The sequence below is a fragment of the Polypterus senegalus genome, chromosome 11 (genome assembly GCF_016835505.1).
Source record: "Polypterus senegalus isolate Bchr_013 chromosome 11, ASM1683550v1, whole genome shotgun sequence".
In the NCBI taxonomy this organism is placed as follows: Eukaryota; Metazoa; Chordata; class Cladistia; order Polypteriformes; family Polypteridae; genus Polypterus; species Polypterus senegalus.
The window spans coordinates 69,491,540-69,563,628 of NC_053164.1; the positions used below are offsets into that span (position 1 = coordinate 69,491,540).

The 72,089-nt window shown below is 37.8% G+C and overlaps 1 protein-coding gene across 7 annotated transcripts; it reads left to right on the top strand.

The window, feature by feature from the left end:
- Positions 1-4,927: 4,927 nt before the first annotated feature.
- On the top strand, positions 4,928-48,394 carry LOC120539150 (bromodomain-containing protein 2-like). Of its 7 annotated transcripts, none has more exons than XM_039768954.1 (12): positions 4,928-5,314; positions 9,581-9,884; positions 23,951-24,088; positions 32,579-32,750; positions 34,620-34,831; positions 34,928-35,320; positions 40,670-40,798; positions 41,261-41,464; positions 42,165-42,403; positions 42,576-42,898; positions 43,873-44,001; positions 46,917-48,394. In XM_039768954.1, the coding sequence occupies exons 2-12, from the start codon at positions 9,627-9,629 to the stop codon at positions 47,045-47,047; spliced, it is 2,328 nt and encodes a 775-aa protein (XP_039624888.1). In that variant the 5' UTR covers positions 4,928-5,314; positions 9,581-9,626; the 3' UTR covers positions 47,048-48,394. The 7 variants fall into 7 exon arrangements, with proteins under 7 accessions (XP_039624888.1, XP_039624886.1, XP_039624885.1 ...); XM_039768952.1 differs by lacking the exon at positions 4,928-5,314 and adding an exon at positions 7,047-7,285 and having other exon boundaries at positions 46,920-48,394; XM_039768951.1 differs by lacking the exon at positions 4,928-5,314 and adding an exon at positions 7,050-7,285.
- The last annotated feature ends 23,695 nt before the right edge of the window (positions 48,395-72,089 follow it).

Genomic DNA, 72,089 nt, shown 5'->3' on the forward strand with positions numbered 1-72,089 from the left:
GAAAGACAGAAAGGAAGAGAAAAGGGACATGGCAATATTTGTGGCTGATCTGTACACTGAGCAGTGCTGTAAAAGGCAAGAAAGGATAATAAAAGTGTGTGCACTTGCACCTGTGTGGTCTAGGCCTGTCTGTGTTGGGGCTCATTCGCCACAATGATTAATTGAGGGGCTCCTGCACGGGAACCTGGGCACACTCGGAAGTGGTGTCAGAAGAGGAGGAGTGGAGGTTGATGGACTGGTGGCACAGAAGGAACTGTTGTATTGTGGTGCTGGTAATATCTGCAGTTTACAACTGGAAACAAATGTGTGCTGGGTGAAAAACATGTCTCCTGACTGTCTGTGTCCAGGATGACTTTCACAGTGGATAAAGTCATTATTTTAAAATGTGATTGAATTTAAGTTCTAATTTAAAAAAAAAATCACCAGAAATCTTAATACTTCTTTGTTAACAGACCAAGGTTTGTGGTCAAAATATTTGAACTTGAAAGGAGTATTCTAAGGTGGTCATTTTGTAAGTGCCAAAGTTTAGTTCCTATGTATTAAAATATGAGAAATGCAATTTTGAAGTATTTGTAGTTTATGTTTACTTCTTCTTTCAGAACTATGTTGACATGGATGCCAAAAGCTGATAAATCGGGTATTATGATATCACTGAATTTTTAACATTGCAGAACATTATGCCTTTGGAGACTGATTAACCCCTAGTGAATGGTTAACCAGAACATTCCACTTCATACAGTATGTTACAGTAAACAAATTAGCTACAGGATTATTTTGTGGAAATAGTATCTTTTAAAGATGACTCAAAGTCTGGCTGGTCATTGACACTGATGACAAAAGGACATGTTGCCATCATGGAGCCAATCATAATGAGCAACTGAAGAGTGACAACGTATGAATTAGAAGAAATTTTAAGGATAAGTTAAAGGTCATTTGAATCCCTCCTTCATAAATGATCAGACATTAGCAGGATTTGTGCATATAGAGTTCCCAGAATAATGATTCCTGAAATGAAACAACATTGCATCCAATGTTCCCAGAAGGAACTTGACGTAATACAGTGGGATGCAAAAGTTTGGGCAACCTTGTTAATAGTCATTATTTTCCTGTATAAATCGTTGGTTGTTACGATAAAAAATGTCAGTTAAATATATCATATAGGAAACACACACAGTGATATTTGAGAAGTGAAATGAAGTTTATTGGATTCACAGAAAGTGTGCAATAATTGTTCAAACAAAATCAGGCAGGTGCCTAAATTTGGGCACCACAAAAAACAAATGAAATCAATATTTAGTAGATCCGCCTTTTGCAGAAATTACAGCCTCTAAACGCTTCCTGTAGGTTCCAATGAGAGTCTGGATTGTGGTTGAAGGTATTTTGGACCATTCCTCTTTACAAAACATCTCTAGTTCGTTCAGGTTTGATGGCTTCCGAGCATGGACAGCTCACTTTAACTCACACCACAGATTTTCAATTATATTCAGGTCTGGGGACTGAGATGGCCATTCCAGAACGTTGTACTTGTTCCTCTGCATGAATGCCTTAGTGGATTTTGAGCAGTGTTTTGGGTCGTTGTCTTGTTGAAAGATCCAGCCCGACGCAGCTTCAGCTTTGTCACTGATTCCTGGACATTGGTCTCCAGAATCTGCTGATACTGAGTGGAATCCATGCGTCCCTCAACATTGACAAGATTCCCAGTCCTTGCACTGGCCACACAGCCCCACAGCATGATGGAAACACCACCATATTTTACTGTAGGTAGCAGGTGTTTTTCTTGGAATGCTGTGTTCTTTTTCCTCCATGCATAACGCCCCTTGTTATGCCCAAATAACTCAATTTTAGTTTCATCAGTCCACAGCACCTTATTCCAAAATGAAGCTGGCTTGTCCAAATGTGCTTGAGCATACCTCAAGCGGCTCTGTTTGTGCTGTGGGCGGAGAAAAGGCTTCCTCTGCATCACTCTCGCATACAGCATCTCCTTGTGTAAAGTTAGCCGAATGGTTGAACGATGCACAGTGACTCCATCTGCTGCAAGATGATGTTGTAGGTCTTTGGTGCTGGTCTGTGGGTTGACTCTGACTGTTCTCACCATTCGTCGCTTCTGTCTATCCGAAATCTTTCTTGGTCTGCCACTTTGAGCCTTAACTTGAACTGAGCCTGTGGTCTTCCATTTCCTCAATATGTTCCTAACTGTGGAAACAGACAGCTTAAATCTCTGGGACAGCTTTCTGTATCCTTCCCTAAACCATGATGGTGAACAATCTTTGTCTTCAGGTCATTTGAGAGTTGTTTTGTGACCCCCATGTTGCTACTCTTCAGAGAAAATTAAAGGAGGAGGGAAACTTACAATTGACCCCCTTAAATACTCTTTCTCATTATAGGATTCACCTGTGTAGGTAGGTCAGGAGTCACTGAGCTTACCAAGCCAATTTGAGTTCCAATAATTAGTTCTAAAAGTTTTGGAATCAATAAAATGACAACTGTGCCCAAATTTATGTGCCTGCCTGATTTTATTTGAACAATTATTGCACACTTTCTGTAAATCCAATAAACTTCATTTCACTTCTCAAATATCACTGTGTGTGTCTCCTATATGATATATTTAACTGACATTTTTTATCGTAACAACCAACGATTTATACAGGAAAATAATGACTATTAACAAGGTTGCCCAAACTTTTGCATCCCACTGTAAATTCAAACTGATAAATGTATCAAATAATTATCACCTGGAGATTAAATGTGCATATATCAATAAGACCCATAGTCCAAAAAATGCTTGAAACAATTGTAAGCATAGTGATTCTCCATTAGCTAACCTTGTCAAAGTTCTGACACTGCAATTTAAATAATAGCATGAATTAGAAAAATGTTTATATATATATATATATATATAGTGGACGCGGCCCAGGCACAGACAGGCAGACATGTTGTTAAACACCACCACACGTTTATTTACAATTATATTTACAGAATAAAGTCAGTGCACACACGAAACCCACACAGTCCTGGCCACACAATGCCTTCCTCTTCGGGCCGCCTCCACTCTCCTCTCCTGCTTTGTCCTGCTTCCACCCGACTCCAGCCTCGAATGAAGGAAGACGGCCCCTTTTATCTCATCCCGGATGAGCTCCAGGTGTTTCCCGGCATTCCTCCCTGGACACGCCCCAGTGTGGTGGAAGTGCCGGCTGTTCTCCTCTAAGCTCTCCAGGTGTCCCTTCTCCTCTTCCCCCCAGCACTTCCTGGTGTGGCGGAAGTGCTGAGGTCCAGGGCCCCCAAGGCATTGGGGCGCCCCCGGCGGTGACCATGGGTCTCTACAGGGTTGGGCTTCCTATATATATATAGGTGAAGACACTATCTAGTCTCCACACAGCAGTTCTTGGGTTGAGCTATGAATCCAGCACACTGTAACTGTAAGGAAGTACAGCTAACCAGCTATTCACTGAGCTACTCTAAAATGCATACTGTAATTAAATATACTTCTGCAAAAGTCAAATGGAGCAAATAAATAAATAAAAAATAGGTAATATTTCTTAGCGTCTTCAGCCACTATTGGTGTTTATTACCTGGAACATACCATACCTGGGAAAATTAAAGACAAATCGATAGAGATATCAAACTGTGTAAACACATCTAGGCCCAAGACCTTATACTGCTTGATAAAAATCAATTGTAGGAAAGAAGGTTATTACTGAAAAAATGTATTTATGTTGTAAGGTAAGTAATTATACATAACACAAGTATGAACTAGTTAAAGTATTCTCCCATTACAATATTTTAAAATGTCAATGGCAAGAGGTTTTAATCTCTTCTACAGATTAATAATTTCCTAAAGCATGCCAAATTGTTGTTTAGACATATCTCAAAATGAATTCCAGAAATCTCAAAATGCAGTTCAGCATTTCAGATATCAAACACTCAATTCAAGGTATCTCAAAAAAGTTCCATTATATTTTCAAAGATCTGCAATACCATTTGAAATATCTGAAATGCATTTTAAGAAATTTACAGATCTCTAAAAAAATCCCTATTGTTAAATTTCACATGCTTTCAAAGGACTTGCTGTATGAATTACTCTGAGATATCTTGAAATGCATTTCAATCCATTCAAAATGGACGGGAAGGCATTTTTAGATCTAAGGAAACGCATTGTAGGTCTATTAAATTGTGTGACATATTGGTTAAGGCTTTGAACCCTGAGATTGTGGTTCAAATCCTGCTACTGACACCGCAAAACACAAAAAAAAATTGTAACTGTGTGTACCCCAAATGTTTAAGTCTCATTGGATAAAGAAATCGCACAAATAAGTAAATGTAATATTTTAGATATGTGAAAATGATATTCAGATGTCTTGAAATAATAGGCTGCATTATGAGGTACAGTATCTCTAAATGTTACTTTGACGAGCCATAGTTTCCCTGTACCTTATATTACTGAATGACTGAAATGTTACGTGAACACATTTCCTACATAAAACTTAAAACAATGTCGCTTGGATCTAAATGTCTATGTAGTATTTTTTTTAAAGTTTTGCAGATGTGAAATTATCATTTTCTGGCTTAATGTTATTATCAGAACTTCCCTTTTAATAAAAATAAAAGGCGATATTGGAATGATTTGTCAGGGTCATGTCTAAAAGTCATGTCTTTACGGCGTTTTCTTGAATTAGTTAAAAGTATGCAAGTGCTATATATTCATGTGCAATCTGGCCTAAATTATATAATTTATATTAGTATAAAAATAACTTAAATGCAGTTTTGTTTTCTAATTACTGCACAAGAATAAGGACTCTTATTGCTCTTGTGTACACCGATTAAGCAACTAAGAAGGAGGGTTAATCTGATGCATTTGCGCGCTTGCGCACTTCTACAACCTAGACCACTCTCTCTCCCGCAACATGCACATGCGCAGTGGATGTAGTAGCACTGGGAGCCATGCTGACATTAACCCGAATCGGAGCCTAAAGGGGGGAGTACCACGGAAACAGTCAGGTCCTTTGGAAACTCGTGGAATTGTAACCAAACTAACATTATTCGATGGATACTTACCAGAAAAACCCACGTTCATGCAGAATTTTCAGCAAGACGTCTTTTTTACCGTCGAAAAATCGTCTTTTATTTCAAGACGTATCACGTGATGCTGGTTGACCAATCCACGCGATGCTGACGTTTCTGGAAAATGTTCTTTGTTGTATTTTGGAGGAATAATCTTACTTTTTTGATCTCGAAAAGTGAGGTTTTGTATTTGCCCATCGTTGTGGAAACAAAAACGACAAAATGCTAGTGATAAATGTGCAATTTATTGTTACAGGTGAGATATTTTTATATTTATTCTTTGTGCTCCGTCGTGTCTTCGTGTCACATGGTTTATTCTATCCAATGGGGGTCGACATGAACGTGATAGCCACGACGAAGAAAATGGCTTTGAAATGTTACTCAAATCTACTACAACATATGGCCAAAAGCTAATAAAGTGTATCGTTATATTGGATAATCAAGCTGACAGTCTGAAATAGAAAATTACTTACTTGGACAAAGAAAAAGATTGTATTTGATTGAGAAGAAAAATGACCAAGTTATAAAAATCACCTTTTATTTCAATTAACGGCTGTATATTCTTGGACAGTGTGTTCAAATGTGTCACTGTAATTGCAGGTAAACGGATATGCCCTCATAATTTTGCAAGGTTATATAAAAAGGGTACTTTTGTCTGCTCCTAGGTTTTACACAAGGGTTTCTGGAAACTTCCACCTTCAGGGTCCATTTTAAAACAGAAATAATGCTGTTATCTTATTAGGTAATCAGAATTCAGTAATTCCCTTTTGTTGCAGTTTTAAATGGTGAAATTACACCATAGAAATAGGAAAAAATACAAATGAATTATTGAGTAACAATAATCTTTTATTTATCATATCGGTGAATAATATACCCATCTCTAAAAACTGTCGTGGGATAACATGCTTAAAAGATTTAAAATAACAAAAAGGAGAAGATTTGAAGTAATGGGAAAATGCTGTGTCATTGTAATGGCCGCCTGAAATGCTTTCTTATCCCCATTCTTGCAAAGTAAAATCAACAAAATACAACTTTGTAGAACTGTGATATTCAAATCGTTTCGCCACAAAGCATTTTTCTCATTTTTTGAAATTTTGCTATTCATGTAATGTAGATCTTATCTGTAACAGTCCTTGGGCGCAAATACATTTTTGAAGGCCCCACTGGACTTGCATCATTAAACGCGATACAAAAATATTTGTCGTCTCAATTGGGGCGAATACTACCTTCGTTTAAATTAAGCCAAACATATTTCTCGCCCTTGCTGTTTCTTCAACCTGCCTGGTGTTTGCTGTCGAACACTTAACTGAATAGATTTTGATGCAGATCAACCAGTTTGTGTTGTGAGGGATTTTTAATAAGCGACAAAGGTAGTTTGATGGCAAGTTAAGACAGTCGTTTTCGGTTGGCAGAGACGCAGTTTTAACGTTACACATGTTAAAGTAACTGTGGTTAATGTCACGCGTCTGTACTGTATGAGGTTTTAACCTTTCGTAAATGTTATTGCTTTTTTCCCTTTCTGGGTTTGTTTTTGGTATAATTAGGTGTATTTTTAGGACATTCCACTTGAAACTCCAAAATGGCGACTTCTTTCTTCGAAGAAAAGGACAGACTGCGGATAAAAACGACCACGCCGCTAGGAAACTGGAGTTCTAAAGCAACCGTTCTATTCGCGTGACTGTCGGCAGTGACCAATCACGTGTCTACGAATTGCACAAGCCATCCGCGCACGGGACTTCGCAGCCAATCGCAGTGGACGTTTTCGCATAATTAACGTAATGGCTCTGACTAAGCTACAAGAGAGGCGTGTCTGTGCGGGGTGGGATAGCCCTCGTTAATTGACTGCTAGAGGAACCAAACGTCTTGCGAGCGAGTGTGTTCAGTGCTGCTACGAAAGTAAGAAGGGCGGTCTACGGCGACTAATAGCTTGTGGAGATTGTTAAATGGGCCGGCTACTTAGTGAAGAGGCGGTGCTTTTTGGATGGCGTTTTTAACCAGCTTATGAGCTTGCGACGAAGTGCTACAGGCGGGCCAACCTCGCCCAATCAAAGCTGAAAGTGGGTTTATAAACAGAGGGGTGGAGGGAGTGAGGCGCCATTTCGCTGAAGCGGAGACAAGGAGGAGGCGAGGAGCGAAGGGACGAAACAGAAAGGGGATTCCGGTAGTGGACCGTGAGAGAATCCGGATCCATCCGAATGGAATCGGCTGCAAATTCCCTTATTGATAGGTATATATCGGGACTGTAGACTTTGTACGTTAGGTTTTCGAGGATATTACTGAAGTTTTACGATACATGACTTCAGTGTTGAGCACTTGAACTGGTGATGCTCAGTCTGGATATACTTTCGGCAACGGAAGCAATATCATGCTGAATGTACCGTTACTTTCACTCGTAGAGCTTATTTTCTGAAAATATTTTCTGGTAAACTGTACGCCGGAAAATGGGACTACATATGTCTTTGCTGCATAAAACGAAATTCGAATGCTCTATGGAGTATTCGTGATGCCGCCATCTTCCGTTGGATTGATAATTTCTCAGGCCGATTGCTTTGTAAAAGCATTTAACTGCAAACGTGAAATTAGAAATGCATTTGGCAGTGTTTTAAAACTATGTTAACAGTCCAAATACCCTACCTTGTAAGTTACTGTTCCCTTGAGATAGAAATCTGAGGTGTCTAAACCCCATACTATGTCGTTCGCCTGATTAGGCGTTCTTTTTGAGCTTTTTGTTTTGAGCGTTGTCAAAGTGTTAATTGGACCATTCTGTTCTACAAGCCCCCTGTGGAAATAACGATTACAGTGTATCTACGTAGAGTTGCACGGTACAGTTTTAAATTTAACAGCGCGACAGCCGGTGCACATTGATTTACCGCTGTGTCTGACTCGATTGCTAGAATTTACGTCAGAGACTTTAACCTTTATTTATTTAGGATCAGTTCTAATCACATGTTGTTAATTGCCCGCCTTGTTCCCTTCTGTACATTGTTTATTTACAGTAGTTGGATATTACCGTCAGTAGTAGTTGCATCATTTTGTACATGTGGTGAGATGGGGTAGAGAGATGCAGTAATCTTGAAAATTCCGATTTTTTTAACATCGTAATTACTATAATATCCGTATCGGTGTTTGTATTCTTCGTTCCCCGTAGGCCTTAAAGCACATAAGTTTATTGTGCAACTTCGCTTCTGCCGTCTTTTTGTAGTAGACATTAGCGTCCTATTCTCCCCTTATTTCCGTAGTCCATTCTTTAAAAAAAAAAAATCATGCTTTTTGTCATATTTGGTTATTTTGCATATTTCGGATTGAAAGGGTAGTCTTTCTATACAGTTTTGTTTGTGTAACTGAGTAGGCACTTAGTTGAAAATGTACGGACGTTTTTGTATTTTTACTTGCACATATATGCAAATTGAACATCTTTTGGCCTAGTTGTACTCCTTAGGGTGTAGTTTGGAACGGTAGTGAAAATGATTTGCCTCTCTTCCGTAAACCCTCCTTTTTATTCACGTGTGCATGCCTTATTAAAGTTGCACGCTGCCTAGTTGTTTCAGAAGACCAAATCGCTAAAACTCGTGTGGTGTTTGTAAGCAATTGATTTATTGTCGGAAGGATCTCCTTTTTGAAGACTTGACATATTAAAAGTATTCTTGGGTGATCAAGCCTAACGGTTGAAATTGTATGGTTGACACGTGTAAAAGGTTAAAGTGGATATTTTCTAGATTCCACAAGCAGCCCCTTTATGTGTGGTTACTATGACTACCGCGGCATGCCTGTTCCTGGTGTTGGAATCGGTTTTGACAATTAAGATTAAATTCTGACCTTGGAGCCCCTCATTTAGTATTAAGTAACAAGCACTAATTTGATAGTATAATTCAATATGTACTATGATTGTGAATTTTTTATTTGAATATTTGGTTCTCGAATAAATCGGTGTTTCAGCATCCTGCACATTAACAGCAGGCGGATATAAACAGATTGAACAGGAATACATTTAAGTGTAAACAGCGTGGTAACTATTTTCCTTTTAAAGGGGTTAGATCTATTAAAAGTGCCCCGTATACATTTTTTCCTGGCATTTGTGTAGCATCTTTCTACAGCAAAAACAATCTTCTAAACATTTACAACTACTGTACTATAGCATGGATGGTTGTCTTAAGTCATTACAGACCTTAGTCCTGAATCACTGAGCCAGTGACAGTTTGATTGTTTTTCCTTACTTTGTGTTCACCATATTTTTATATGTAATATCTTAAGCTGTATTTGTATAAAAATTGTAAATAAGAGCATTCTATTAATGATATACCATGCCAAAAAGGCAAGTTTTTGAATTTGGCTGCTATTGCCAAGATTAAAATAAGTAGAAATTAAGCCACGTGTTGTAGAATAGTATGAAAACACTTTTACCCTTTGTAGAAAAGTTTTGAGTGAGCAGTGTCTCTGTAGGTAAAATGTTAATCAGTTATGGAGTCCTGTGTATTTTTTCTGTCAAGTTCATTTAATCACTTTTTTATGTATTGACTTTCAGACTACCTGTTGAGGTGGGTAGTGCCACGTTTGGTGTGGGAGGTGTCATGGATGCTGGTCCCGGTAAGAGGATAAGGAAACCCTCTCAACTTTATGAAGGTTTTGAGAGTCCTACCATGCTCCATATAGCAGCACCCCAGACCATTCCACAGCCTCCGCAGCCTGAGGTGCGGAACCCAAATCGGCCAGGGCGCCTCACAAATCAACTACAGTTCCTTCAAAAAGTCTTAATGAAGGCACTCTGGAGACATCACTTTGCTTGGCCATTTCATGAGCCTGTGGATGCTGTTCGACTTGGATTACCTGTAAGTAAAGCTGAAAGAAGTTGTACTGAAAACAATTTAGTTATGTTTTAAGATTTTCTTAACATGCTACTAAAAAAGCGTTTTGTAGTTTGTCTTGGAACATGAGGTAAATTAATGTTGCAGGAATATGTATGTTTTCATTAGAAGCAATGTATTATGTTTGGGTTGTAATTATATATAACTAGCATAATTTTATATTTGTTTAAAAAAATCTTAATCATTTACTTGCTCTATATGATTCAAGATCCTGTGTCACATTCATTCACTTATCTGTATTTTTGCATGCAGTTTTGCTGGTATCCTTTTGGGGGGGTTGTCACGTGCAATATCTAAATTGACAATTCATTTTAGATGCTGAAATGTTTTAAGATGAAAATCAGTCCTCCATATATGTAACACTAGGAGTTGGGCTGTTTTGTGGAATGCAGTTTATTCATAATTTCAGGTTCTTGAATGAAGAATGTGGTGATACTGTTTTAAAGTTTTCACTTCGCACACAGTTCATGGGTTGTTTTTTTGTTTTGAGCTTAAAATAAGAAAGGTCCAGTTGACTGCATTTTAAGTGTTTTGGTTGTGTGATACTTGTAACAGATCCATTAACTCCCAAGTTGCCCTTTTATTCACATCTTGGTTTTTTGAGTGCTGCAGTTTATGTGCACTAGGGTTTTTTTTTTCTTTCAGGAAGTAAAGTTTTAATTGTTTTCATTTAAGCATATACTTCACATTTTTAGACTTTCTTAAGGTCCTAATTCCATTCTCCCTCAGATCTGGAATCTGCCAAAACAAGACTAGAATCGTTCTCATCTTTATGCTTTTGCATAAACTCGTCATCTTGTTTAATTGCTTGATCAAGTTCTGGGTAGAAGCTCAGTCAGCTGTTTTTCTACTTAAATCATCCATCACATGACTGAGGACAGCAGTAAGCAGCAGATTAAATATGTAGGTAAATATCTCATTACTGTTCAGTCTTTATTGCTAATTTTATTTTCTAATTCTAGTAACGTTAAAAGTGTGAGAGTAATGATTTGTCCTGAGTTTTCTTTCCGCGACAGTTATCAAATTGAGTTAGATTTATATCTTCATATTTGTTAGGTTAAATAAATAAAAGTATAGCTAAAAGGCAAGTGCTGAAAACAGGGAGCTTTGATATAGAAGATATCTTTTATATTTTCACACTTACCTTTACCAGTACACAGACATGCCTAGCTTAAGGATATAGCTTTCTCTGCAAGTCGTAAGACAGAGTGCTAAGCCACAGCTACACTACCCACCTCCTACAAGTGGTGATATGGTCACAGTCCTCCAAAAACTGGCATGTCGTGCAGCTTGCATGTAGAAGAAAATGTCTGTTGCAAGATACCTCTGGGAAACTGCAAATTGTTATGACTTCTGCACTTGAACTTCTAAATCTCTTCAATCATGCTCTGTGATGTGATATTTTAATGTAAGTTGGTATAAAAGTAATTTTATATACATTTTTTTAAAATAAATATAAATGACATACAGACTAAGAGAAATGCTGAATGAATGTGAGAAGCAGTTGTGGATGATAAGCTCAATCCTGCTTAAAAGGAGCTAACTACTCATAGCAGGTAACCAAGATAAGTTTGTTTTGTCATTTTTGGCAACAAACCAAAACCAGTATAGGTTGTGTGTAAAGTGAATGAAAGTGTAATTTGTTTTGCTTATTTTAAGTAATATATTCCTTTAAACTGTAAATTTTTTGATGCAGTATATCATATCGGTAAACAACTGGAATTGTTACAGGGAGAAGAGGACATCTGTAGTGAGGCCTGAGCTTGAAGAGCAGTAATGGTTGAGAGTGCTAATGTGTAGTTACTAATGCAGTAGTCAGAAGTTGTAGTGCAATCCCTTTTAAATTTTATATATATATATATATATATATATATATATATATATATATATAAATAAAATAAATAAATAAATAAAAATGCACTTTGCAGTAATCCTCTATATTTAATGGTAAAGCTTATGGTTGTCCCTCCAACTGAAACATTTATTAACTGCCTAGTCTGCAGACAGTGAAGTGAGCAGCCCCATATGTTCATTCCAAGTTGGCCAGATATTCATGTATTTCAGCTCATAATGCCATGAATCAAATGGCAGACCTCTTTAATGGTGCTAAATTTGGATTATTACATGGGCATAAATAAAGTCTAATCAGTGATGCAGGGAACCTTTAAAAGAACATACTGTTCTTCAGTGTTTTACTGTTTCACTATCTTGAAATAATTTTTCAACTGAAGATTATCCTATTTTATTTCACAAAAGCAAGTATAAAGTTGACAGATGTTAGACAGAGAATCTTGGAAATTTAAAGTATCGGGTGTTTGTGGCCTTTGAAAATTGAATTAGACTTGTCCTATAAATATTATTCTTCAGTAAATGTTCTAGGTAATGGCTCCTTCATATACTGATGCAAAATATCACACCATACAGCAAATACAGGTTGAGTGTCCCTATTCCAAAATGTCTGGAACCAGAATTAGTTTGGGTTTTGGAATATTTACATATAGATAATGTAGTCTTGTGGGGGACACCTTTTGATAAAGAGACATGCAGGCAACCTAGGTAAATGATGGCTTGTACCTATAATCGTATAACTAAGATGTTGTGTACATTAATGTGAAAACCATATTAAATATTGAATATAATGTATAGACTGTTTGAGTGCCCCTTTAAAAGGACCATTATTGTGTATTTGTCCTGAACGGTTTTTTGCCAGTCTATATCTGCTGTCTATTGACACTTCTCAGGGAACTGGTTGACAGGTCAGGAATATCTTGGCCAGCCTGGTGCCTTTCCCTGACCTACAAAACAGCACAACAGAGGAGAGGTGTTGGTGTTATTATCACATCTCAAGGACAAGCTTGTTAACTGTGTTTTATTGGTTAACGATGTGCAATGTTTCACGGCATATCCATCAATTTTGTGCAATTTCCTTGCAGGGCCACTCCTCTTCCTGGATCATCCATTATGTCTTTGCTTCATAGATGGTTACTTTATTAATCCCAAGGGGAAATTCACATAATCCAGCGGCAGCATACTGATACAAAAAACAATATTAAATTTAAGAGTAATAAAAATACAGGTTAAAACGGAAAATAACTTTGTATGATGTTAGCGTTTCACCCAACCCCGGGGTGGAATTGAAGAGTCGCATAGTGTGGGGGAGAAACCATCTCCTCAGTCTGTCAATGGAGCAGGACAGTGACAGCAGTCTGTCATTGAAGCTGCTCCTCTGCTTGGAGATGACATTGTTTAGTGGATGCAGAGGATTCTCCATGAGTGACAGGATCATGCTCAGCGCTTGTCGCTCTGCCATAGATGTTAAACTGTCCAGCTTCATTCCTACAATAAAGCCTGCCTTTCTCATACGTTTGTCCAGGTGTGAGGCGTCCTCCTTCTTTATGCTGCATCCCCAGCACACCACCATGTAGAACATGGCACTCACCACAACCGTCTGATAGAACATCTGCAGCATTTTATTACAGATGTTGAAGGAAGCATAGTCGACTCTGACCTTTCTTACACAGGGCATCAGTATTGGCAGTCCAGTCCAATTTATTATCCAGCTGCACTCCCAGGTATTTGTAGTCTCCTCTAATGATCACGGGGTCCATGAGGGGCCTGGGCCTCCTAAAATCCACCACCAGTTCCTTTGTCTTGCTGTTGTTCAGGTGTGCGTGGTTTGAGTTGCACCATTTAACAAAGTCCTTGATTAGCTTCCTATACTCCTCCTCCTCCTGCCCACTCCTGATGCAGCCCACAATAGCAGTGTCGTCGGCGAACTTTTGCACGTGGCAGGACTCCGAGTTGTATTGGAAGTCTGATGTGTATTGGCTGAACAGGACCGGAGAAAGTACTGTCCCCTGCGGTGCTCTTGTGTTGCTGACCACAATTTCAGACATGCAGTCCCCGAGACGCACTTACTGAGGTCTGTCTGTAAGAGAGTCCACTATCCATGCCACCAGGTGTGAATTTACTCCCATCTCTGTCAGCTTGTCCCTAAGGAGCATGCCACTACACTTCATAAGGGACAAGCTCCTAAAGATTAAATGAATTCTGAATCTGGATGTGAATAACATGCACTTTTTGGCATACGCACATTTTCATGCTTGTGATCAAAGTAAAGTTTTATTAAAGGAGGCCCCTGGTCTGAAATTTAAATATTTCAGATTTAGCTTTAAAGAGTCTATGGAATATCTTTGTATTCACATATATATAATGTATATAATGTTACTCATCTGTGCTAATCAGTCCTCATACTGTTGCAAATGAATCAGGCCTTAGTGTTCTGTTAGATTCTAGTATTTTTAATGGCTACAATTTCTTGTCCACATGTTGAATGGTGCCTGTTTAACCTATTAGTTCTGCAAGTTTAAGAATGTTTTTAGTTAAGGTATTGTCCCAGCCTCGTGAAAACCACGGAGTCCAATAGCACAAACTTGTATGTGATGCATACATTTGTAGATGAGAAGCTGATATTGCAGCATATTTTTTCAAATCTTTCATTCATACAGGCTTTACTTGGCAGGTGTAAGTTTTTTTTTTTATAATTTTAAATTACATGAATGTTGTGTTATGGAGGTACTGCACTTTGCCTTTTATTGATACAAGATACACTCTGCCAAAGTTAATGACAAAAAAATGAGTCTCCTCAGAATTGCTATTGGTGCATAAAGGGTAGGAAAATTTATCAAGTGTTTTCAAATTTGAGATGGGCAAAAATGGCTAAGTGTTGAGGCTTTGATTTGCAGTGTGATCAAGTCGGAACTTAATGTTGGAGTCTCTGCTTGGTATCTACATGTGACAAAGCCACTTTGTGGATTCTATAGGGCCGATGTGCATGCTTCGATGTTTGATGAATGGTTCATTGTGGTGAAGCAAAATGTCAACATTCAAATACATTTGTGGTGCTTTTATATTCAAGTGCCACATATTCACCTTCCTAATAACATGACACATTTTAAAGGTCTCGCATACCATCTTCTGTGCCATCCTTTTTGCACCTACACAACAGCATCAGAATGTACTGCGGCGTATTTGAGCCACAGAGGGGAAAAAGTCAGGGACACAGTGAAAATGTGTATTTCATGATTAAAGAGTAAATTGTGGCATAAATCTCAAAATGTCCACTTCAGTCTCATAGTTCATTCTATCATGGAAGTAAACTATCGTAAGCATCATCTTAAAACTGACCCAGTTAATTGCTACATGCTTTTGGGGCTTCATGCTGCATTGACAGCAGCAGCAAGCAGAAATTGCCACACAGAACACAGCAAATGTATGATATTCCAGTTCTCTGTACATTTAGAATCCTTAGATTTATACTTTTATCACTTTCATAATGAAATGCGTTAATGTGTGTATATATATTTTAAAGATAAATGGTTAACTTCATTTAAATATTGAATATTGTTAATTGCTAATGTGGGGCGGCATAGTGGCGGAGCAGTAGAACTGCTGTCTTGCAGGGAGTCGCGTCCCTTGTGTTCCCTGACTAGAGTTTGCATGTTTTCCTATTGGTTTTCCACAGTGTGCTCCGGTTTCCTTCCAAAGATATGCAGGTTTGGGGATTTGGTAATGCTAAAATGATGTGAGTGAATGTGAGAGCTTACATTCATCTTGCGATGAGCTGATGCCACTCGCACTGCCACCTGGTGGAATCTTCCAGATTTACGTAAAGTACGCTCGCAAGTATGAACCATGTAACGCATACGTAGCAGTAACATCTGCTGAAGCGCACATCCCGTGAAGTGTAAAACTGGCCTTAGACTTGCAATAAGCTGAAAATGAACAATCCTAACCTCTTCATTTTAGAATGCTGTCAAATGCTGCATTCCATTTGCTACAGATGTCAGAGCTGGGAATGGCATCACAGTCAAGTTAACCACGTTCCAGTAAAAGCAAATAAACTAGTTTTTGTCACTTTTGTTTTACATACCAAAAATGTCCAAATGGACAGTAATTCTGCAAGTCTAAAAGCAGTTTTCCTTAGTTATTACATTTTATGTTTCATAAAATTTGCCATCTGTAAAAAGTGTGTTCATGATAATGTGACAGTTCAAGGCTTCTAGTATTATCAAAAAATGCCAGAGTCAAACAGTTGGGATATTTGAAATGCTACTTTTATTGCAGGTTAATGTAATCAAATGATTATTTCATTTTTGTTTTAATTCCCCTTTCACACTATATACATGCTATTTTATTTATTTTTGCTATTTCCTGATTATGAATACAGGTAAATCTCCATTACAATAAACTGCCAGGGACCTAAAAAATATTACGTTATAATTAAAATTTCGTAGTAATGAGGTTCTGTATTTGTCACTATAGTACTTTCTTTAACTTGCGTCTATGTGTTTGCAATCATTTCAATAGATTCTTTTGTGTTGATTTTCATCTCCTCGTGTCTACAAGTTATGCTAATAAGAATTTTTCTCAGCATTTCCTTGTGATAATACACTTTCATGGTGCGAATGATGCCCAAATCCAGCAGCTGAAGTACTGCCATGCGACTGGGAGGGACAAATTCAACGCAAACATTATCTAAATGTGGAAGCATGTTATGGGCAGCACAGTAATCAATCAGAAGCCAAATCATCCTCCTTCATATTGTGAGGTTTCTAAACTTTTTTTGGGCACTCGCCCCCCAACCCCCACCCCAACAGGAAGACACACAAGTGCGTCCCTAAGCTGTGGAAGATTGTCAGTTACCGGAGCAGGGCAACAGCAGGCTGACCGCGCTGCAGCGAAGTGCCACAGAAACAAATCCTAAAAGATCGGGGTCATGCTACAAGTCCCTGTCTTGCATCTCAAACCACAAGGCTGAATCTCGGTACTTTAGCAAAACCAGCTTTACTCCGCTTGAAGCAGGAATAGCAGGGTTATTGTAGCGTGATCTACCACTCTCCTATACACAGACACAGCAGTCATGCAGGGTTGTGGCCAGGTTATTGGCCAAGTAATACTGTTCCCTGCATTTACAATGTTCCTTGCATCACCCATCCAGATCTTTTCCGTTTGCTTCGGTGGTCAGCCGCAGCAGAGCTCTGAGCCTGCTGTTGTTCCAGCAACGGATAAACAGTCTTCCACAGATACGATGATTGCACTTCGGGGTGTTTTCCATTTGGGGGAGGTCTCAAGAGAGTTTAGAAACCTCACATTTTCTTGATTGAGTGGCACATTAATAGGAGGAGTGTTTACTTTAACGAGCATCACTGAACCACGTAAAAACTGCCTTTTCAACGTCTTCGAATGCAGCAGTTTGCATATGTTTGCAACCTAAGATTTTTCTTCTTTTTTTTTTTTTTTGCCCGGTCATTCAAGAAAGTTGACGGCGTTGATGCCGAAATTCCAAATTCACTGGCAACATTTTTTTTTTCCTCTCTCTCTCTCTTTCTCTCTCTGTCTTTTTGTTGGAATCGAAAGCCGCAAAAATTTTATTTTTTTTCTTTCTACTATGAACTGCTGTCAGTTTTGTGTTTGCCGTTTCTATGGGAGGATGACAATGGTGACGAGCAATAAGTAAAAAGTATCGCTGAAAACAAACAGCCAAAAAACAGTACAAGGAAAGCTCGAAGAAAGAAAAAAAATTAACAGTGCTTCTGTTTGGGGATCGTTGTGCACAACTGAGCTGTGACCACTGAACTAACTGCTCTGTGGATTATTCGTTCAGGCATTTCAAGGTCTTTTGGGCACTTTATTGTAATGAAAGTATCTGCTGAATAATTCGTAGTAACAAGATTTCTATAGACTCGTGTTCAATGGGGAAACTGTCAGGACCATAAAAATACTTCGTTGTAATGAACATTTCGTTGTATCGGAATTTAACCTGTATATGTAATATAGCCATTTACAAACTTTTTTTTTTTTTCTCTCTCTCTCCCAGGAATTTCTAATATTTTTGAAATACTATTGAAATCACTGCTTGAAGTGTAATCATGGCAGATGCATAGGTTTTTTTTTTTGTTTTATCCCCTTGTGTATAGTGCCCTTCTACAAGCATATTATTTATGTCAAATGCTAAAAATTTGTTACAGCAACACCTTGAATCATTCCATTGTTAGGCAATATACACACCCATGTGGGAGTCACCTTTGAGCCTAAACTGGGTGGATGTAATTTAACAACAATTTAATAATAAGTGCTTAATTACACACTTCTAATATGCTCAAATCAACCGGCCGCTGATCGGAAGTTGGCTGATTTTTCACTAAAAAGTGATCTGTAAAAAGGCAAATCACCAAAACCGATTTTTTTCAGCCCCTGCTTTTCACTAGTGAGCCAGCATTTTTTTTTTCTTTTGCAGCAAACTTCCTGTGGCGTAAATGAACAGCAGCAAGTGGAGGCTTGTTTCATCAGTGAACGAGAAGTCATTGATATTAGCTTTTATGTTAAAGAAAATTGAGCAGTAAACTAAAAAAAAAAGTAATAGAGAAGTCGTCCTGTGCCAAAGGACAAATGGCAAGAATGGCTACTTTAAGGAATTCAGACCTTTTATTTTGTCTTTTAAATTAAAATGGACACTACTCGATTTTGGACAGCATGCTTGTTTTAAAATCAAAAAAACTTGCACTTCTAACTTAAGTTTAAATAGTTAAATAGGCTTCCTTTTTTTTTTTTTCTTTTGGAAAGATCTCTACTGTTTGTTGCTGTATGTCTTACAGCACAAGTTTTGTTAAACAACCAAATCCTTCAAATGGTAGTCCATATTTTATAATTAATACTAAGTGCATGTGTATTTACATTTAAAGCAGTGTTTAATTGCCAGTATCAATTGTGAATATATATGTAATAATTTCCTTCTTGGAGAAATTGTGAAAACTACTCGTTTTCAGTAAGCCTTGTTTCAGATGGATATGATAATGAAACCATAATAAAGCTTCTAATTATGAGAAGCATTTTTTTTGTATGACTTGTGTTATGGATAAATATTTTTGTACATATTAAAATATGTATTATAATAAAGTTTTGGTATTTTGTAGTCTCTGAGCAATACGCCTTCAGAATTGTATATTGTTAATAAAAAAAATGAATGATGACACCTGTGGTCTGTAGTTTAATTATAAAAACACACTTTTTAATACAGGACATAAGGCTTCTATGCATCTGGTTATGTAGTAGTTTGAAGTAATCAAAATCGGATAATCAAATAACATGAAAATAAGTACTTGGTATAGGCCATAAAAAAGAAACCTAATTGGAGCATCCCTAATTTCCAGCTATAGAACCATATCAGCAGTTATGCACACTGTCCACATGCACAAAGTTAGAAAGTGCAAACTCCATTCAAATACTGACCAGGCTACAATCCAGCCTGAGTTTGTGATCAGTGTGTGACAAGATCATTCTCTGTGACACCGCACTGCTCATGTTAAAGCATCAGTACCAATAAGTTGATTACCAACCGAGCAGATGTTTTATGTATATATTGTAACATTGGCTGTATACTTTTTGTTTGCTCAATGTGTCACTGCAATTCCCCAAACACTCGCCCCCCAGTGTGGTGTGGATAAACATCTAATCTACTGTGCTTTGATCAACACACTAATTCCAGGATTGTTCTTATAGTTTTACACTGATTTGATACCTAAATATTACTATTCAGTATTGTTTGTTTTAACTTTCTTTGTGCAAATAGCAAAGCTAGTGAGTGAATACTTACCCTGTATTTTATCAGTGTCATATTTATAGGGCACATTTTAAAACTACCAGTTTTTTTAAAATGTTTTTAGCCTACTTTTAAACAGTGAGATGATGATTTTATGTTAAGAGGTAAGCTGTCCATAATTTGAGAGCAACACTGACAAAAGAGATTACATTTCAGCTTTTACCTAGTGCACGGAGTGGCAAGCAAAAGGTGGTTGGCAGATCTAAGGGTGTGGGTGGGAGAATAAGATATTAAATGATTAACCAGTGTAGGCAGGAGCACATTCATTAAGTACCTTCATAAACATTCAAATTTTTAAATCGCTATAATAGCAAATGGGAAGCCAGTGCAGTGCAGCAAATACTGGCGAAATGTGCTTATGTTTGCGAGTACCAGTGAGAAACCAAGCAACACCATTCTTTACCAGCTGCAATTGAGAAAGGGAATTGCAGTAATGGAGTCTTAAGGATATAAAAGCATAAATTACCTTCTCCAAATTACTGTGGGATAAAAAGGGTTTAACCTTAGCCAAAGATTGTCGCTGGTTAAAGCTCTTGCAAACGGCGGCATTTATTTGCTTCTTAAAATTAAAACATTCATTCATTAAAATGTCCACTGTAAACTGAAACAAAACCAAGCATTGTACTGAAGACCCTTTTATTCTTCGTTTAGTTTGTGGAAATGTAAAGATAGCCAAGCTTTATCTAAAGTGGTTGGTCAGTCCCCTGCTTGAAAGAAAGGTAAATCTATGTATCAGCAAATGGATGAAATAAAACATTATACTTCCTAAAAATTGAACACCGGTAATAATTAAAAAGAACCAGGTCAAAGGATAGACGCTTTCGTTACACCACAAGTAAGAGGAACATAACTAGAGATGCACTTGCAGAGATGTCATCCCAGTAGGTAAGATTTAAAACAATCAAGTGCAAGACCTTGGATTTCAATGTACTGTTACAAACGAGAAATAAGAATATTTGCACTGGAGTTTTAGGTCATAAGTGTTAATTGCTGAAATTCAAACTTCCTTTGATCTGTAAAGATAACTTGGTGTTTTTTTTTTGTTCTTTTAAGCTGTACCTTTCAAAGGAACATGTGGCATGTTTTAAGTGCAGTTCCTTGGCGTTTAAAAGACAGCTAGTGGGACTTCCGTGACTGATGGTTCGTCAGTTGTGGTTGGTGAAATTTAAAGACTTAAGTCATTGACAAGTGATTAGGTTTTGGTCTTCGCTCTCTATTGTAGAAAGGAAAACTGTCATAGCTGAAAATGACTAGTGAAATCCATAGAGTAACTGCTGTTTATAAGATTCTGACACCGCCAGTGAGAGGTACTTGTATAATGTTCCTCTCCAAGCTAATATTACAAATGCACATTTTTTAATTTTACATTTCTTAGTTATATCCCATACACAGCAGTCATTTTAAGTGATGCAAATATTTTTGCACAAGAATTTTGCAGTAGACTTTAGAGTCTGAGAGTCTATAGCTCAATGTGGTAATAGACTTCACCTTTTTCAAACAAAGCTTAATTGTCCTGAATGCTGGTTGCTGGTGTTTAATTTCATGGTATTCCATTTGAGAGGTGAACTTGGTTTGGATTTTGTATTACATATCTGGAGTCCAAGCTTCTATTTTATGTATTGTTTAATTCATAGTTCATTTCACGTTTGAACATTTTTGTCAAAATTATATATGGTACATTTGCTTCCTGGTACGCATTTTTACACGCTATTCTTGTCACGAAGGGAAATATTTTTCGTATACCCTACATCTGTAATTATAAATTGGAAGATTAAAAGGAAAACTGGCAAAATGCTAGAGCTGCCACAAATTAATTTGTTAGTGTTTTTTCAGCCAGTGTACTGTGGCACAGTGATGCGCCATGAGAGAGACCCTGGTGTGCTGCAGAAATAATAGCGTAGCCCACCTGGGTCAGAGCCTGAGAGGGACAAGCACCTCAAGACCTGTCTAAGGAGGACAGGATTACCTGGAGAAGCTGCCATAAAAAGCAGTTCTGCAATCGCTGTGTTGTAGACACGGCACCTAGAACACTTTGGACGCGTGTCTTGGCTGCTAAAGTACGTCTTCTCAGGTGTGTGGTCGGCAGTGAGTCTCACAGGGCCAGTGTTTAGTGGGCATGCAAGTTGCCTTCGAGGCAGAGAGGAGTGGACAAAGGGAGATGCCACCAAAGTGCTCACTAAGTGGCATGTCTGAGAATGCTGATCTTGGAGCTGCTTTTTTTTTTTTATTTTTTAATATGTATGTATGTATGTGTTCTTTGTGGTAGTCCCGCCCTTTCAGGGAGTTGAGTGTGTACATGAGATATAATGTGTGTGTGATTGGTAAAATAGCAGTGTACCATGGGATGTTTTTGGTTCCAAAATGTGTGCCACCATAGAAAAAAGGTTGGGAAATACTGTTGTAAAAGATTAATCTAGTTGCTGGATTAATAATAAAAAAAAAAAGGTAATTTTGCTCAAAATTCAGTTACAATAACTTGGGACCGCACTATAAACGGTGAATGTCAGAAAAGCCTTACTAAGCATTACTAACATAACTTGAAGACGGCAGTCCAACTTGAATCAAAACCAAATAATTAGGCTTTTGGGTTCTTTTAGACCTCAGTATTACAGTGGATCTCTACGCCTCATTTTACATGTGTATTTTTAGAAAAGTATGTCTTAAAGTGAGGTAGATGTTGTTTATGAACATCCCGATTTTATACCTGCAAGGCATATTTGGCATAAAGTATCTTCACATGTTGTTTCTCATTTTGAAATGCTGACTTATTTTTGACTTAAACAAGTTATCACAAAAAATTACATTGCTGGAGATGGGCAACTCGTATCTCTTGAACAGAAGAATGATTTAAAACCAATATTCTATACTTTTGAAGCCATCAGGAAATAAATAGGTAAAAGTTAAACTGCACTGTAAGTTTCGCTCTTTGTTCTGACAGGGTACTGACTGCACAACAAGTGCAAACAAAACGTAAAATATGAATATTAGAACATTAATTGCAACAATGTTTTGGGAGAAGTAGTGCATTTTCTGAGATCTGGGCTGAGGTACATGTGTTTTTGGCTTTGACTATACATACTGTTCTAGCTAGTGAGCATTTTTTCGAGTTACTGTCTTTTACATACACAAACATATACTCCAAAAATGGTCTGAGGTCTAAAGTGTACTGATTCATCAAAATTTTGACATCAGATTTTTGGACGATTACAATACTTTACCTATATTTGGTATACGAGAAAGTGAAAAAAGGAAATCCATCAACTGTTAAAGTGAGTGAGACTGTGAGACAATCTGTAGGACACCCATGCCCAAGTACATTACAGTGATGAATTTTGTGCATTGCCGAACCCATTAATAACATCCTTCATAAATTTGAAAACTTGATTAGTCAAATTAGGGGTAGGTGATCTTTCCAAAAATCATGCCACGATCCATAATCCCAATTGTAATGTACCTTTTCAGTGTGGCATATACTTCGGGTATCCGGACTGAAACTCATCAAGACCTAAGTAACACTTTACAAATCTCGTTCGCTAACTAAGCGGAGGTAAGGAACACGCCCTGAAGCTGGTGAGTTAGTGAGGAAGGATTTTATATATTAGTAAACCTTCAAAATGTGTAGTTCGTCTCAACAGCATTTCTGGATCTTGCAGAGCCAGATAACTAATGTCTACTTTGTTTGGTTCTACGTACCTCTCTGAGTCTGATTTCATGACAGAAAAGGCAAAGTTCAGAACACGATTGACAGCTGAACATTTAAATGACTCCTTAAAAGTGAACCTAAGTGGCTGCACTTCACCATACACCTCTCTTGTTGACTCCATGCAATGCCAGTCATCTCACTAACTAAATAACACATGCAACTGGACATGTGAATACTCTTATGAAATGAAACAGTGACATGGAACAAAATGACAAATGAATATCTGTGTATTTGTAATTGCATTGTTTTGACTTGACAGCATTCATGTTTTTATTCAGTAGTGTGAGATACGCTAGAAAATGCATACAGACATATAAAATGCACTTGCAGGTGAACTCAATATTATTTGTGATGTTTTAATACAAAATGTGACACCAACATTTTGTAAATGTTAAGGCAAAACAAGCTTTTTCAGTTTGTTTGGGTTGAAATAAGCTATGAGAGTAAATGTTAGAAAACATGAATAGCTCTCGGCCATTTTCATTTTGTAAAAGTAGCTCTCTTTGGGAAAGGTTGGAGACCCCTGGTATTGACAGTGGGGTTTTTTTTTTGTTTTTTTTTTCTCCCCACTGCCCCAGTGGTGGTTTCTCATTCTTTTGTACATGCTATACATGTTGTGGAGAATGCTTGGTTGTATTTTACTTTTTTTTTTTTTTTGGTTATCAGGATTATCATAAGATCATTAAGCAGCCAATGGATATGGGCACAATAAAGAAGCGCTTGGAAAATAATTACTATTACAGTGCCAGCGAGTGTATCCAGGACTTCAATACCATGTTCACCAACTGTTACATTTACAACAAGGTAAGTTCATTTGTCAATTTCTTGAAACTTTCAAAAGATTAATGGTACTTCTGATTCATCTGCACTACTAAAACAAAGCACAAACTCCCTATCATATAAACCAGAATTATACTCTTGATTTGTGGACAAGTACCAAGTTTATTCATTTACTCTTATCTGGTAGAAATCGGTAGTGATGTAATCAAAAATGTAATTAAAATCCATTTAGGATAGCTAATTAAAATATACTAAGCTTGAAGCTGTGATTAGGAGTATCCTAAGCTAAAATAACTACTTAATTTATTTAAATGTGGCTTTTCTGATATGGTAGGCAGATCATTATATGATCGACTTGTATTTCTAAACTGTAAAAATTTGATCCTGTAAAACTAGTTTTTATAGTGTTTATGATATCTTTATATAGCTGATATCTTGTATAGCTTATTCAGCTTTTGGTTATGCCCATGTGATTGCTCAGAATTGGAGCACAAGGCTGGCCTTAACTGCATAAGCATACTTGTAATTGTTGGCTAAATCCCAATAGCTTCTGTAATTAATATTCAGATGCTTCTGCAACATTCAACTGTGTGTGCCACACAGTGTTGTACGAATGGGCATTCGTTTGTCCTCAAAATTGGGGTGTACCACAGATGTAGTTTTTCATGATTTCTTTTGTAGATGGTATGCTGTTTCAGTAACTGCATTATGATCTGCCTTGTGCTTTAATCGGCATTGCGAGCTAAATTAATCTAATCTGTTCAGCATGAAAGCATTGAAAAACTTGAGTTTTATTTTGGAGTAAGCTTTTCCTTTAAGTGTTTGAACTATGTCCTGCAAGTGGTTCCATAGTGGGCAAAGGCACCAGGTGTTCATGACCCTGAATTTGGTAATTCTGTTGGGGGAATAAGGTTGGATGAATGAACAACTAAGACACATTTGTTTCATATAGAGGTTAATAAGAAAACTCCATTCCTTTATTTGGTGGTATGTGTTGTGTTTATATTTGCCAGTGTTCCATCCCAGTAAAATTTTCAAATTCCTTCATTCAACTGCAAGATACTACATGTAAATCCATCTTATAATATGTCTTAACTTACTGGTCATATCATCTTTTAGGCTTATAAAGGAATGCTAATACTTTAGTTTTGAACTTGTAATCGGTTAAAATTGGTAATTAAAGCTGTTCTTGGTCATGAAAGAGCATGCGGTTTCTGCTGTCACATTAAGCTACACAGGATTTTTTAAATAAACACAATTTTTTGAATTCCTGTATTTGTATTCAAATGCTGGAGTTTGTTCTAGAAATGGGCCTCGTTTTACTTCCAAAGTAACCTTAAATCTTCAAGGCTTGTATATAACCGTAGTGCTGGAAATGTTTCTTTGGTGTTTTGGTCTGTGCCAACTCTATCATCAAGCTGCAGGATTTTCAATGGTAAACACATGCTAAGGGGTCCGAGTCTTTGTGAAGTCAAAGCTAAAGACTAAGTTATAGTAAAGTGGAAAAAAAAACACATTTTGAGAATGTTCTGCTCAAGTTAATAGATCTAGATTCTGACTCCACCCCCAGTTTTTTTCTACTTCTACTTGGCTCCTTTGTAACCAGCTGCATAGAAAGCCTTGTGCTCTCTGTTAAAGTGGTGTTTTTGTAATTAAACTACAGACCACAGGTGTTGCCTGTTTAAAATGACATACTTTATTATAATAATTTTGTTCAGTGACCATAAATATTAAAATCCCCATAAATTTTAACTAAAATATGTATGCAGAATATTTTCTGTAATACAAGTGCTATATAAAAATGAGTGTAGATGCAGAGCACTGTGAACAATTTGTTAAAATACAAATTTTACTAAATACAAAACTGATTCCCTCAGTTAATGAAAGTTTGTCAAAATGGTCAGTGAACAAAGTGGAACTGATTAAACATAAATTTAAATCCACAGCATCTGTCCATTAATTGGTAAACTATGGCCAGTTGACGGTGGAGATGTAAATTGTACAAGATAAGTCAAAGTCCTGGAGACCACTGCCAACTGGCTGCCTACCTGCTCCTGGGTTTTCTGTGCTGGCTGTCCAATTAGAGAGAATTTTTCCATCCGGCAATTTGAATGCTCATTTATACAGGCGTACATTTCCTTATGCAGGAGAGCAGCCTGGCACTAGAGCTGTTGTACCAAGTGCCACGTTTAAAATATTGATACTTAGGTACAACTAACAAACAGATATTCAGTATGCACAGCTAACTGGCAGCTCTGTTCAGGTATGCCAGACTAAAGTATCAATTCTTCAGCTAGGATTTTAAATCAAGGTGACACTGACATCTGGTATCTTTCTTGTATTGTCAGTTTTTCTCATTAAAGAAATTCATAAAGTCTGCACTGCAAATGTCTGAAGTATTTTGCATTGTAGTTTAGAATTCCTGTTTGTTAGATGAGCCACTCTTCTAAACAGTTTAAGGGGATCATTACTGAAATAATCTGAAATTTTAGTTTAGAGTAGTCCATAAAGAGTGCTTTTTTGTGGGGTGTTTTTTTTGTAACCACTTTGTCCAAGCAATTCTGAAGACCTGCAGCTTATAAACAGTGCATACGCACAAAAATGTTGTGTATGCCCGTTTCCTAGCCCACTGTGAGATGTATAAAAACTAGGCATAAAGCCATGCACATTTTCATGGTAGCCCCCTACCTTGCCTATGCAGCTTCTGATCAGTTATGCGAACTGGTGGAACCCACCATCAAAGCATTGCTATGCTTAAATGTGTCATTTACCTTTTTCATATTTGCATCAATGACATGGGATTTATCAAATACACCAAAATTAATTGCGCATCGTTTACTAATTTAATCTGCTTGATTGCAATCAGTCTGTAACAATATAATTGTGCATAGAATGACCAAACTATTCTAACTACCATAGCTGCTTCAGCATTTTTAGAAGACTTTGCAAATGGAAGATTTAGAAGAGAGTGCATATTTATAGATGATGATGACTAACTTCAATTTCCAAGAGCTATCCTCTTGGAGCTGTGTGCTGAATTGTTGCTGACTTTGCAAAGGCAGACGTTGAGGAATTGTGTTGTACCTGTTCCTTTTGTAAGGTTTTTAACCACAGGAGCTTTCAACATGAACTTGCCGACCAATCGGGTATTTCACAAACATCACTGTCACGCTATGGCAACTGTATAGGATCGTATTAGATGCTTCTTATCCAAATATGATTTCCATATACTGTTTTTGAAGTGCAAAACATGAAAGCGCAATTAGCAACAGCGTCTGGTTTTCCAAATGTAATCGGAGCAGTCAGCACCGTGCATATTGCTGGACAAGTTAAATCAGCCAGGGACAAATCACCAATGAGCTAGCATTATATCATATTGTACATAACTGGAGAACTTATGAAAATGGCAGCTCAATACAGGTGCACATACTTTTTCCAAGTAGTGTGGCAAAAGGCAAGCAGCTCTTTAAAAGATAGTGAATTACCTCAACTAGCCATGTAAAGAGCAGAGAATCAATCCATTGTGGCTCTCGGTGCCCTTGCTACACTATAAAAGTGCCATCAGAGAATGGATTTACTTATGTAATTAGAATGCATTTCCACTCGAATGTGCTGTTCTGTAGTGCACAGAAAAGTGAGTAGCATTGTGTAGGCACGTACCTGAAGGGATGAACTATGAGGAACCTAACCCTGGCCCACCAAATGATCTGCCAAATCAGACAGCATTACAACTTTGTTTAAATGTAATTACCAGAATGTAAAAACAGTGAATCAGATGCAGCATTCACCTTTTAACCAGTTCATTTAATTTGTGGTCAATATCACATAGTACAGCCCTTGTATTTCTTAGTTCATTGGACACATCTTTTACAGCATCCATTATTGCATTTTGTGATGCCCGAACAGTCCATCAGCACATAGCCAGATGGACTTCCAGCAGTTTGAGGCAGAGGTGTGTGAGTAGCCAGCACATGAAGATGTACTTGGCACAACAGCACTATGTCATCAGCACAGGGTTAGCTTTTATTGTCTGAAACAGAATAAACAGATGACTGGCTGCGTCTCGCCTTTTCATGTCAACTGTGATACCTGACTTCTTTTAATTTGGGACACTGTGCGACTTTCTGAACTTGAAGTTTTGAGTGTCTCCACCACACTTTCGTTGCTTATACCACTGCGTAAGCCATCAAATAGTACATGTTGGCATCTGTTTTAATGTCTAATACAAGTGCCTCAAAGGATGCTAACTTTTTTTTAGAGGCGGTTTACAGTTTGTCACATTATTCCAAGGCTGCCCCCTCGACCAGTATCTCTTGATTTAGAAATGAATGTGTAACTGTTTGCTGATGCCTCAGCTAAGGGAAGAATAAATCAGATTTTGTACTTGATGTTATATTCTTTCCCAAGGTAGTTTTTATTTCGAATAGAGTGAATGTTTAAGGAGCATTTTAAATTGCAAGGATGTTTCTGTACTGGTGTTGGTAACTTTAATTAAAATACAGGTGCCTTTTGTGGAGGATGTACTTTTTAACACTTGGTGTAATTGTGGTCGTTAATTCTCTTGATAACCAAACGATAGATTTTGCATCTGTAATAAATGTATGAGATGCCCTGTAACATGGATTCTTGGTACTACAGGATTGTAACAGGCAAGATTAACAATAGTCTGGTTTAAGATCACAAAGCTGGAGCTGGAGCCTGGACTGTGCTCTGATCAGTCAGCCAGGCAGTTTTGCTGGGCTTTTGTATGGGCTAAAACAAAATAGTTTTCATCCTGTCTGAAGGGGCATCTCTCTTGAAAAATCCATGCCTTTCCCAAAAATATGTTTATAAAGGCTAAGCATTTATTTGTACAACAGGTTTGCACACCACATAATACATATGACCTATGAAAATGATTGTAATAAATGCAAGACACAATTCTAATAAGATTTTTATCATAAAGATACAAGGCTGAAATAAGTTTACATATAAAATGCACAAATTTGGCCCTTAAAACATCAAGCCTACTGTTTACTAAGCATAGAGGGCAAATTAATTTTTTCCTAACTAGAAATGTGATCTTCTGTACTAAACACTAGTCGCACTCGGACAAGGAGTGCCTGCTTTCATTATAGGTCAAAGCCAAGGGAGCTTCTTTTAATTCCTATTGAAGACGCATCTCTGTCTTCTACTCCAAGTACAGCTGGACAACTTGCATGTCTACTGTTCTCCATGAACAGGGTGACTCCAAGTTCTTCCAATTACTGCAGTGTTAATAAAATTAAACACAAAATTTCAGCAGGAGTAATTTTTATTTGAATACAAGGTGCAGAAGATAGGCAAGACATGCAGTACATGTCCTGCTATACTTGAAGAACATCTGATATTTTAGAAACGCATTTGTGGAAACAAATGAAATGCTGCTAATGTGCTTGTAAAAAGGACAAAACAGAAGACATGCTGATGAGTCTGCTGTTAGATTTATTTTACATTAAAATATGTAGAGGATTGTTACATATTTCTGCTCATATTACTTTGCTATTCAAAAAGTGTGTACATTTTCAATGATATAACATTGCACTTTGTTAAATGTTTAATTTACTAATTTTTTGAAATCGGTAAAGGAATACCTGTTAAATTTGTATTTGTGTCAACAGTAGGAAAATCACCATCCTAACCCCACATTTTCTTGGCTTTTGGTATGGTTTACTAACTAGGTGTTTGGGCTTTAAAGCAGGTAATTTTCATTTGCTGCTACACAATAGTGCATGAAGTTATAAAGCGGAATCGTATTCTATACACTTAGAGTAAATAAAGGATGCATTCTGTAGTATTTAAAAAAAAAAAAGTCTTGCAGTTTAAACGTCTTTAATTTTTTTTTTTTTTTTGGTGTTGAAAGCAAACTGAATTTTACATCCCCCGTCCTCAGACCTGATTTAAACAAACGTGACACACAGAATGTGTGTGTACAAAGCTAAAGTTCTGACATTTTAAGTGGTACAACTTCAGATTGAAATATTGTAAAGTAGCAGCAAGCTGACATAATTGCATAGCATCTTAATTACTCCAAATGTATGTTGTTAAAAATGGAAACAAATAGTTGATGACTATTTGCCAAGCCTAGTAACCACTTTTAAAAGTTAATGTTGGGGCTCTGTTCAGTTGGAGTATACTTGGAGCAGAAAAACAGCAGGTGAAATGAGATTGTGTTGCAGAACACTCTTTCACCTACTTACACCTAATACTTGATATCAGTTGTCAAACAACAACACTGACTGAAGTTCATCTTCCTAATACTTTAATGGTGGTTTCAACGTTTAGCACTTCAGTTTTAGTTTTTGCATTAACATTTATAAATACTTCACCCTGGTGATCTTTGAGTCTGTTAAGATTATTCCAAGTCAAATGTACAACCATGTTACTTTTTGAGCAGAGTTTAGTCGCAGAATAATATATATATATGAATTTTTTTTTTTTAATGCCAAATTTTAATAGGAACATGTTCACGGTTTTAGATTGAAAGTGAAAGTAAAGCTTTGTTGCGTATTTGAAACAACTACGAGTCCACAGAAGTATGTCTCCACTCTCAATTTTCAAGCTCAACATTAGTTTCTTCCATTGTGTCACTACCGTGTAGTACCAGTTGATACCGTGCAGAAAAAGATTCAGTAAACTGCTGAGAATGTTGAATGCAAGTTGCCCAATGTAAATGGAGTGCTTCCTATGCTGGTGAATGTTATAAGATAAATACCCACACACATCATACAGACTATTGCAGACAAGGAAAAGCATGGAAAATTGAATACATAATGTGGAACCATTGCAATTGATGTTAATCGTAACAGTATATGTAGAATACAGATGTTTTATCAAGAATTGGCACAGCAATGCATCGAGAGGTTTGTGTTTTCCTAAAGTAAAACGAGCAAAACGGAGAGTGAGCAACAGCAATATTTACTGAGTGGGGGATACAGGCGCCACCGAGGCAGGCAGTACAATACTCTATTTTTAAGCTTCCATTGTAAGTAGAGAATGTATTAAAAAAATGTTAGAAAATGTTGCTTGAGCTGTTTCTTTAAAGCACAGCTATTCATGAAATTGTGGCATTTTGAAAAAAGGGGGGACTCTGCTTTCACGTTGTTAGGAAATACATGAGGTGTTGGACTCTGAACAAGAGTCCAACACATTTTTGAACATGGATACATTGAACCTAATGGGCCATAAATGAAAAGATCCTATTTGGGAGTACTTCAGAGTACTCGAAAGTACAAAAGGTACCATAATGTAGTTCTTCCAGAGCTTAAAATAATTCTCTGCTCCCCCACCCAAAAAAAAACCCGTCAACAAACACTTTTGTATTGATGGCTGCAGCAAAAAGAACTCGTACTGAGTCTTTTATGTACATGTTTCTGCAATCTCTTTGCCATGTAGGCGGAGTATCCATTTCTGCGTTAGATAGCAATTTTTTCAAATTTTAAACAAAAACTAAAATTATTGTCTCAAACATGTCTTTGTCAATTCACCAAAATAACAGCAAAGTTCATAAAACTGAAATAGAAATATCATTTTAAAAGTAAAATAAATATGTACAGACATTTAAATCTAAAATTACATGCTACTTTAGTGTACTGCCGTCCATCTCATGTTTGAGGAAGCTAGCAATGGTGTGTGCTTTGTGACATGAAATTTTTTTTAATTTTTATTTTTAAAAAAAGAACAAGGTACACCATGTATAAAGCATAACTACATTGTGATCTTGTATTAATAAGCCTAAAGTTAGGGTTGTGCCAATAGGCAGCTTATCTTGTTGGGGTAACTATTAAAAACAAAACTTTCTTGACTAGGAGGAACCACTGTAAGGTTCCAATGCCATCTCTTCGTCTTTCATTTAAATGTGCATGTATTAAAAAATTTAATTTTTGTTTTTAAAAATTACCATTCTCTTTACTATCAACAGTAGCCTTTACCATATGCAGAAGTGTTTATATATTAAAAAAAAATTAAATGGTAATAACTAATATACAAACACTTCAGTGCCTGCAAAGTCCTATAAATTTAAAGGCTAAATGAATAGCACAATTAAATTAAATTTATTTTTTTTATTTTACTTTTTTAAATAGTGTATTAGTATTTGCCTTTAATTTCCACATAGTTTAAGCCTAGGGTACTCTTCATAAATGCACTGAATAACAACTTTATGGGAGTATGTTCTCTAAGTAGATGGGATATTTAAGCCCCTTCAAGGTAATATCCAACATCATTGTCATCACTCTATTTTTACCTGCATTTGCTAACAGGCAATTGTGCCAATAACACTAAGGATTTATCTGTATATTTTAAATATATACTGAAAAAGTATGCGTTTCAATTAAAGGGTACAGTTTGCTGACAACTTTGAACAAAAACTGTTTGAAACATTGTTTTATAATTCTTGTTTGTGGTATTGCATTTCACTTTTTGTCTAGTTTTATTACTACAATTTGAATACTTTAATGTACAATAATGTGCCCTCATTTTTATTTATTCTCATAGAAATTTGTTCTTTGCCTCTGTCAGCCTACAGATGACATTGTGTTAATGGCGCAGTCCTTGGAGAAGGCATTTCTTCAAAAAGTAGCACAAATGCCTGAGGAAGAGCTAGAACTGCCCACACCAGCACCAAAGGCCAAACAAAATAAATCAAGTAAAGGCAGAAAACCCACAGGTGAGTTCTAAATCCAGTACTTAAACAAAAGCAGGGAAGATATATACTGATTTAAAGAGTCGTGGTATTGACCATTTAGAGCTGAATCTTAGAGAAGAGAGAAGACTTGGATCTTTATACAAGTGAAAGTGGAACATAATCATGTATATTTAGGTTGTAATTTTTCTTTTTTTAGATTTTTGGAGTGCGCGGCAACACTATTATAGGCAGACTTATCAGTAATGCTGATCATAATACAGCTCCTGCTTTTTATACTGTTTTGGTGCATTAACTTATTATTGATAGAGCTGTTGGATCACATTGTTTAAGAATACATAACTAGTTTGTCAACAATTTGTATCGGCTGAGCAATAATTTTAATTGAACTTCTATATTGAAGTGCCATTTTGAGTTTTCTGTTGTACATTAAATAGACGTTGAAACCTGCAACAACGAAACTTGTGGGAATCATAAAAATATTGTTGTAATGGAAATTTTAACTAATGAATATGGGGATAACGCGTATAGAATTGTGACCGGGGCTACTGGTGATTGGCATATCTAATGTCAGTGGCGCAAGGACAGCTCTGTAGCTGCTCTTGTGTGTCTGGTAAAATGGTAAACCAAGGTCCAAAGTAATTACCTGTGCTCTGCAGGACCAGAGTTACTGCATACTGTGCTTCTTGCACAACGTTTAGAATATTTAACACCGGGCTTTGCTTCTCTTCCTCGCACTCTCCTTACCTGTCTTCATCAGACCGCATCTACCACAGTGGTGAGTCCTACCTGCTGGTCTTCAGTTCTGAAGATGCGATATACATCAGGATGATTGCCCGTGCCTCAGCTCCTATTAGCTACCATTATGAATGAAGTCTTGACACTGTACCTTCCTTCTCTATACAGTAATAAAATACCTGCATTTTCCTTGAAAATCTGGACTCATTTTCCTGTCTCTCATGCAACTGAGACCCAAGTGTGGCAATACTGTATATATAAAAAAAATTGCTTCTTTAACTGCAGAATTTTATTTGAAAATGAGAATACAGGCATGAAAATGCAGAATGAAACAGTCGTTAGATGAAAATGACTCAATTTTCAAAATGCTTTCGCCATGTCATTGTTGTTCATTCTGGAATCTCAAATTCTTCAAGGATTACTTTGTCTTTCAGCGTAAACTGATGGCTTTTTTTTTTTTTTTGGTCATCTGTGAGAAGCACCATTTACAGGCGGCACATGATACAACTCCCCATGTGGACGGTCGGTGAAGTACTGACTCAGAATTTGGCTACATGTATGATGTCACACCTACATGCTCACTGAGACTGCCCAAGACTGGGAATTTTGCAACAAACTATCTTTCTTTGAGGCAAAATGTTACAGCATTCCCAAGAATGAGTGGAAAGTTAGGAGCTGCATTAAGTATTTTTTGCATCGCATTATTATCTTTGGTGACCATTTTCGGTCTAAAATTGTTGGGTGTATTGAAATTTGCATTTCCTTACAATCATTTGATATAAAAATGTTTTTCTGTAATACTGAAATATTTTGATTACTCTGAAACTGGATTATTGGAGCCCTTACATTGCCAGCTTTGGTCCTTGCTAATTGTTCTTTTCAGAAATGAATTGTGCCAAGTTGTACAGTTTGCCTATTTCAGTATAGTTTTTGGCCCAGCCACACCATGTGAGGTTTTGCAGTTAATTCAGGTACAAGAAAAGAGGAGGAAGTATATCTAGAATATATACAGTGGTTCATTTTAAACATATGTTTATTTTGGACTTATTTCTATACCTGGATGGTAAAGATTTATTATACTTTAGGTTATAGTGGTAAATGAGTTCTTAATTGATGTAATTGATTGATTGTTCCTTCATAAATTTTCTGTTTCAGTGTCTTCTGGTGGCATGACACTGGCACACCAGGTACCAGCAATCTCATCTATGTCTCTCGCCAACCTCTATCCATCTAACTTTGAAATTCAGTCAACAACATTGGCACCCCCTCCAAATACATTAATGGGTTTATCTGCACTTAGCAAAAGCATGACCACTACACCTCAAATACTTGGCATGCCATCTGCTCCTACGCTGCCTGTTGCTAAGGTAAGAATTTATCATTGTCTTCCATTGTGAAATGCCCTGCATTTTTTATTTGGCTTCACTCTTACTTTTTTTTTTTTGGTTTTGTCTGCCTCATAGAAAAAGGGTGTGAAGCGCAAAGCAGATACAACCACCCCTACAACGATTGGGATTTCAGTGACGAACAATGGTAGCTCTTCACCCTTGGGAATGGTAACCCCCCTTTCTCTTGAAACCAAGCCTGCAAAAGTTCCTGCACGAAGGAGAGAAAGTGGACGGCCTATTAAACCACCTAAGAAAGACTTGCCAGATTCTCAGTTGCAGCATCAACCATCAAAGCGTGGAAAACTTACTGAGCAGCTCCGCTACTGCAGTGGTATACTCAAAGAGCTGCTCTCAAAAAAACATGCTGCCTATGCCTGGCCGTTTTACAAACCTGTTGATGCAATGGTTCTGGGTTTACATGACTACCATGACATCATTAAGAATCCTATGGACCTTAGCACCATTAAGGTAAGATTGTTGAAATAGAATTTATCTTCCATTTAAAAACACTAGAAGTTCACTTAGTCTTTGTCAAGGATTTGATTTGAATAGTAATGGCCATAATTAGTTGCCTGTTTTTAAAAACCAGGTTGTCTATGCCAAAATTTTACACTGTAATAAATATAAATGGAATAAAGTAGCTTATTTTATTAAATATATTGCTCATGCTAGAAATATATTGCTCATGCTAGTTAGTATTTAAAGTATGATTAGTCCCAAGTGGGGCCAGATTTTAAGCCATTCAGCAACTGGAAAAGATGTCCTGATTCAGGCAGGGTTTTAAATGATTCTTTTCCAAGCTTATCCTGTATTAAGTATGGAGTAATAAATCCTGACCTCCATGATTTACAGTCATTAGGGCCTACCATGATTTCTAATCATAAAGTATGGGTACTAGAGAGGGTGAATTGTGGAATTACAAACTTTTTTTATATGCATTTCATCAAGACAAGGGATTGGCTGATAGATTTTTTTCCCATCTCTCTTTACAAAAACATTTTCACTAAGCTCCTACATAACCAGATGTGTTTTTTTTTCTGCTTTGTCTTAAAGTGGTACCTTTTTTGGTACTACAGTAGCTATACAATACCAAAATGCCTCAAAAGTATACAATTTAACTAAATAATGTAGTGAACATATTTATTCATAAAATGTCATTAAAGAAAATGAAATGTCTCATAATTACAATACGAAGCTTTAGAAAAGACTGTCAATCTTTCTCACACATTGATTTAATTAATTGGTATTGGCAGTCAAATACTGCTTAAATGTAAATATACCTGCATGTATAGGTTTTAATTCTTAATTCTACTACAGCTTTTCTGCTTTTAAAATATACATTTACTATATTTATACAGTTTGTTCCCCCACACCCACCAACCCCCCGGTGTAACACATTAACTTCCTTAGTTATTGAAGTTTAATTATAAATATGGATTACCATTTCAGCTACCGTAATACCATGCATAAAGGAACCCTGTTACTGAATTACCGTAAAGCTTAGAAAATCAGATGTTGAAAAACTGTCTTTGTGATTAGTTTACCAGTCACTGGCAAGAGTCTTTTCTAGTGAAAATCTGCCTATTCGGATTGGTGGCTGATCAATCAAAGACGCTCTAATCAAGTCTGATTAGCCAGTAATAGCTAAGTGGAGGAACTTGTGCTAAGATTTACAGACTGTGCTAACTATATTGTCTTAGTCATGGCTGTGAAAACTTAACACAAAAACATGATTTTTTTATGTTTTGAAACCTTATTTTATGGATTGAACTGGGAAAGAAGTGGATGTAGTTTTACAAAAGGGAGCATGTTCAAGGGAGAGGATAGTAAAGGAGATCTATTCTTGTAATTAATAGGGATCAGCATAATAATATAGGACAGTAAATTTGTATACTTGATTTTGTTAATGGCAGCAGATGAAGCTGTTTTCTTACCATGAGTGGATTGATGTGGAAATCGACCATGAGAAGAATAATACACACAGATGAACTGTTTTACTCCCAATTGTTATATTAGAATGTACATACAGGTGCATCTCAATAAATTAGAATTTCATCAAAAAGTTTAATTTGTAATTCAATTTAGATTCATTACAAAGAGTGATGTATTTCAAGCGTTTTTGTTTTCATGTTGCCGATTATGGCCTACAGGTAATGAAAACTCAAAATGCAGTATCTTAGAAAATTTAGAATAATACAAGTCTAATAAAAAAATAATTTTCAGTACAGAAATGTTGGCCTACTGAAAAGTATGTCCATGTACACACTCAGTACTTCGTCTGGGCTCCTTTTGCATGAATTACTGCATCGATACAGTGTGGCATGGAGGCGATCAGCCTGTGGCACTGCTGAAGTGTTATGGAAGCCCAGGATGCTTCAGTAGCGTCCTTCACCTCGTCTGCATTATTGGGTATGGTGTAATTTTCCTCTTGACAATATCCCAAAGATTCTCAATAGGGTTTTGGTCAGGCGAGTTTGCTGGCCAATCAAGCAAAGTGATACCATCATCATTAAACCAGGTATTGGTACTTTTGGTAGTGTGGGCAGGTGCGAAGTCCAGCTGGAAAATGAAATCTGCATCTCCATAAAACTTGTCAGCAGAGGGAAGCTTGAAATGCTCCAAAAGTTCCTGGTAGAAGGCTGCACTGACTTTGGACTTGATTAAATCAACACAGTGGACCAGCACCAGCAGATGACATGGCTCCCCAAATCATCACTGACTTTGGAAACTTCACACTGGACCTCAAGCAACTTGGATTCTGTGCCTCTCCACTCTTCCTTTAGACTCTAGGACCTTGCTTTCCAAATGAAATGCAAAATTTTCTTTCATCTGAAAAGATGACTTTGGACTACTGAGCATCAGTCCACTCCATTTTCTCCTTAGCCCAGGTAAGACGCTTCTAAAATTGTCTCTGGTTCAGGAGTGGCTTTACACAAGAAATGCAACAGTTTTAGCCCATGTCCTGGATATGTCCATGTGTGGGTGGCTGTTAAAGCACTGACTCCAGCCTCAGTCCACTCCTTGTACATCTCCCCTCAATTCTTGAATGTGCTGTGCCTCACAATCCTCTCAAGGCTGTGCTTATCCTTGTTGCTTGTTCACCTTTTTCTGCCATATGTTTTCCTTCCACTCAGCTTTCTATTAATATGCTTGGATACAGCACTCTGTGAACAGCTAGCTTCTTTAGCAATGATCTCTTATGGCTTACCCTCCTTATGGACAGTGTCAATGACTTTCTTCTGGACAATTGTCAAGTCTGAAGTCTTCTCATGATTGTGTGTGGTCTACTGAACCAGATTGAAAGGCTTAGGGACACCTTTGCAGGTGTTTTTGGGGTAATTAGCTGAGTGGAGTGTGACACCACGAGTCTACAATATTGAACTTTTTCACAATATTCAAATTTTCTGAGATTTTGAATTTTGGGTTTTCATTAGCTATAAGCCATAATCAGCAAAATGAAAAAATTACCTTTTTGATGATATTCTAATTTATTTAGATGTGATGTACTAAATTTAATTATAATGGGTTTGTTTTTGTAAATCAAAAATGAGAAAGGTGAGTCCTACATGTGGCTAAAGGATACTGGCTGAAGGTTGCTAGTTTTAAGGAGAGATGAGTAAAAGTCTCTGTAAAACATTTTACTTGTGGAACTAAGTCAGTGGTTATGTGGCAATGTACCAAACCAGCATAGGAAGTTGCCTTGGGATGTTTATGCATTTTAATATTATACCACATTGAATCTCTTGGTATTTATTTTGACGTTTTTGACACTGATCAATAGAAGGCTTTTAATATCAAAGTGAAAATGGATCTCTGGACAATGATCTAAAGTAATTTACAAATAGTATTCAATCACTTCAAATCAGTTTTTACTTGATGCACATTTGAAAGTAATTACACGAGGGGATTAGATCACTGTTAGCTTTTCTAATCTGAACAATTCAGTTTTTACGCACAGTGAGCAGTTTTGCAAAACAGTGTCAAGTTGAATTAAATCAAGTCCAGCCACAAGTCCCTCTAGGACATTTTAATATTTTTTGACCCATTTTTATCTAGCTTTTGTGTTACACTTGAGGTCATTGGCTTACTGGAAAACTGGTCTTCTCCCAGAGCGCAGGTCTCTTGCAGACTGCCTCAGGTTTTCTTTCAGGATTTTGGCGTATTTTCCTGCTTTCATTTTATTGTGTACCCTCAAGCCTTCCAGGATCTCCTGCAGAGAAGCACATAAACCATATGAAGTGGGTGGTGTGTTTCATAATGTGCAGTGTGTGGCATACGCCAAACCTTGTGTTTAGTCAGATAGTCAAAAATCTATTTTTGGTCTCATGAGACCATAGAATCTGTTGTAGCTGAAGTGTTTGTGTGGTGTTGGTTTTTTTTTTTTTAAATATGGTGGTTTTCCTTTGCCACTGTTTGATAAAGTGATGTAGCACCCAGGCAACAGTTTACGGCTGGATGGTCTCCAGTTTGTAGCCCCTTCAGAGTCTCTTGGTTCCTTCCCTGGACGTGGTCTTGCACAATCTCTGTTTTTGTAGTTGCTTGCTCTAAGCGAATCTACAGCTGTTCCATACACTTAATTTGTTAATTCATTACATTTTTCTTCAAAGTATATTAAGTGACTTGAGTATTTTTTCTTGTATCTTGCCCTGACTTGTGCCTTTCAGTCACCTCTTGGCAGAGTTGCTTGGAGTATTCTTTTGCCTTCATACTTCATTGTGTAAGTTAGGCCAGATGCAGGTACGTTATTTATACTTAAGTCCATTGAAAAACCCTTTTATACAGACAGGTGATCGTTGTTTAATTATTTGACTTCTGAAACAAATTGGCTGCACCACTGAAGTTTTTGGTGTATTATAAAGGCGTAAAAAAGTTTGAATTTTATGAATATTATTTTTTTCAATTTAGACCCCCCTTGCAGAGATTTGTTGCCACTTTCTCATTTAATCTTTTTGTTGATTAGTATTTTTAAAAAAAAAAAAAAATGTGAAAACTTTCAACTGGGTGAATAGTTTTTATGTGTAAGGCCTTGCACACTTTTGTCCATTAGTTTTGTTTATTTTACAGTACATTTTACAATCCTATTCACATTTTGTAATTACTAACTTACCTATTGTTTAGGGCAGATTGTACAATATTTAGATTTTTTTCTGTTTTCAGTTATTTAAATGGCTTGTTCAGTATACACTGTACATGGTATAAGCTAATTTCTGTCCATCTGGTGGTAGTTTTTCTGGGGTGCATTAATTCTTGTAAAGTGCCATCTATTGGAATGTATTTTGTCACCTGTAAATTAGTAAAATGTGGTACATTTTTTCATTCGAATAACTCATCACAAACATCAGCCCTGCTGAATTGAATAATTTGCACTTCTGGCTTCATCCTACTTGCTACTTTGGTGTATCACACATGAGATTCAAATATGTCCAAACTAAAATGTTTTGTTAGCCATACATAAGGAGAGACAAAATAGTGTTCCTTTATTCTAGAGTTTTACTGCGTCTGTAAATGTGTATGTGTAATACCTCTGTATCAGACAGGTACTACATTTATGCATTTTCCCCCTTTTTTCATGTATTATTGTGCTTTAATTTGCAGCTTTTTTTAATTTTTGGCTGGCAAAAATGCTGAATGGAGTTTTTAGTATTTTCACTTCATTTGTTATGATGAAACTTTTTAAATTGTAAAATGACAAAGGTTAAATATTTATTACTGAAATTATTTGGTACTTTCTCTACCCATTGCATTTGTACATTTGTAAGTGGAACCAACACTATTACTAGCAACAGTAGCTTGAAAAAATGCCTTTTTATTTTGCAGAAAAAAATGGATGGTCGTGAATACAGAGATGCTCAGGAATTTGCAGCAGATGTGCGATTAATGTTTTCCAATTGTTATAAGTACAACCCTCCTGATCATGATGTTGTTGCAATGGCTAGGAAGTTGCAGGTGAGAGCCAAAAACTAATACAACAAATCGAGATACAACTTTGATTCAAGCAGATCTATTGTGTGTTTTTTTGCACACAGTATAGAATTACATTCAGATTTTCTACTTAAACTTTTTGTTACTCTGTCAATCCTAAGCAATAGTATGTGTTCTTTTTTTGGGTTTATACTATCTTTTGCTTTACATTTTTCATGGTTCGCTGCAAGTGTCTTGAAGTGCAATAAATACACAACAGTTTAAAGCAGAATAAATATTTTGGATTACTGAAAATGATTATCTCAGAGGAATAGAAGTTCATTTAACTGGGTTTCAGCTTATTGCCCTTATCTTGTAGTTTAACTTAAATATTTTTGGAAGTCAATTTTAGATTTCAGCATATTTACATTAACCTGAAATGTTTGTACCAAAAAAGCTTGCATTTAAGCCTTTTTGTTTGTATTTTTTCTTTTTCCTCGTGATTAGGATGTTTTTGAGTTTCGATTCGCCAAAATGCCAGATGAACCTTCTGAAAGTCAAATGATGGTCATGACTCCCCTCCCTATGGAAGTACTGAAATCCTCCTCAGAGTCTGAAAGTGAAGAAAGTAGTGAGAGTTCCAGTGAAAGCAGTGAAAGTTCAGACAGTGAGGAGGAGAGAGCGAACAGATTAGCGGAGCTACAAGAGCAAGTGAGAATTTAATCTTTGCTTTTGGGTGTCAATTTTAAGTTAATTGTACCAATTTTGTATAAGAGTGTAGTGTAAGAGAATTTCATAGTTTAATCTAATTTTATAAATTAAGAGGCTCAAGGCAGTTTCCTATTTTTAAGCAGTAATTTTTTGAATAATGGTTTTCAGTGGTAGTGTAAAATGTTTGCTAGTGTTCATTTTTTTCACAAGTTTAAATGTGTAGCATAAGACCAAAACTTAATGTTTGGGTGAAAGCATGCACTAAATTAAAAGTAAGTATTTTATGTCATCACTTGCCATTAGTGTCCATACTTGAATTTTGTGAAAATGCTTCAATTTTATCACAAACGTATCACCTAAAATTGATAAAAATAGAAGTTGATAGCTGCACAACCATGGGGTTTGTGTGAATTTTTTTTTGAATTGGGTAGATTTCATTTGAAAGTCCATGTGTACCTTGAAGGCCATTTTGACTAGACATTTTAATAGATCTTTCAGGTTCATGTTTTGATTTCATCTAGAAATAGTACAAAGTTCTATCTGGTTTTAGATTTTGGAGGGTGTGTATTGTTTGTTCTTTTTTTCACATTTTACCTTGCAGTGGCATAATTACTGCATTGTGTTTATTTTCTTTACAAAAATATGAATTTTTTTCTCTTTTAATATTGTGTAATGTTTGTCAAACTTTTTCTATACAAAGCTAAGAGCTGTCCATGAGCAACTAGCAGCGCTCTCGCAGGGCCCCATTTCCAAGCCAAAGAAGAAAAGAGAAAAGAAAGAGAAGAAAAAGAAGAAGAAGCCAGAGAAACACAAAGTGAAAGTACAGGAAGATGAAAGCGACAAGCCAGCCAAACACCATAAGACTTCAAAAACAAAATCAACTTCAAGCCAAGGCAAGAAGAATAGTGGTGGGAGCAAGAAAAACTCCAAAATCTCCAAGTGAGTGATGCGAAATGAATGATGTTCTGTTTTAAGCCTTTAAGGGTGTTAACCCACAATTGTTAAAATAGTTTCTGTATACTTAATGTCTGTCTTCACCAAAGTAACTTGTTTTTGGTAACTAACCAAACCCAGCTTGGTTCATGAATTTTTCACTTGTTTTCCTTTCAAGATCTTCAAAAAAACCCTCTTCTGTGCCTCGACCAACACACGTAGTGCCCCCACCAGTGCTTCCACATTATGATTCTGATGAGGAAGACGACTGCAAACCCATGTCTTATGATGAAAAAAGGCAGTTGAGCCTTGACATAAATAAATTGCCTGGGGAAAAACTTGGTCGTGTTGTGCATATTATTCAAAGTCGAGAACCTTCACTTAAAGACTCAAATCCTGAGGAGATTGAAATTGACTTTGAAACACTGAAGCCATCTACTCTGCGAGAGCTAGAACGTTATGTCCTTACCTGTCTACGGAAAAAACCTCGCAAACCCTATGGTGAGTCATGCTAATGCCAGATGATTGGTGCCCTTTAGCTAAAGGGTTGATTTTTAAATAGATTTTTGTTGAAGGAAGTAAAATAGCCTTTTGTTATGGGCATGTCAGAAAAACGGGTTCAAATCCTGTTGGTCCACAATCAGAAGTAGACCTGTTGCTGTGTTGCATTGAGGGCTGTAGAGTTTGTACTCATACCTTTTACTGTGACTCGGTCGTCTCGATTTAGGGTACCACGACTTAACTCCTCTATTTCCAATTAGACTTAATATATTTTCTGTATTGATTGAAATCACGCCAACATACAAGATCCAGGGAGTTTCATTACTGTCAATGTGAATCATCCGGCTACTTTTTAGCATTTTAACCCATTAAACTTTGGTTTAAGTGCTATAACAATGCTGCTGTGGCTTTTTTTTTTTTTAATTAATAGATAATACTTTAAAAAGAAGAGGATATTTTCACTAAAGGGCTAGAAGAAAAAATAATGGAATTTCGAAATTGGAAATCAACACATTTTATTACAATTTACATTTAGCCGGTGTTGGTGTACTTTTATAGCAACTGATTCTTGTAACCCAATAATTGCTTCTGACTCCACTGCCTTTGTTGCATTGCAAACACACTGTGAACTGTGATCTCTAGGTGTATTGTTGTGGTCTGCAGGTTTGTCATTGTTTTGTAAGGTTGATTCCCGTTAGTTTAATTTTGAACAATACTGGTAGTAGTATCACAGTGCCAATAGTCTTTTTTTGATCAGAGAGGAATGAACTTAACTTGGCAGGTATTCAGACTGTCTTGAAGACCTTTGTCATTTTCTTATGTTGTCAGTCTTTCTATAGTATCTTCATTTAGAGTATTTCTGCATATTTGTTTTATCCTAGACAGCAGGTGGTATTCTCCCTTGTAATAACTGGAATAGCATATTGTGTGAAGTGTACACATAGTGTCTTACATATTCCTCTTGTTTTCTGTAGTGACAAAGAAGCCTGGGGCTGGAAAGACACGGGAGGAGCTTGCCCTTGAAAAGAAAAGGGAGCTTGAGAAGAGATTGCAAGATGTTAGTGGGCAACTAAATTCTGTAAAGAAACCACAGAAAACCAAAGGTAAGAATTCTTTGTGTTGTGTCTTTCAACCCATAACCCTGGGCTCCCCAACACTTTTCAGTGATTTTTGAAACATATTTTGAACTTGAAAACTTTACTGCAAAGTGACTTTTTACATTGTTATACCATATTTTAATTGTCCGTACCCTATCTGTAAGATAAGGGTGCACAGTATTTAAGTACCGTCAGTGCAGCTACTTTTTAATGATGATCGGCAGTGCTGAACCTTTGAATGATATGCGTCAACACAATTTTTGTTGCCAAAGCCATTGCACAGAAACACATTGCACGATTTGCACCAGTACACAGTTATACTGTGCTTTCGCAAGTCTGTGTCCTTAACTTCTGGATGCACTCTCTTTGCTTGCTTGTACTTCTCTGAACAGACGGCACATCTGTTTGAAGTTGCTCCTTGTGGTTGCTCAGGTTAGTGTAGCAAGATATTGGCTTCATTCTGCAACCATGTTTATTCTGCACTGTTCTTACGACGTGACATCAGCACCAGCGTGCGACGTTGTGTCCCCACCAAGTCATAGCACAGTTTATTAATAAACATCCGGAAAGTATGAACACGTTTTCCAGTTTCACTGTGTGGCTTGTAGTGGTTCTGTATGACATGCACATTGAATACGCACCACACAAATTACTTCACCATGAGATGTTTCGGCCGCTTCTAGTGGCGTCCGTATCTTTGTAACTTGGTCATTTGATTATTCTTGTTAGTGCCACCCATGTAGGAATTGTAAGCTGGACACAAGACTGGTATGAGCTAGTGTTGCTTGGCATTGTAGCGCAAAACGGTGATGTTTGCATCACTGACATATTTGGTCGCCAGGAAATAGATTGCTTTCTTGTCGCACCAAACAGCAGCTATCTTACCGTTGAACAGCAACGAATGAGAACCACGTTCCATCTTCACAATTTCTTTGGTAAATTTGTTTCTGTTGGTCAATGCGGTACACAGGGTTGTGTAAATTGTTTCTCCAACAATTACTCTGTGAAGGAACCAGTCGCCCCCAAGTGAGTAGGCAGATGCAAATCCTCACCAACTTTTTCATTGTACACTTCTGCATTCATTATATAACCACTTGCGCTTGTCTTTATGCCTTACTTGATCTGTTTGTCTTTTATGTACTATTAAGTGCATTTTTCTTCGGAATCGTACCTTCGTCAAGTGAAAGTTCAGAGGCTTGAATGTAGTGTTTCTGAAAGCTAGCCACAGTGATGTCACAAGTTGGTAGGCTCTTGTATATCTTATTCTTGCTCACAGCTGGATTTCATTCATCTACACAGTGCAACATTGACCAGAAGGCTAAAAATCTGTCCCGAGTAAGCACCTTAGCGATTCCAGGCATAGTTGTGATCCAGCTTCCCTTCTGCTTCTAGTACTGTTCGTATCTATCTTTATGAATCAACAGCTCCATGGCAATTTGGCACCCAAAAATTGTTTTCAATTCAGGGACAGTGACCGGAACAAAAGATTTGGCACTGTAGTTATCAGGTTTCTTTTCCTTTATATGCGCCGCCTGCCGATTTTGCCTCATGTGCAGTGATATTCCATACTGAATCCTCCCCAAACAGTGACAGATAATCCAGTGGCATGCTTTCACCTGAAATAGAATCAGGAGTGTTTTTTGGGCCAACATTTTCTGACGGCTTGAATTCTGTATCTGCAACTGAAAATTAATCTGTGTTAGCTGTCCAAACTGTAAGAACGCGATCAGGAGCGTTGTGCCCAGCAGGCAATTTCCATTATCTGAATCCTCTGCATCACTGATTTTCTCTTTCAAAATCATCTTCATTGTAGTCTGTAACTAAAATATCCTCGTAGTTTTTAGCTAAAATATCCTCTGGGTCATGTTCTAACAGCAACGGTTTGGCTTGTTAAGTTGTGTCTCCAGTACCCATTTTACTATTACTACAACTAGGTTATGGAGCAGCTGACTGCTCAGTTTGCCGCTTCTTGACACCCGCTGCAGTACTACCTACTCTTTTTTGCTTTGCTCAACTGATCTTTACATCTTGGCATGATAAAACAATCAAAAACACACTGAATTTACCAATAAAACGTTCTCAGTTTCGCCTTATAAACCCACTCACAAAAATGAAAGCAATCGGATTGGCAAAACCAAGCGTCATCAGTGGTGCACGTGATATAGACAATGATATTGCACTAGCCAGTATAGCAGCTCACCGGGCAATGGTGGTAGATGGGCAGGCCAGTAAACTGGCCCTTCGGGTATATACCCCTTTCCAGCAGACCGGTTTTCCTTTGGAGAAGAAAGGTTTCTCACCTGAACACACACAGCTTTTTTTTGTTGTTTGTTTTTTATGGTGGATTTATCTTCTGTTCATATTAACACTAGTTCTGTGGGCTGAAGCAAATATTAAATTTTGCATTGTTGTAGCCCTTCCAGATATATATAAATTATTATTTTGGAGTTTAAACATGTCATAGAACACTGCAATAATGCAACTTTGATTCACAAAGTTTTCTGACTGAACAGCAGTTTGTTGCCCTAAATTTGTTATGTTCTATGAGGGTGTTTTATATGCTTTACTAGAATTTGCTTATACAACTTATAGTTGGAAATGAAATCATATCCTTGCATCCAGAGGTATTCCTCAGGCTAAAAATATAGACAGGTGATGTTTTTGTTTGTGGCTGTAGGATGCTAATGTTTATCTTTCCTTTCATTTACCACTTTTTTTATTAGTTTTCTTGTCAGCCGTATTGCCTGCATTGTTTAGATTGAAGTAATGTGAAGGGAAATTGTAAAATTTTCAATCTAATGTTTACCCTTACCCCTTTCAGTTTATGTATTGTATAAGTATATATAATATGTGATAGTTTTCGAGTGCTTGCATATCTTGCATTTTGACTGACCTGTGCACTTTTTCTTTTTATGATTCAGCAGAGAAGCCAAGCGTTGTAGAACAGCATCCAGCTGCCTCTCGTCTTAGTGCTAGCAGCTCAAGCTCGGACTCCAGCAGTTCCAGCTCAAGTTCCAGCTCCTCGGACACTAGTGACTCTGACTCTGGTTGATCTTGAAGTGTTTTGAGCTACTTTGTTCTCATCTTGAACTTGGAGTCTGTCTCCTAAATGGAAAGCCCTGTCATGGAGTATAGAATTCTCCTCCCCTGAAACTTTGTGCTAACAGCTGGGAGAACGTACCGAGATATTCTTTATTTGAAACAAGTTTTCAGACTCCAGGAAGTGTGTGGATTGAAGATTAAGAATAAATGAGCCAGGTCTGCCTTTTATGTGTAACTTGGACTAGGGGTATGCGACTGAAAATATCCAGAAGGCCAGCTGTTGTTTCTGAAAATGTTGCACGCGCCTCTTGCTTCTGACATACATCCATGAATCCCACCACCAGCAGATTTCCATAATGGTTTCTTTTTGTGCACTATTTATTTAACTTGTTATGGGAAATTGTTTTGCCACAACCCGTATTTGTATTTCTGTATGATAACTCAGTTGGCTGTAATCTAGGTGTTGTTTTCCCACCAAGATGAATGTACTGTCAAGTGACCTGTTAGACTGCAGTTTAAATTGTAAGCTGCCAACAGGTGCCTTTTGATGTTTGTTTAATGTGTGGCATTTAAACTAAATTCCTGGAACAGAGTGCTGCAGCTTCTGCTCTGTGCTACTTATTGATAACTTTTATCATTTCTTATCCTATCTAAACATACACCATGGAATTGCCATGAAAAATGTTATTAGCATAGTCTTTGAGATTAATTCACAGTTAAGTCTCTGCATCAAGTTGTGTTGTTGGGAACATTCAGTCTTGTCACTAATGCAGATGGGAATGTGCACTATGTTTTGTTTTTACTCGGGTTTAAATTGTGTTAGTTCTTATGTCAGAAGGAGCTGTATTTATATCTGCCCACAAGAATTTACCAGGAGCAGAGCTGGCTCACATCACTCTTACAACTCGAACATTCTGGTGGTGGGGAGTAGAGGCGGACGTTGTGTCAGAGTTGCAATAAGACAGTGTTCATGCACTACATTAAAAAAAAAAATAATAATCTGTATGTAACCCTATCAGGAAAAGCTTTAAGCTTGTTCTTATTTTTATGGATTAATGTAAAGCTGAGGAGTGTGCTGTCCATAGATCTTACAGAATGAGCCTTGTGTTGACACAGATGATACGGTGTTTGGATTAGCCTTGCCTTTCTTGCTGCATCACTTGGCAGCTAGCCAGCTAGACGAGCTGTGGCTACTATATTAAGTTTTTTTTGTTTTGTTTTTTGTATCATTATTTATTTTAAAGGATGTTTTATAATGTACAAAGTGAACAGTTACCTGTTGATACGGGTGCATAGTGTAAAGTGAAAAGATTTTATTGAATATATTGTACATATTTCAACTGTTGCACAATCAGTGGCATGTTTCTGAAAAGGGGAGGTTTTTTACACTTTTTTTTTCCCTGATGTGGATTTGTTTTCTAAGAAAAACGTATCATTTGTTCTGACCCAGATTCTTTTGTCATCCCAGAGTGCTACTTGTTCAGAAAACCTTCTAGTTTGGAAATATGTAAATAAAAAATGTTCTTTAAATTGGAGTCGAGTGTTTACATTAATACCATCTTGCTGGTTGAATGGGGAGCTCAAACTATCTTGGTAAGTGTGGCTGAGGCCAATAGTTTACATACATTGCCAAATCTGACAGAAGGTTTTATTTTTTTTTTTTTATTATTATTCTCGAGGTAAAACCCCATGGAAATTTGAGTAGACTTTGATTTAACACATGAATTATTCGGTAACTTTATGGTTCTATTAAAAAAAAAAAATGGCAACCTCGGAACTTTCAAGATTTGGACAGTTTGTTTGGAAGAATGGGCCAAAATCACACCTGAGCAATGCAATGCATGTGACTAGTTTCTCCATACAGGAGGCGTCTTGAAGCTGTCATTACCATTTTATATATATATATATATATATATATACATATATATATATATATATATATATATACATACACACACTCACCTAAAGGATTATTAGGAACACCTGTTCAATTTCTCATGAATGCAATTATCTAATCAACCAATCACATGGCAGATGCTTCAATGCATTTAGGGTGTGGTCCTGGTCAAGACAATCTCCTGAACTCCAAACTGAATGTCAGAATGGGAAAGAAAGGTGATGTAAGCAATTTTGAGTGTGGCATGGTTGTTGGTGCCAGACGGGCTGGTCTGAGTATTTCACAATCTGCTCAGTTACTGGGATTTTCACGCACAGCCATTTCTAGGGTTTACAAAGAATGGTGTGAAAAGGGAAAAGATCCAGTATGCGGCAGTCCTGTGGCTTAAAATGCCTTGTTGATGCTAGAGGTCAGAGGAGAATGGGCTGACTGATTCAAGCTGATAGAAGCAACTTTGACTAAAATTACCACTCGTTACAACCGAGGTATGCAGCAAAGCATTTGAGAAGCCACAACACGCACAACCTTGAGGCGGATGGGCTACAACAGCAGAAGACCCCACCAGGTACCACTCGTCTCCACTACAAATAGGAAAAAGAGGCTACAATTTGCACAAGCTCACCAAAATTGGACAGTTGAAGACTGGAAAAATGTTGCCCGGTCTGATGAGTCTCGATTTCTGTTGAGACATTCAAATGGTAGAGTCAGAATTTGGCGTAAATAGAATGAGAACATGGATCCATCATGCCTTGTTACCACTGTGCAGGCTGGTGGTGGTGGGGGAATGGTGTGTTTTCTTGGCACACTTTAGGCCCCTTAGTGCCAATTGGGCATCATTTAAATGCCACAGGCTACCTGAGTATTGTTTCTGACCATGTCCATCCCTTCATGACCACCATGTACCCATCCTCTGATGGCTACTTCCAGCAGGATAATGCATCATGCCACAAAGCTCGAATCATTTCAAATTGGTTTCTTGAACATGACAATGAGTTCACTGTACTAAAATGGCCCCCACAGTCACCAGATCTCAACCCAATAGAGCATCTTTGGGATGTGGTGGAACGGGAGCTTCGTGCCCTGGATGTGCATCCCACAAATCTCCATCAACTGCAAGATGCTATCCTATCAATATGGGCCAACATTTCTAAAGAATGCTTTCAGCACCTTGTTGAATCAATGCCACGTAGAATTAAGGCAGTTCTGAAGGCGAAAGGGGGTCAAACACCGTATTAGTATGGTGTTCCTAATAATCCTTTAGGTGAGTGTGTGTGTATATATATAGTCCCGCATGCGCGAGTAGGAGGCCGCGGATGGACCTGGCACCGCTTCGAAAGACGTTCGCTGGTAGGGAGTGGCGGGGTACTAACCTTTCTCCTTTGTCTTCCAGGAAAAAAGACGCTCCGCCATTGTAACCTTCCCGCAGTACGTCCACTTCCGCCCTTCCTCCGCCATCTTCCTTGACGTCAGCAGTCCCATTCTCCCTCACGGTTCCTTCCCAGCATTCCTCCATGTCCGGCTCCTCCCCTATAAAATGGCCGACGCTCTGAACGGCGTCGCGCATATGAACTGTTTTGTTTATATCTTTGACCTTTTTTTTGATTATTGTGGAGTGTCCACAATATACGGGGCCGGAAAACCCCAAAACTTTATACTGTCTGTGCTTTCTTTTACTATATATATATATATATATCTATATATATATATATCTTTGTGAAATAAAAACAAAACTATATCGAAAAATGCGGCACGAAGGCTAACTAAAACTAAATTAAGACCTGAAGTAATAACAAAAACTAGCAATAAAGGGTAAAACTAGAATAATCGTGCCCAGCTCCATATTACTTGCACTGTTTCATTCATTCCACTGTTTATGTTAATGTTTTTAATTTTTTTTTGTTGATGTCATGTCTCAAGTTTTAGCATGTGAATCTGAGAGAGATGGCCAACAAGGGTTAAGTGTGTGCAGCCCACGGTCATGGCAGGGTTTGCATTGCAGTAGGATTGGTGCTGCATTTCTGCCAATGGAGTTGATCAAGTAAGAATGAATGGATTCCTTGTTGCTAAGAAAATCGGGCAAGTTCTAGTCCATTGTGCAATACCATCAGGCCGGAGTCTAATTATTCTCAAATGCATTCAGCAGGACCATCACCCCCAACACACAGCCATGGTCATACAGAAGTATTTTCTGCAATAAAAGGAGTCCGTATGGTCTCCATAGAGCCCTGAATCATTAAGGCTGCCTGGGGTAACTGGACTAGATATGAGACTGCTGACTTCTGGAGAACTTGTCCCCATTCCTCTAAGGTCCCAGGAACAAGTGACCAGTACATTTTCTTATAAAACTGCACAAGAGTGTACAGATAACTGATGCACTTTTAAAGGTAGTTCTCAACAAATACTGATTTAAATGTTTTCATTATTTTTGAAAGCATTACAGATTTGCCTTTGAGCCCAAGTTTTTTCACTGTACTAGAACATTCTGTTCTCACACTTCAATATTCTGCTACACCTCTGTCAAGTCTTTGGGTATGTGTGAGCTTTACAAATTGTTCAGAAGTTAATTCTGTCCATTTTACTACGCAGATATGCTGCAGGTTGATCAGTTTGCAAATGGTGATGTATATTTTTACTGACTTACTATGTTGACTACTTTGGTCTTGTGTTTAGGGCTCAATGTCCTGCTGAAAAATTAATTTCCATCCAAGCTTTTGTTTTAGTGTGGTGAAATACAGTAGGTTCTCCTTTACTCTTTGCTTTCTCCCAACAACATCCTTTCTTCCGCTTTACCCAGATGCCTAGGCCTTGCTCATGTAAAGTAGACCTGTAGCATTAAGTCTTCACCACCATACTTAAGGGCATGATGTGTGGGGGGTGTGAGTTTTGGAGGCAAGGGTAGTACTGCATTTCTGCTATGCAAGGCAAAAAGTTCTGTCTTGGCCTTATCTGATCGTAATTTCGTATCACCCACCCACCATCACAACTGTGTTAATTTTTTGCTTTTAGTAAATTCCAGTGGCCTCATGCATACGGCCGTGTGTAGAAGTCGCACTATAACATGATGTAAGCACAAAAGCCGAGATGTGCTTATGCACAGAAAAATCCAGATACAGGAATCTGTGCGTACTCCAACTTCCATGTTCTTCCGCTGCATAAATCCCAGTCAGCGTGAAAAGTAACGCTCGTGCACGCGCTTGCTGTCCCACCCGTCTTCTCCCAGAATTACGCCTCTTTGAATATGCAAATCAATATAAATAGCCCTTAAGCTCAGCATTCTGTGAAAAGACAATGGGAAAAGCATGGGGGAAAATATAAGAACCAAGTGGAGGCAAAGGAAAAACATACTATTTGTTGGTTTAAACAGTGATATAATCAACAAAAGGAAGTGATATAGCGTGTTGGAGAAACTTAAGCTCAAGTTCACAAAGTCACACAGTGCCATAATAAAAAAGAAGTCACATATCAAAGTCGGCGTGAAAAGGCGAGTTGTAGCCCACCGTATGAGCTTATTAGGGTACAGACAAAAAAAATAGGCACACAGTGGGGAAAAAACCACGAAAAGTCAACTTTAATCTCGAAATTTTCACTTTAACCATGTAGTTTATTTTGTCATTAAAGTAGAACATCATAAACTTCATCTTAAAATCAATTAATTTACTAGTTTCTCAAATACCATCGTAACTAAAGTAGCAAGTTAAATGCTTTGTTTTGTATTTGATCTTCAGTGTGCTCTATCTATGTGAATCACTACGTGCTTCCGTTGTTTCTCTTCTTCCGACAAGACACAGAATCCATTACATTCGTGATATTACAGCTCTCTGAATAATTAAAATACTGAGATGTATACGTGATATCATGTTCACGATGATAGGAGTTAAAGCATGTTATTAAACATGGGAACACGGTGGTACAGTGATTGTTCATGTCTCACACAAGATGGTGATGGGCCATGCGCGACCTTCGATGAAATAATTTATTGTAGCAGTACTGTCTCTTTCAAACGTACGTAATAACCTCCAATTCCTGTCCTTACTTTTCTTTCTCCAAATACCCAATCGCCACACAATCAGCTCTGTAATAGACGTTAAGCCATCTGTAAGCTTACAACAACGATTCTTCAAAACTTTTAAGGAACATTGAAATATCTTCACAGTACGTGTTTAATTATTCTATCCGTCTATCCTTCCAGTGTCGCGCCAGTCTCAGCAAATATACAGCGCAAGCAGGAACAATAAATGAACTTGCTAGCGCTACGGCACCGTGTCCTCACATGTTTAATTATTAACAATACAGATTATTTAAATGAAGTTAAAGTTTTATCTGTATAATATAATCAAAATATTTTGCCGCATTTCATCTTAAAAATGATATCGTCATCATATGTAAATATGCGCTTTATAAAGTGGCGCTGTTTGTGCAATATTATAACTGTAGTGCAAGTTTACAGTGAGGTGATTATAAGTACAAACAGTTCTACAAGGAGCAATTGATTGAGTGCGTTTATAGTTCTTGGATGAAACGGTTTCTGAACCGCGAGGTCCGTACAGGAAAGGCTTTAAAACATTTTGCAGTGGCAGAGACAGCGTGTGCTTAATGCGTATACTGATAATTCTCTTTCCGATCAGCTGCTGCTGTGATTCACACTCAGATACAGTGATATAAATACTCCGAGTGGTGCAGTGAGAGAAATATGGAAAAGATGATCCGCTGTGGCAACTCCTAACGGAGCAGCTGAAAGAAGAAGAAGAAGAAGAAGAAGAAGTGAGAGTAACAACGCTAAAGCAGTTATGGCATTTGGAATACTATGGCTATTCCCTGGACCATTATATTGTTACTGGTTAATTACAATCAGATGCATTACACTAATAAACAATATGCGGTTAGTTTCAGTGTATTTATAAAGCCGCGTCAGGAATGTGGTTCTAAGAAATAAAGGGTAGCCACACAGGAACAGTAACACTGCTTTGTCGCTGGGTGCCGCCAGTCTGCAAAACTGAGCGGAGAACTTGCGTACGACAGGGTATGAGGTACCATGGAAAAGTGTGTGGCTTTATGCCAAGTGTAGGTTTTATACATCGTGATTTGAACGTGGAAACGTTCTTACGCAACATTTCTGTGCGTACGCACAGTTTATACATGAGGCCCCAGATCTGCTCTCATTCCGTTCTTCTTGAGCAATAGCTTCAACTGTGTCGCCCCTTAAATGCAGGGCCAGTGTTAATACAAAACTGTCAAGCTTACAGAGTCATCTTTGCTTTATTCTCTGATGGAGAAACTGACCTTGGTATGAAAATGATTATTGAGCTTTGTAATACAGCGAGTCTCCTTCATTGTGAGTTTTGATTGATGGCCTTTCTAGGCAACAGCTGAGTTTTTTTATTTATTTATTTTTTTAAACTTAACCTCCTGATAATTATATATGTACAGTACATCGCTGGCATGCCTAGGAAGTGATTCAGATTTGCCAGGCGATGAACATAATTGTTGTCAAAAACCTCACTGATCACATCATAAAAAAACGGGGGTTTCCTAGTCTGTGTGGACATTGGACATTGTGATGTCATATTTGTTTGCTTTGATAGGTTCACTGAGGCTACTGGGGAGGAAATATCAGTTTTATTATGGCTCAAGTTCCTAGGCAGCTTGCCTCCTTGCCTGATATATATACTGCACAAAAAAGTAAGGGAACACGTAATCATCACAGTCTAACACCAAGTCAGTTAAGCTTCAGGGATATCAATCTGTCCAGTTAGGAAGCATAAGCGACTGCGAATCAACTTCACCTGCTTGAGTGTAAATGAATGTGACAAGAAGTGCACTGGAGAGACAACCGCCAAAAATTTAATGATTTTGCAGGTGGTTGCCACAGAAAACTGTTCTCTCTCTATCCTTCCTGACTGATTCTTTTCTAGTTTTGTGTTTTACTAGTGTCTTTGTCACTATTGGCAGCATGAGGTGGAACCTGCAGCCAATTCAGGTTTCACAGGCAGTCCACTTCCTCCAGGATGGCACATCCATACGTGCCTCAATGAGAAGGAAATACTCTTGAAACTGTGCTGGGAGACATAGCAAACCTTCTTGCAGTGGCATGTTTGGATGTGCCATTCTGGAGGTGCTGGACTGCTTGTGCTACCTGAATTGGCTGCAGGTACCACATCATGCTACTAGTAGTGACAAGGACACTAGTAAAACACAAAACTATGGAAGAATCAGTCAGGAAGGATAAGGAGAGAGGAATTGTCTGTGGCCACCACCTGCCAAACCATTGCCTTTTTGGTGGTTATCTTGCTGTTTCCCTTCCAGTGCCCTTGTTGTCACTTTTATTTGCACCAAAGCAGGTGAAGTTGATTCATAATCTCTTGTTCTTCCTCACTGGACAGATTGATAACCCTCAAGTTTTATTGACTTGGTGTTAATACTGTGATGATTAAGTGGTCTCTCATTTTCTTTAAGCAGTGTATTTGTTATGGTCATATCTACTGTACAGGGTGGCACAGTGGCGCAGTGGTAGCGCTGCTGCCTCACAGTAAGGAGACCTGGGTTCACTTCCTGGGTCCTCCCTGCGTGGAGTTTGCATGTTCTCCCAGTGTCTGCGTGGGTTTCCTCCAGGTACTCCGGTTTCCTACCACAATCCAAAGACATGCAGGTTAGGTGCATTGGCGATCCTAAATTGTCCCATGTGTGTGCCCTGCGATGGGCTGGCGCCCTGCCCGGGGTTTGTTTCCTGCCTTGCGTCCTGTGTTGACTGGGATTGGCTCCAGCAGACCCCCGTGACCCTGTAGTTAGGATATAGCGGGTTGGATAATGGATGGATATCTGCTGTACACTGTTTTCCCTATGAGGCACAGTTCTGATCATAGCAATGTATTTAATTTCTCATTTATTGATTTATTTTATCTGTGGAGTAATGTATGGTTGTCTCTTTCTATGATCGTAAAATGTCTATCTGGGTATTCTAGTCTACCTAAACCTCATTCTGAAGTGGGCGATGACAGCCGCTTCTTCAGAATCTTAATATTGTGTCACTGATGGAAACCTCTGGGTGTATGATGTGTGATTTGCAGAAAGTACTTGGTGGATGCTACTGATCCCCATAACTGGAGGAGGAGGGAGGAGGAGTTTGAGTAGCAGGATTGTATGCACATTCTGCAGTTCCATGGAATATTCACTACTATGTTAATCGGCATTGGCATGTCTGCCTGCCGTCATTGTCTTATGTCTGGTGATGTAATGAGTAAAGCACCAGAATTTATAACATGTATGTCATTTTTTTTACAAAATCTGATGATCTGCATACAGTAGGCTGAGCCAGGATGCCACTTTGGACTCCCTTGTGATGAATGACACCATTACTTCACATCAACCCGTTTCTCCTTACATTGAACTTTTACCTGGCAGTAGCACTCAAACCAGTCAAGAGTGTCTACACTATAGAGCATTTTATTTATAAATTCTTATTTATGTTGCTTTGTACTAAACTTTGCTGGCCTCTACCACGCAGGAAATAACCAAACTGACAGGTAAGGCCATGGTATCTCTCTTAAATCAGGCTGGTTGCTCTCTCTACACTCAGGATTGCTAAACACCAAAACAAAAAAGCACACTGCGCTAGCCCTTTAATTAGATTAGATAAACTTTATTAATCTCATAAGGGTTTGGAATTTAAGATTCAGAATTAATGCAAAAGACTGAGAATTTTAGGGAGAAAAAGGTAAATGGATATGCAAATATTCTAACTCCAGTGTGGCATAACAAGAATTCCTTTTTTATTGACTTCCTTTGGCACCAGAAGTTAAGAAATGCTGGTTGCGCTTTGGAGAAGAAGCACCTGCTGCCTTTGTTCACATTGCACAGCTGCTGCCAGATGTGTGCTGTAGTGATGTGTTGTGTGTATTATGAGGAGATGTAGTATCTGAGGTCACACATGATTAACAATTTGATGGTACCTGAGATGATCGCAAATGAAGTAACTGAAAAGATTTGTGTGACAAAGGATTCTGGAGACCTTTTTCTGTCTTTCACTTACAGTTGTTGCAGGTATTGTGAAGGAATCAACAAATCAAGAACAATTAAAATGGAGTAAAGGCCATAATGGCTCTAATGACATCAGGTTAATGTCAAAAAAGGAAACTGAAATCCTCAAAGAAGGCTTGACTTCCATATTTATACAGGGTTCTTTGTTCTAATGTTAGGAAATTGAACCATGCTATAAAGGCCTGGTTTCCACTAGGCAGGTAAATGTTCAATTAACTCTGAAGAGAAAATGTAGCAGTTCCAAGAACCTTTAGAAAATGTAATGGAAACCAAAACAGGCTTAGCTTTGCTCTGCCTAGTTTCAGGTAGTTAGTGGAAAATTAGAGTATCATGAATTAAATGTGGTCAGTTCAACATGTTGGTACTGTGTGCCTCAGGACTGGGTGGGAAATGGTGAATGAGAGCCGACTGTGTTTGGGGAAAAGTATGGATCTCGATACAGTGAACGCAGGAGAAAGCTGGAGCTGTTACAGAAAGAGACAGAATGGTAAGTGAACAAGAAGAAATTGGGTTGTAGAGATGACGTCTAATTGATTTTATGTGAAGAGCGTAAAGGTCATAATCACAGAAGGCAGGAAGCACAAAGTGACATATGAAATATTTAGCAGCATCCATATTGGGTACAATCTAGCAACGTGCAAAGAGTACAGGCTTAGTGAGTAGCAGAGCAGACCTACACTCTCTGCACAGCACTACAATCAAGTTAGTGTGGACTATTACGAAACGTTCATATTTAGGTACTGTCCGAGCAGTTACAAAGTTTGTAAAAATACCTCCATTTAATAAAAATTGTTACTTTACAATGTAAAACCTCTTCAGTCTATGCAATGTGTGGTGTAGTTCAGTTTAAAATTGTGCATCACACACTTCTTTTAAGGATTAACTTATCTAAAGTTTAAAAATGACAGAATCTTAACTTCAAATGATGTTATCAAGCGCAGACCTCACTGGTCATTGTAAAGGAAAATTTATTTTTCTGCATTATATGTATATAAAATATATGTATATTTTATTTTTTATGTTTGTGTATATTCCTATATTGATTTTGTATAACAAAGGATTCCAGTTAGGGACGTCCACATGCACATTCTATACACAAGCGTAGAGTGATCCTTCACTCCATGTTTATTAAACTAACATGAGTGCCTTTAGTTACTGGGAGGAAAACCAATTACCTGGAAAAAAAAAATCCCAGTGAACACAAGCAAACTCAGTGTGAAGAGTACTGGAGCACAAGCCCAATATTCCTGTGACATTATAGCGCTAACAACTGTGCCATTCTTTGACCACATTTCAAACACCTGCCAATTTCTGTGATTAGTTTGTCCTCCTTTTATTAGTTTTTATACTTTCTGAAGCAGCTCGGTTAACCCTTGGTCAAATTTGTATTAAAAGAATTTCAGATCTCTTCTTGCTAAATGTGAGTGTGGTCCTATTTACAATACTCACATATTCAGCTCAGTAGGACACTCAACTGTGTCTACCCATCAAGTTTAACAGAACAAAAAACTTTCTTAACTGAACAAGAAACATGTTGGTTATAACATTAATTGATATGGCATATTTTCATACATGATAGTAGCTTGAAGCTCTTCACAATAGTAATAGATAAATCAAGTGGGTTACAAAAAAGTGAAAAACTAAAGAATATTTATCATAGGGTTTAAAAATAGTAAAGATATCTATGTAAAGTAACATCTATGTAAATGTCCAGCTTAATAAACAAATGCTATGTTCAGATAGCCATGCAGGAGAGGAAAACAAATAATCCAGCCAAAGAGGATAGATAGAAAATTTATTTGTCCCCGGGGGAAATTTGGCTATTTATAGAAGCTCTTTAAATAAAGTAAGATAGATGGACGCTATCCAGTGACCTGAGATGAAGACAGGACTCCTTTGGTGCTGTGTCTCTTTGGAGAATCCTTGGGTACCATTGGTTTACTTTTGTGTCAAATGAGCAGTTGCTCATGGAGTCCTGAATGAGGCACATTACCTGCATTGTGAGGGAGCATCAAGTTACGGCACTACACCATGTGGCATGATTTCCTAAGGATGATCCAGCTCGCAGGATCCTTAGTGTTGGGGAGCCAAGTGGTTAGACCAGGCCAAGGGGATGCCCATGTAACACCTGGCTGCAGCAGACAGAGGGTCATTTCTGGAAGGTGGGACTGGACCGCGTGTCTGCCTGGGGTTTTGCCAACCAGGATCCTGAGCTGTTTCATTGTGTGGTGGGTGCGGCAACGCGCTATACCAGTGCATGCTCCCCAACCTGATCTGGCCTGACCTGACCGATAGATAGATAGATAGATAGATAGATAGATAGATAGATAGATAGATAGATAGATAGATAGATAGATAGATAGATAGATAGATAGATAGATAGATAGACACTTTGGTCTGAACACACACCAGAATGACAATAAAGCAAGAAAATGCTTGACTTGGCTGTGACAGTGACAGTGAGGCATCATGCAGGTGTATTGCCATTGGCATAAAGGGCAGTGTTTCTGACAAACTTCTGCTGAATAATTTGTTAGTTGAAAGTCCTCAATGTTAGTGTGGGAGAGAGAGAATGTGCAGCATTGTTCATAAAGACAATTAGTTTTGTTTTAATCCTCTCCTTTGCTACTACCACCAGGGGTTCCAGAGTGCATCCTGTAACTGAGCTTGCCTTTTTAATTAGCTTGTTCATTCAGTGGGCGTCTCTTGAAGTGATGTTACCAATCTAGAAAGTCCCACTGGCCATCACAGAGTTGTAAAAGATGTGAAGGATGTCACTTTCCAAATTAAAGGAGCTCAGTCTGCTAAGAAAAAAGAGCCTGCTCTGCTCTTTCTTACATAGTTCCTCTGTGTTGCAAGACCAGTCCATGGACCCCAAGTACTTGTAGGAGTGGACCACCTCTACATTCACTCCTACAGTATACTCTGCCTTATCCCCAATATCAATCCACCCCATAAGTACAGAATTGTCTCAGAATTTCTGCAAGTAACATAACCTGGTGTAATATTTGTAGTCAGAGATGCATTGAGTGACAAAAAAAGGAGACGGGATGCGGGAGAAGATAAACCTCTAGAGGTCAACAAGACAAACATTTATTTATTACAATATAGATGTTATTGTGTAGTCAATAAACAGGATTTAATATTCTATGTATGGCATGCTTTTTTAGAAACAGTGACTTATGTGGTCTCAGTTCTTCTTCCCCACAGTCCTACAGTCTTGGATCTGATTCCTGTCCTTTGGACTGCCTCTATGGAGTTTGCATACTCTCCTCATGTTCTTCTGGTATTCCTTCCACGTCCCAAAGATGAGCACAGTTGGTGATTAACAGGTGGGTATATGAGTGTACTTTGCATTGGACTGGCACCATGCCCAGGTTCCCACCTGTCCACCTCCCTGCAATGTTAAAATTGGTGAGTGATTTAGAAAACGGATGCACAGATTGGTTATGCGTTATACTTGAGTGCTTGTTGGAAAGTCACCCTAAACTCACTACATTTAACTACACAAAATGTACACTACATGCAGTTTACATTTTTCCTGACATTCCTTTATTTCCTACTGTCTGAATTTAAGTTTCAGTCAAAGGTTGCAGTTCAGGGATCTCATATATAATCAATCCATTGCCTAGATTCCACACTAAAATTTTGCTTATTCTTAAAAGGCAAAAATGGCACAAGCACTAAAAAATTTTGATTTATAAACTGTCCGTATGCCAATTGTCTTGCCAAATTACTTTATAAATCTCAAATCAAAACTATATGAGTGTGCACATGACAGTAACCATGTATGGCTTAAAAATGCCTTTCTTGAATTTTCATGATCTTATTACCATATAAATTTAGACATGTTCCTGAGTGACATCTTTACTACAAGTCAAGAGAGAACACAGAAAATGAAACTTCATGTGAATGTGAACTTGAGGTATTACTGACTGAAATGGAGACCCACACAAACTTTCTTGTTGCTGGTGTCAGAGGGGGACATTTTTTGTACACTGGGTGGTTTCATTTCTCTCTTAGGCAAAGGAACATATAAATATTACACAGTAGATGAAGAAGCAATAAGCACCCATTGTTGGGACTGGGATGAGAAGTTAAAAGGTAAATTTCCTAGCTATTCCTGTTACTTATTATTGTCATGGCTGTCTACAGGATGTAGGGTATTTGCTGTCTTGCAAAAGAATCACTGCTTTGAAGTTTTAACTCATTAAATATACAAACAATACAAAATTGTGATGAAAGAACTGCTCCTTCCTTGGAAAATGTTTGTATTTACCTGACTTGGAAATGTCTGAGAAGATTGGTTTCTATTCAGCATATGCGTACTCATTGATAGTTGGTAACAATATACTTTGTTAACCTGTTATTACACTATTTGTTAAACCCAGGAAATTTGGATGTGCCACTGTTTAATCCATTGTCCTGATGATCTAGGCAGGGACTGAAGGAGATTTAAACTTCTGGGTAGGAGAAGACAGTAGACAGTAGAGAATGCTGCCAAGACACTTGCACAGAGCACAGGGGCTCACGGGCAGACAAGGGTACGTGGCTGGAATGACGTGAGGCACAGGGACGGCAACACTTACCTCCAGGGAGGAAGAGACAGCTCCACAAGAAGACGGTTGTGGGACCAGCGAGAGAAGAAAGCCGCATGAAAGCTGGCGGATGAGAAGTGAGGTGTGCCAAGGCCGCAGCAACACAAGGAGCCCAGAGTGGAAAAAAGAATGATGAACAGACGCTGATGGGGATTCCACAATTTGACAAAACTTCTGTTGGGAAACGAAGGTGTGGTGAGCAGAGTGAATCTGTGGACAGTTGGACAATTAATTGTTGGGGTAACACAGTGCATAAACTGGACTCTGCACCAAAGGTTGTATCCTCCAATTCTTGTTTTTAATGGACTTTTAGAGTATGGATTGTGTGCTTTCCTTTTAAAAAAGGGAATTTTGTTCCTGATATTGTAAAATTTTTTTATGTTCGTTTATCTTTTTAATGTACTTTATATTGTCTTATGTAACAGAAGTTGCTGTTGCTTTTCCTGAAATTACTGTTGTGTCTTTTGTGTGTTTACTCACCGCCCAATTTAAAGAAACCTGTGTGTTATTATAGTTAAATTTCAAGAGTTCCCACTCTCTTAATAAAACAGAGTGGCGTAGTCGGATATTTTAACGGTGTCTAGATTAGATTACCTGGAAGTGTGACCAGACACCGGTTACACTGGTCTCACAAATAGAAAAAAAAAACAGATTGGAGAGAGCAATAGCAATATTCCATCATGCAGTGCTGAGACCACCACCACTGCCATAGGACCCACGTGATGTGTGTTGACTGACAAGGTGCAGCAGACCCAAAGGAAACACAGTATGAATTGACGCATGCTGTACGCACAGAACTGAGATATTAAAACATTTTTATTGAACTAGTTAAAAAATAAAGTCATTTTGGCAAGCTTCACATTTGATAAATAACATCCAAATGTCTTTGAATTGCGATTGCGTTAATGTCCTGAGGGACAGGGCCTGGGTCATCCATGCGATCATCTTCACCTCACTCAGGTGGCAAAGGCACTCCATGTTTCTGGGCTATGTTGTCCAGTGCTGCTCGAGCAAACCTTTGTGGTGCTGTACAGCAGTGTGCCATTTGGCAAATCCAGACACCACCATCTACCTAACTTATCATCGATTGTGTGTGGGAATGCCTTTCATTATATCTCCTGTCTTCCGGTGTTTGTGGGTTGGTGAATGGTGTGAGGTGTACCTACTATCACCTGAAAGGAAAGATTATACAAGTTGTACTTGCGTATAGTAAGACATAACTGGCAATGGCAGTGTTGGCTCATTTGGAGGATATCGCCAATCGCAGACTACACAACGAATGAGTTTTCAGGGATTGTGATGATGTTTTGGCTCATAATGACGACTGTCTTATAAGCTGATAAAATCTTCCCAGAGCCATCCTCTTGGAGTTGTGTGATGAATTGGAGCCTACCTTACAGAGACCACCATACAGAAATCAAGCAACCACTGTTCTGTTACAGGTTTTAACAATTGTAGTGTATTTGGCAATAGATGCTTTTCAGTGTGAACTGGCTGACAGGTCAGGAATCTTGCTGTCATCCCTCAGCCATGTCATGCCATCTGTATGGGATGATATAATGAAATGCTACATTTAATTTTCTTATGTTCAGGGTGAGCAAGCCAAAATCAAAAGGTAATTTGCTTTGATTTCTGATTCATTTATTTTATGAAATAGTATTGTGGAAAGCAGACTTCACGGTCATGTTGTGTGAGATTGTTGGCTTCTTGGTAAGGTTGCAATTGACAATTATGTTGTATAACACACAGCACATCTCTTTTTTTAAAAAAGAGATAGGCTTCATAGTAAGGCAATTGACATTAGGTATATACATTGTAAAAAAGAGAGAACAAGACACAGGTAAATAGAGGTTTGGGGTTCCACCCCGTATATTGTAAGTACGTAGTGAGTTGATACTCTGCTGAGCAATCCTGTCAAGAATGAGTCTTCATTCAACTGACTCCGGAGCAGTAATGGTGGGCTTTTATAGTTCCTGAGAAGAAAGAGGAGGGTCATTGGGATGAGGTGAAAGTGAGGTCATTCGAGGACGTGGTCTTTAGGTGGACAGGGGAAGTGGTTCATGACTTGCTGCTCCTAAATCTGCAGGGGTGGGAGAAAAGGCATTAGAAGACTTATACACCCCCTGACCTGGCATGTCACTCTCAGTTAGTCCCCCTGACTGCCTCCCATGCGCACGTGTGTGACAACATTAAGACATTATTACCAACATTGAAGACACCTCTACTGAGATAACATGTGTCAGTGATATAATTAGTTCAAGAACATTGAGATGTGACTGACACATCCTTGTAATTCACAATGAAACAAGATTTTCTGTTCATTTCATTGTCCTGCCACCTGGAGTTGATAAAATACAAACACCAAAAGAATATGCATAGGACTTACGGATAATTGAAATTTTCCTTATCTTTATACCAATTTCCATGCCAAGTTTCTGTTTTATAAATCCCGACTTTTGCATAAGAAGTGGCTTACACATGTTTCTAAGCAAAGCACGTTTTATTCATGAGGGCCCATGTCTGGAACTGCAGTTAAAATCTGCCATTTTAGGCAAATGCTTTTACTTTTCTTTTTTTGTTTCTTTTAAGATTTTTTAAAACTTAAAAGAAAATTAATTTTGTTATTGTGTTCCAACTGTTTCCTCTCCTTTTCTGGGTTTTTATAACTTAGAAGCTTTTACCTCTTTTTGTTTGGACTATACAGGCCAAAAGCCTGCTTCTTGAGTTTAGGGTAAGTTCACCTTACCTGGTAGGCCTAGCTGGCATGTCTTTGTCTCATGGACTTTTGTTACTGAGCCGACACAGTCTGCCTTAGAGTGGATGCATTGTCAGATGGGATGGACCTGTTTTTTACGTCTTCATTCCACGTTGTCAACATTAACTTGTGGAATGAACATTTTTAGAAAATGACTACAACAGTAGAAATTTGGACCCAAACCAGAGAATTAGGCAAAAACATACACCTGTGAAACACACAGACAGTGACAAGTTATGGAATAAGAAGTCTGGTCCCTTGAGCTGCAAAACAACATTACTAACAACTCTTCTAGAGCACCACATAGAAATTTTCCTACTATTTTTTCAGTCATTTAGTCATTTTCCAACCTGCTTAGTCCTGAATAGGGTCCTATGGGTTGCTAGAGCCTATCCCAGGCAGTAAAGGGCACAAGGCAAGAACAAACCCTAGATGGAGCGCCAGTGTATCACAGGGCGATTACAAATAGGCCAATTCAGTATCACCAATCCAACCAAACCTGCACGTGTTTGGACTATGAGAGGAAACCAGAGCACCCAGAGGAAACCCATGCAGGCATGGGGAGAACATGAAAACTCCACTCAAGGAGCACCTGGGATGTGAACCCTGGTCTTCTTACTGCATGACAGCAGCACTGACACCATGCTACTGTTTATCCATTTTGTGACCTACTAATTCCCATATAGATTTCTGGGGAAAGGACTCTATTTAGGTATCCTCAAGCAACAAGTTCATCACAGGAAAACCATATGAACACCTCCACTAACTCAACCTGGGGCAATTTGGAGTCACTAATTGACATACAATTTTCAGAAGCATTGGAGACTGCAGCACCAGTAGAAAAAGTCATACAGACACAGAAAAAAACATGCAGACTTAACATGGAGGTGGACCTGGTGTTCAAAACCAGTACCTTGGTGCTGTGAGACAGCAGGGCCAACTCGTCCTTAAGAGTACCAAAAAGAATACTAAAGCAATAGCACCCTCTAGTGTTTAATAATATTCATTTCATTGGCAGGTACCTAAATCAGCTGTGTCTTTAAATGATGAGCCAAATGTATGACTTTAAACTTTTTAAAATCTGTTTTCTTCTAATTTTCTCATACTCTGAGCTTAATACTGTATTATGAGAAGGCTGCTTTCATCATTATGAAAAATATCTACTTTCATCTAAGGGACATCATTCACAACTTTATTATCTGGTATCTAAACTCCATTATTTTCCTGAGTTTGCTGCTGCCACACAGTCTGTGAGAAAGTCTTCCATTTCAGTTCTTTTTCTTGCTCACGATAGCACACTCTTTCATGCATTCACTCACAGTGTCTCATCTCTTCATCTTTTCCTTTGAACATAGACACATTATTTGCTCAATTATATGAAATTGCTTTGTTATACCACATAGTTGTATGAATTCATGACTGCCATAACTTGGTAGCTACACAGTCAGGTCCTGATTTTTTCCTGCTGTCATTTGTTGCAAAAACTCTTTTAAGCTTCCTGTAGGAGAACTGTTTTGGCTACTACACCTATACGTATTTTTAATTTGAGGATACTCAAATGGTCATCTACAGAAAGTGGCACAGAATAAGCAGCAACCATCTCTTTGCTTTTTAAACAAATTTTGTTCTTTTTATCTCCAGATCACTTCAGTAGCACCATCTGGCTCAAAATCTTCTCTCCAGGAAAAACTGTTTTCTTGAAGTCACAGGCACAAAAGTTAAAAAATTTAAGGTGACTGTGCTCAACAGGTAGAAATGACACTTCTAAAACCAAATTCTGCATTTTTACACCACTGGATTATTATGCAGACTATGATATGGATATTCACCCATGTTTTATTCTGTGCATAAACTGGTGTAACTGCACCAAACCCTGATTTTTCTAAAAAGATTCCATTGATGGGATCAATACATTGGCTTTGTAGGGTTTTATGTGCTATTATTGCCTCCTTAAAGTCAAATTTATTTCTTCATAACTGTAGCACATATTAATTTGTGACATGAAATTGTATTCTAAAGTGTAAATTTAAAAAAATGCCTAGCCTGCTCTTGCACATTAAAATAGAGGTGAAGAGCCCTGGAGTCTAAATGTAAAAACAAAAGCCTTAAAACTTACCAAATACATCTGTTTTTCATGCCAAGAGTGTATTCAAGTATTAACCCATTAGATTGCACACAAATTAAATACTGTATCCATGTTAGTAAGGCTAGGTTAGTAAGAAAAATCATTTTTGTGAGATTCAGAAATTTAGACGAGCTTTGCAGTTCACCTCACTACCCATCTTTCTTTGCATCAACAATTCAGCTCCAGGAGTGTAGCTTCCAACAGTGTAAACCTTTCCACTCAAAATTAAATATATAATTATTGCAAAATAACGCAATTATTTTTTGAGTGATATAATTCAGCATATGTGCCAACATTAGGGGTATGCCCTGGGTAAATGTCAAAACTCTACCCAAAACAATCTTTGCAAACTGTCAAGCAAACAGGAAATATGAGTTGGACAGTTCCCAAGCACACAAAGTAAATAAATAAAATAAATGCCCACTAGTGGGGGAAATAACCCTGGCTATTAATGAAAAGGGTCATGTAGAATCTTTATAAATAAAAAGATTTATTGTCTCAAAAATGCTCTGTGGCAAAAATAAGCTCTGAAGAGCACACACTGCATAGAAGACAATGCCTTCAAGAGACAATCCTAAAAGGAAAGTCCCAATCCAAAGTCCATGAGGTGAATTTTAAAAAAAGAGCATAGGTTTAAATTTCCAATAATTCACAAAAAACACTCACCTCCACAAGTGCATTCCTAATGAACCGCAAGGGACTGTGGGCTTTTTTTTTCCAGCCTTTGAAGGGCTGAGGGCAGCACCTGATGAACAGGTGGACCTGCCTCTTGAAGGACCAGCCACAAAACACACAAAACATAAAGGAAGAAACTCAAATACGTAGAAACTAAATGATTAACAATATTACTGCAACATAAACTAAGGAATCAAAAAATGAACAAAACGGGTATAAAAATGCATTTGAACCCCAGCCAAGGGAGGAACATTAACTGAAATACAACATTAACCTCAAGAAAATAGTACCAATAATCAGTGATAAAACTGATTAACTCCAATTTACTTTTGTTGTCATAGACATACCTCAGAAACATGGAAGTCACTTTGCTTCAAAGTAGATGTTTTAAAGCTTTTCTTTTCATATCCTAGTGCACTTCACTTCCATTTTAAAGTGAAAGAGCAGGCTAGGCATTAAAGTGTGTGAAATAAAGTGTGTTCTCCCAAACCATATCAATTTATTTCTGTTGATTATCACTGCATATCGGTTTGTATTATCTATACAGATAAAGGAACATGTACACAACCTCCACACTACTACACTTCTATTTAAAAATGGTGGATTTAAACGAAGAAAAAAACAAAAAACTTGTCCACACTAGAATTTTCACATTGTTTGTTATCTCCATCCACACTAAAATGCACAAAAATGAATATGACATAGATATTCGCCATACACACATCAGCAGAAAAATCTTTGAAGAGATGGTAACCCTGCTGGTCACAGGATTTATCACAAAACTATAGTGATCTTTTATATTATGTGCCTTTTGTGCATGTATGCAGCATTCAAACTGTATAAAACACAATTTAGATGACACAAGTAAGCAACTCAACATGAAATGCAACTCTTCTAAGTCTGCTATGTTTTTCTTCTGTGAAGGGTGACCAATCAATGAATGAGATGTTGTAATCACTGGGGTAGCAGATGTCCCTGTGAGGTTTGTGGAGATTCTCCAGACTGAGCCCCCTCACCAGACCTCCACAAAGTTCATCACAAAAATATATGTATTTTTTTGCAAAAAGAAAAAATATATTTTATACATTTCAGGGTAAACTAAACAGTACAAAACTGGTGTGCTGCTTCATGTAATGTTACAAACAACAGACAGGTGAATGTAAGAAAATCTGCCTAAGTTAGCCAGAAAACAACAAAGAGATCCATCATGTTATGAAAAAGAAAATAACTAACTGCTGCCCAAGTTAAGAAACTGTCACATAACGTGACTGTGAAGCTCTCAAAGATAACATCTATGCTTAAAGCATCAGTGGAAGAGGCCATTAGTGAAATGCTGCCCGTGTCATAACCAGAGCAGATTACTATACAATAAGCGAATCAAGCATCATGGCAAGCATGACAGAAAGCACTTCTACTTCGTGTTTAATTTAGACTCTAAAAATGTGTTAGAATAGTTTCTGACTTCAGCTGAGGGGCAAAGAAGTTTGAAATTGCATCAATGTTCATATTGCTTACTACACGTCAATATTGCTGCTACTTCTTTGATTTGTATTTGCATAATGTCTTGTCTTGTTTGTGTTTTAATTTTAAATTTTAATTCTATTTTCAATTTTTTTAAAATTTATTATTTGCACTTCATGTTGTTACACTGTGGACCCTGAGCTTCACAATTTCGTCTATCTGTATACTTGTATATGGTTGAGATGACAATAAAGTTCACTTTGACTTTGACTTTGAAATACAGAGCAGCACCCAGGTAGTGTTTTTCTACAGAGTGACAGAAAAACAAAAGTGTTAAATGCTGGAAACATTATATGTTAGACAGTAAGGACTATAGGGATCTTCAAAACTAGACATGCTGTTATTTTGGAAGAATTAAGGAAATAGGACTGGCAGGCTTTTTTGGGCTGAATGGCCTGTTTTCTTTTAGATTGTTCTAATGAAACCATCAAGGATTTCTCATGGTTTTCCCCTGGTTACACATGTGTTAAGGTTTTTTGTATACATTTTCACTGCAGCTATTTTTCAATTAATAGATAAAATCCAGTTCCAAGTGTCCTGCTTTGGTATCCATTTAATCTGTTGAATTATTGTTGTCATTTATGTTTCAGATTATTACTCCTTTTCATGAAGGCAGCCATCTTCTTGATAGAAACTTTGCCCTTTACCACTGCTTACAACATTGCATTTGATATGTGAAACCAAAAAAAGGTTCCATTCACACTGTAGCTCAAGTCCCATTTTTTCACTCATATGTGGCACACTTCTGATCTTTAAGATAAGTATGATTAGCAAAACATGTCATGAAATCAAAACTTTTCATAAAGTTTTTACACTGCATCTGTTTTGCATCCTAGCCATCCTCTCACTAGTCCTACCTCCAGTCCTTTGGTCCACTTGTTTCTATGTACAGAACACTGGCAGGGATAAATGTACTCAAACCAACAGCTCTTATCTTTCATTTCTTGATTCACCTCATTGCCATCACAAGCTGATGAAATGATATGAAGTAGAGCAGCAACCAGCATCTTTTATGTCGCATTTGTCTGACAAAATTGTTTTTGTCACTTTGTGCACGCAAAAAGGAGAGACAGATTTGGGATTTGGATCCACTGCAAAAAGAAAAAAAAACTCAAGATACAAAAAATCAGGATAAAGTCACTTTTAGCTACCATATGAATGAAGACTTTTAAGACTCAAGTTTCATTAGACGTGTGAAAATGGTAAATATGAGAATTTTAAACAGGTGTTCTATTGTAAGACAGGCCCCTACCTCTGCTAATGCGGAGAGGAGAGTGAATTCTGTGCTACATCACTGGTTGTAATGAATTTAATGAACAGGAACTAATCAGGGAAGGTCTATGTAATAAGCATGAACAAATCAGAATACAATTAAAGTCTGCATTTTTGAAAATTTGCCTCTTCACCCATCCACCACAAAACTGAAGCTATGTTTTCGAAAGTATACGGCTCTGGGGAGGGTTTCCCAAAGAATCAAATTTTGGAGGTTTAAAATGCTAAGGATGAAATGCAACTAACATCTACATTTTTAAACAATGGGGCATAATGTGGTTTATATAACAACATCCATACAAACACTGATAGTTAGTGATAAGTGAAATGATTAATAGAAATTGAATATGCAGAAAAAACACCACAAAAAATTGCTTAATATAATTTTATACTATTAAATTAAGTTCAGCTTTACAAATTCTTTTTATTACACTAGGTAACTTGTACTCAACAATAAACACATTGGTCAAGTTGTGTCATGGAATCAAGCAACTTTTATTTATTTATTGTTGTGAGCAATTGTCAAATGCAGTTCTTTAAAGAGAAATCTACACAGGATTCACCTTAACATTCAAAGGTTAAAATACTGTATTTACATCTAAGTATTGAAATTGGAAATCAGAATATTTGAGAATGGGGCCTGTACTTGGTTCATATGATCCATATAATTTGGAACATTTTCTAAATAATTATATATATCGGGTGGCATGGTGGCGCAGTGGTAGCGCTGCTGCCTCGCAGTTAGGAGACCCGGGTTTGCTTCCCGGGTCCTCCCTGCGTGGAGTTTTGCATGTTCTCCCCGTGTCTGCGTGGGTTTCCTCCGGGCGCTCCGTTTTCCTTCCACAGTCCAAAGACATGCAGATTAGGTGGCCCTAGTGTGCGCTTGGTGTGTGGGTGTGTTTGTGTGTGTCCTGTGGTGGGTTGGCACCCTGCCCGGGATTGGTTCCTGCCTTGTTGGCTGGGATTGGCTCCAGCAGACCCCTGTGACCCTGTGTTCGGATTCAGTGGGTTGGAAAATGGATGGATGGATTATGTATATCCAGACACAGAGGTCCTGTAGTTATTCACATATCAAGAGCATACTGTGGATAATAGGATTTCTGTTGGCAGCAAAATGTGAACACAAATCCAACACAGCTGTTATCTCTTACACACAACGACTCAAAATTGAGCAATGACCAATTAGACAGGATAAAAGTCAGTTCAGAGTGCATAGGTGGTACATGTGCATTCATGGATGGACAGAAACATACAGAGAGCCAGATGGAAAAAAGTTCATGTGTGAGGTGATGGATGAGAAGGAAAGGGGACGAGGAAGGCCAAGAACAATCATTACTGATGAAATTCGGGCAACTGTTGTACACCATGTCCTTGTTCATGGGATGACAGTGAGGGAAGCTGGACAAAGAGTTCAATTCAGTTTGAGCAGGTTCTCTGTGGCCAGCATCATCAAGACATTCAGAGAAGAGAGCAAGTAATTGTTCCTTGCTGTACAACATTTGATGTACAGTATACTATACTGTAAGTACTGTAATGTTAATTACAATACTGTTTCTACTGGCTGTATACGTTTCTAAGAGCATTGTCACTTCTGTAGAATTGAAGCACAACCATATGAGGGTGGAAGAACTGCTCTTTTCTCCCAACAACAAGAAGCACTCATTGTTGACATGGTGCTTCAAAGTAATGCTATCCAACTCTGTGAAATCCAGCAGAGAGTGATTGAAGACAATGTCAACTTGGATGGAATCAACAGTGTGTCTCTCTCAACTATTGACCATGTCCTTCAATGCAACAGACTTAGCATGAAGCACGTGTACAGAGTATCCTTTGAGTGCAACTCTACAAGAGTCAAATATCTAAGATATCAGTATGTGCAAGTAAGTGCAGCCTACACATACTTTCAGCACTGATGCTTCCAGTACAATTCTATGCTCATAGGCCTACTGTTACTGTAGGCTAGTAGTTGCAGTTGCTACCTTTACAGTGCTGTGAACTATGTATGTAAATCTGGAGTGCATATACTGTAAATACACTATTGAAGAGGTCTGTCTTTTTGTATCACTTACTGTACTAAACTACTTATCTATTTCTATAGAGAGTGCTTGCACTGGAGTCTATGGAAAGGCTGCATGAATATATTTTCATAGATGAAACAGGGTTCAATCTGGCGAA

Excerpts from the sequence above, each read along its gene's own strand:
- LOC120539150 (XM_039768951.1), top strand. The coding sequence starts at position 7,254 with ATGGAATCGGCTGCAAATTCCCTTATTGATAG. Across the intron at positions 35,321-40,669 it reads TGGACCTTAGCACCATTAAG|AAAAAAATGGATGGTCGTGA; the intron begins GTAAGATTGTTG and ends TTTATTTTGCAG. Across the intron at positions 42,899-43,872 it reads AAAACCTCGCAAACCCTATG|TGACAAAGAAGCCTGGGGCT; the intron begins GTGAGTCATGCT and ends TGTTTTCTGTAG.